Source organism: Amphiura filiformis, chromosome 13 (genome assembly GCF_039555335.1).
Source record: "Amphiura filiformis chromosome 13, Afil_fr2py, whole genome shotgun sequence".
NCBI classification, from domain to species: Eukaryota; Metazoa; Echinodermata; class Ophiuroidea; order Amphilepidida; family Amphiuridae; genus Amphiura; species Amphiura filiformis.
In genome coordinates, this window is record NC_092640.1 from 21,837,369 (window position 1) to 21,906,265 (window position 68,897).

General features: G+C 35.8%; 3 protein-coding genes across 3 annotated transcripts; 1 reads left to right on the top strand and 2 right to left on the bottom strand.

The window, feature by feature from the left end:
• The first annotated feature begins 1,082 nt into the window (after positions 1–1,082).
• Positions 1,083–27,086, top strand: LOC140168115 (uncharacterized). Its single transcript, XM_072191420.1, has 4 exons — positions 1,083–1,613; positions 12,960–13,109; positions 21,316–21,418; positions 24,943–27,086. The coding sequence occupies exons 2-4, from the start codon at positions 12,971–12,973 to the stop codon at positions 25,103–25,105; spliced, it is 405 nt and encodes a 134-aa protein (XP_072047521.1). The 5' UTR covers positions 1,083–1,613; positions 12,960–12,970; the 3' UTR covers positions 25,106–27,086.
• An 11,519-nt stretch (positions 27,087–38,605) lies between these two features.
• LOC140167486 (N-acetyllactosaminide beta-1,6-N-acetylglucosaminyl-transferase-like) lies at positions 38,606–40,780 on the bottom strand. The gene is made up of 3 exons (XM_072190793.1): positions 40,628–40,780; positions 40,087–40,218; positions 38,606–39,631 (listed from the first exon to the last, which is right to left on the bottom strand). The coding sequence occupies exons 1-3, from the start codon at positions 40,778–40,780 to the stop codon at positions 38,684–38,686; spliced, it is 1,233 nt and encodes a 410-aa protein (XP_072046894.1). The 3' UTR covers positions 38,606–38,683.
• A 4,721-nt stretch (positions 40,781–45,501) lies between these two features.
• On the bottom strand, positions 45,502–48,120 carry LOC140168116 (fibrinogen C domain-containing protein 1-A-like). The gene has a single exon (XM_072191421.1). The coding sequence runs from the start codon at positions 47,917–47,919 to the stop codon at positions 46,633–46,635; it is 1,287 nt and encodes a 428-aa protein (XP_072047522.1). The 5' UTR covers positions 47,920–48,120; the 3' UTR covers positions 45,502–46,632.
• Positions 48,121–68,897: the final 20,777 nt, after the last annotated feature.

The following is a 68,897-nucleotide window of genomic DNA, read 5'->3' on the forward strand; positions in this document are numbered from 1 at the left end:
GATGCACTATAATGCGATTCGAGACGATCCATGCTTTTATCTCCATTAATATAAAAGCCGACCACGACGAGAGCTAAGCAGACACGAATTAATTTATGGATATGACTCCAAAAGAAATATAACGGACACGTCATTTTATGTCGATCCAGGGAGGGAAAGCTCTGAATTTTAATAGGAAGAAAAATTGTAGAGAAAATAGAAACTACATGTACTGTCATATCGCATTAAAATTAATTCAGCTGTGAATACGGTGCTTTTAAGTGTTGTATTAGCTCATTTTAATATTAAAATTCATATTATTATATTTAATATAGGTAAAGGTTTAGCTCTAACCCATATTCCTAATTAGTTCTCTTTTAAATTAAGGATAATAATTGTCTTTGAAGAACGCACGTGCAAATCAGCCAAAATGTGAATGTGTGTGTGGGGAGGGGGGGGGGGCAGACGTTGACATACTACAATGACTTTGCCGAGACAGCTAAGCGCGAAAATGTTCAATTACAGGCCAAAATGATGAATATAATTACCTAAACAAAATGAAGACTATAATGGTCTCAAACCTGAAGATGTCGTTTAATTACAACTTCTGTCAATTTTCATATTTTCACCTTTCATAGGCCTAATTTAATCTTTTTCCAACCTTGTTTCAGTAAATTAAAGACTTATAATTGGGGTTCACTTTAAACATTCACTAAAAGGTTGAAATTAAATATAAAAATAGTAAAGTTTACGTGGTTATTTATTCAAAGTTGAGAATGTGGTAAATAAAATTGGTAACTTAAGTTGAGTTGAGTGTTCATGTACCGCAAGTCACGTACACCCCAAGTTCATGGTCTTCACCCTGTGTTAGCGGCTCATTCGAGGAGAATGTTGATTAAATAACGTCACTATTGACATTTTTTTGTGAAACGTGATTCAAAGTCATGTCATTCGTTTCCCAATAAAATAATGTTGTTTGAAGTTGTCTACAATATTTGTGGTAATTGTTATACATGGTATGGTAATTGACGACCGTATTAAAAAGACCAGTTTGCGTATGACGTCCTGTCATGTCAACCACACATTGCAGTACATGTACTGCGCAGGTCACCAGCCAATCACGCTGCGTCTTTGCCCTGACGTCAGACGCAAACTAGTCTTTTTAATTCGGTCTTCAGTTATAGATTCTTACAGGAGACTTAACTGTCAAAAATCCAGGTAAAAAAATGTTACGCGAGTAAACATGGAATTGGCAATGTATGAATGCAACTTTGCCTTAGAAACAGCACGTAAATTATCATTAAACCCAACACAGCTCGCTCGAACTTGTCGCCACATCAATCAAATAATGAAAAGTACACGTTAATCATCAACAAAGCATCTCAAAATACGTTGGCTATAACAACCCAAGATATTTGATGATCACAGATCTACAGACGCGACGTCCACCAGGCACGTTTGTCCATTTACAAGTACGTAGAGACGAGACAACTAAAAATGGTGCATTAACGACTATGAATATCTTAATGCGAGATTTTAATAAAATTGTGAAACTAAAAGCGTGATGTATATAATACAGAGCATGGATATAAGGTGATTGCAACAGACAGCATATGCACAGCTGATCATCAAATGTAAGTACTAAAGTATATCGTAAAGCATTAGCTCCGTGCAATGCCGAGTATTATTCTGACTAGCTAAATGTGTTATTTTTAACAACAGAAGGTCATATTGTACTCATTCAAGTGTGTGAATTTTTTATATTTGGAAGAAGACATATTTAAGATAAAATATTGTTTATTTGTTTGCACTTGTTCAATCGGTGTTTCTTTGCATAATGATAATTTTGTACGGAAACACGCTTAGATACTGATAAGACTACTTTGATCTTGAGTCTTTTTCACCTTAGTGCTACCAGGGTGTGGTGGGTCAAAAGTAGTCCTACAGTCAGTGTAGTCCTTTACTGTGCAGTCCTACGCGGGGAGGAGATTTAACAGTAGTCCTATTTTTAGTCACTGTGTAGATGTACGATGGACTTACGTGGTCGGAGCTTCCATAGCAACTTAATCCTTCAATGGCCACAACATGTAAAGATTTCATATAAAACTTAAAAACAATCAAATCCAAACTCTATGCATTTATGAACCGTGAAAGTCGGGTGATCTCCTAGTTATCCTAAATCTGAGCTTATCTGTTATGGACGTTTATAGTTTCCTGATAAATATTGTAACATTTGAGCACGATTAGGCCTACTTTTAAATAGGGACTCAGGCATATTTTGAGATACTTGCGGAAGCTTGCAAACACAGGCCCGGTATATTGGTTATAAGGATAACATGCGTTGCTATACATATTTTTGTATCTCTGGTGCCGTATTCTTATTGTCGATCTTTTATTGTCTTAACATTTAAAAACTAATTTACATATTCATAAAACAATAACAGAAACTATAAATCTATTGGGCTATTCCAATTGAAATATATACACCCCTGTGGAAGACATGGCCTTAATCTCACACAGCGGCAATCCATGTAAATTTCAAATTGAGTCACCCATAAACCCAAGACATGACCTTAATCAAATAGAACCAACCATGCACCCATTCAGGTAACCCCATTTGAAATTCACACTCCCTGTGTGGAAGATTAAGGTAATGTCTTCCATGGGGGTGTGTGGATTTCAACCGGAATAGCCCATTTACAAATACCTATATACGCATCAGTGGTTATACAGCCTTAATTGGTGAACAATTTGAAAGCTGCTTTCAATGATTCATGACGATGGTGCTTATAATTAGCAGAGACAATAGAGAATAAGCCCAAACAAAACACAATGGGATTCAAATACATTACTCTAAAGGAGGACGATCTTGATACTACAAAATGTCATTTTGTATCATTATAAATTTGACAAATTTTAGATTTAAGTGCCATTTTCGAAAGTTTGATAAGCTAGATAAATTTTTGGCAACAAAGAATATTATAAAGCTATATTTTAATGCCAAAAAAACAAAAAAACTAACAAAAAACAAACAGCGTCACTTTATGCAATCTTCTATAGATATCGATAACTTATCACTTTTTGAACTATGCTTAGACCTATTTCTTACTCCCTCCCTGTTCCAGAAAAATACAGCATTAATTTTTATCAGGTTTAAAGGAATATTACCTTGTTTTGCTGAATGAAACATATATAAATCCTAATCCTTTGGTTAGTTCAAAGTGGCAATGAAAGACAAAATTTAATATGTGGTCAATTTTTGGAAATAAGGGCCAAAAACATGGGTTTCTCATATGCTGTGACAATCAAGTCCATTTTGTAAAAAGACTAATTTCAAATTAAGCATTCTAATATTTGGAAAACATGCTTTCTAATCTTTGTCATAACCAATTATCAAAAATAATATAAAATATTAAAATTACGATTTAACTCACGATTTTGAATGTTTAGACTCAAGTCTGAGAATTTTGGGACTACAATAGTAAGAAAACATACAAATTTGCATGTTTTTGGCCCAGTTTCCCTCAAATTGCAAAAATATTACAATTTTACTTTTATTGCCAGTTAGAACTAACTAAACAATTTGGATTAAGCTAAACAAGACAAGGCAAAACAAGACAAGATTTTTTTCTGGAATGGGGAGAAGTCGTAGACAGTGAATGTTTGCGAGCTGTCACATTCATGTATAAATTTTGTTTTAGAATCTTGTAGGTAATTTCAAAGCAATACAAATTAATTAACTGCTAATATATCCTCCACTCCCTTCTAACCAATTATAATATGTCTGATTAATATCTCTGAGCACAAACTGACCCGTTTATTACAATATCATTTTCATATTTCAATTTGAGAATGATATATATATAATAGTTGAAACAGCCGGGATGGTAACCAAGCCTGATTGGGAAGCCATGTGCTGTTTTGGAATTACTTTCAATGGGCGTTGTACTGTATACCAAACAGCAAAACAATATAGAAATAATTATTTTGATTGTTGAAATATTCTAGTGACACTCAATAAACCAATAATCTGAAATATTGTTGGAATTATATTTTTCTTGAAGCTTATACAGACTTGACATTTAGTATGGAATATTTCTTCGCGAAGTGTCAATACTAATCTGAAAGGGGTCTGCATAAACCGCACGGGTTTAAATATTTACTGGGGTGACTCGAGAGATGGTGTCAAATAATTTTTGATGCAAAATGTGCTTTCCTTGAGTTTACATCATAGTTATCATAATGTGGCGAATTAGCCTAAAATCAGTGGCGTACCGTGGCCGCTCCTACCCCGGGGGTTTTCGGTCGTTTGAAAAAGTGAAGAGCAAAAAAAATTGTAAGCGCTAGCGCCCTTAAAGCATTGGATAGTATTTTTCAAAGTTTTTTTATACTTTTTTCAAATTTTGTCCGCCCTTTTTCTTTACTAATTCTTTTTGCCGCCCCTTCTTCTTCCGCCGCCCCTATGTTTTGGCTGCCCCTGCTTTTATTCCCGGGGCTGGCGCCCAAAGCCCCACCCCAAAAAAAATACGCGCATGAAAATGGTGGATTGAGGAGATTGAATTTTAGTTTTGTGGGGGGGGGGGAATACCTGAATTTCTGAATATTTTTTGATTTTTTGATATTATCAAATTTATTGAAGTTTGAGGTGATACTGAACCTAAATATCAATAAGTAGGTCTTTTGATCAGAGCTGAAATGCACTTGTAATGTACCAGTTTTGAATGCAGGAGGAGGTTTTGAAAAAATGACTCTTAAAAGTGGTACGTACGGTAAAGTTTGAATGGCACCTTGGGGCCAAGTGTTATAAATTTACTGTACACAAATAAACAGCGTGATTTCATTGGACAACTAGGAATGATCAGCGCAGTTGTTTTTGCACCGTAAGTTTATAACGTTTGACCCCAATGGGGACATTTAAACTTTCTGAGTACGTACCACGTTTAAGAGCCATATTTTAAGCTCCTCCCATTAAAAAAAATAAATGGTAGGCCTACATTGCAAGTGCATTTCAGCTCTGACGACTGACAAAGGAAAATCATTAAACCCCAATAAATTTGATAATGGCAGAACAATGTTGCATAAAGTCCGAAATTGTGTCCCCCACAAAGCTCAAATTCAGCCTCCTTAAATCCGCCATTTTAGTCAAAAGATGCAGACCCCTTCCGGACTAGTCTTGGCACTTCGTGAAGAAATATTCCATACTTAGGCCTAATGTCAAGTCTGTACTTATATTTTTCTGAAAGCTCAAGTCGGGAGCTCAAGTAGGCTACAACATAGTTAGTATACAATGTTTTTGCTTAGCCACGCAAAACATCCCAACAAACACACAGCTGCACAGCGTTTTACAGAATATATTTAAATGTCGGGTTTAATACATTATAATATATTTTCTGTTTGGTAACTTTTCTGTTAAAGGGGATGGCTACCTCTGGCCTTACTGGCCTTTCGGCCATCTCCTCCATGATTCTTTGATGGTATTTTAATGCGTATTTTGTATTTATATGTGAATTGTGGAAATAAATAAATGAATGAATGAATGAATGAATATAAAGGGCATAAAAAATGTTTTAATAATATGCATAAAAATGTTTTTAAAAACGCGATGCAAATATTCTAACAGAATGTAAACTATATTGACAAAATATTTGTCAAAAACGCATGCCTAAAATATTTTACAATAATGTTTTAAAAACGTATCATGATCTTTATATAACCTGACATTTAAATGTTAGTAAAACGTTTATTCAAAACATTTTTGAGCTTGTTGGGATGTAACAAAAAAAACAAAAACAAAAAAAACACCACACATTGTCATGGTTACATGGACTTAGATTTCCGATATTCCAAAGAATTTAAACACTGTACAACATTGTAAATATACAACAAGTATTATACTTTATTTACTATTTGTTTAAATGAAAACAACATAATTTAAATTATTTGAAATAACCAAAACAACAAAATGTAATTCAGAACCTGGTAACGCTCAGTGCGTGATAGTGGTATAGTAACAATATTTTTTATTTGTCAGTAGGCCTGCGAAGCATTTACAGCATATAAATATTAATATTGACGAATTAGCCATTTCGTTATCTTCAGTAGATAGCACACATGGCATTCGGACAAATTGCATAATAAATAGCACATACTATACATTCTTTCCTTTTGGCTAGTCTCTTTCTTTCTTTCGTTCTTTCTTTCTTTCTTTCTTTCTTTCTTTCTTTCTTTTTTTTTTTTTCTTTCTTTCTTTTTTCTTTTTTTTTTTTCTTTCTTTTTTTTTTTTTTTTTTTTTTTCTTTTTTTCTTTCTTTTTCTTTCTTTCTTTCTTTCTTTCTTTCTTTCATCGTTCGTTCATTCATTCATTCATTCATTCATTCTCTCACTCATTCATTCATTCATTCATGCATTCTCTCATTCATTCATTCATTCATTCATTCATTCATTCATTCATTCATTCACTCCCCTATTGAGAACTTCAGGCTGTATATTTATATCACTCTGCGACAAAAGAACGCCTTTTTAACCCACACATGATCGAGTGTAATGATTACTAATGGCATGGCACGAAGTGAACCGAAACCGATTAATTTATTTTAGGCCTATAGTTTGTTGCTATGGCTCTAAATAAATACAATAGCTGAACATCGATATTATTAAATTGGGTATCTTGGGAATTTTATATTTTGAAGATTTCCATAAATTTTCAATGGATTAATGAAAACGCGTATATTAACAATAACAAAAGAACCCGTTTTTATTTGATGCATGGTCGTGTATTATTAACACGAAGATGGGTTAATGGTCTAACTTCGTAAGTCATAACCCAGTATCTGTATAAAAAAAGAAGATGTTAGGAGGCCGTCACTTTTAATAAATCTGCTCTAATTTACAAATAAATAATACAGCATTATGACAAAAAACAAAACAACAACAACAAAAAAAAACCCGAAAATTCTCAATCCCAATTTCTAATTTGAAAAATCTAGTAAAACAATATTTTCATACAAAATAACAAAAATCAACCAAGGAAAATAACAAGACATAATAATAATACTAATAATAATAATACTACTACTACTACTACTAATAATAATAATAATAATAATAATAATAATAATAATAATAATAACACTAATGATAACACTAATAATAATAATAATAATAATAATAATAATAATAACACTAATAATAACAATAATAATAATAATAATAATAATAATAATAATAATAATAATAATAATAATAATAATAATAATAATAATACAAAATCAATAGAAATCAAACCTCATTGCTGCACACTTATATTATTTATGTACTATATCATTAATAATTATAATGCATAGGCCCTATTTGAAATTGAAAGATGAAATATTGCAAAAACCCGCATTTGCATTTGTTTGGTCATAAACTGCGTTTTTATTTGAAGGCAGAAAATTATAATGCCTTGAAACAGTAAAGTGGTCTACGGATAAAGTAAAAAGCAATTTGTGTACCTGAGTGGGAGAAGCAATAGGAGTTAAAGAGCCTTGCTTAAGTGCACAGCACGTTGACGCCGCTGGGATTCGAACCCACGACCTCGAGCTACTTCGCGATCGGGTCGAAGTCTTAGACCGCAGCACATAATCATACTGTTTTTTACTTGAGAATTAGGCAGCATTGTGCTATTCCGGTTGAAATTCAGACACCTACTGTGGAAGACACGACCTTAATCTTTCCAAACAAAAGTGTGAATTTCTAATGGGGTTACCTGAATGGCGGACTCCATTTGAAACCTACACTCTTAAAACAGTGTGGTCAAATTGACCCCGTAAGTAGTCAACTAAGCACCTTACCCCTTCACACAGTGTCATCGCCCCGATATCTTCATGGCAGAAATCGCCATGGTAGGTTGAATCCACCGCCACGCATGGCCATTTTGTTCCGACCTGTTTAATAGTTTTTGACTGACCTCGCTAGTGTGTTCACGAGTGACCATGGTACGCCATATGTCATCTGCTTTTAGACTACCTCCACGATTGGCCTATACACTGCGCTATATAGTCGGCACATATAAAATCAGAATTAGTGTCAGTTTTTGAGTTCAAGACGCAAGCTTCTTTCTCAAGACGCTAGCTAACGACTATCATATCTATTCAAAACATATATTCAAGTGCAAGGAACCACTTCTGGTGTCTTTATACGAAATCATTTACGGGAGATATTCATCATTTTCTTCCCCGGTATCCAAAGATTTTCGTCTCATATCAAACTTGTGGATAGCACATTCACGTGTATCGATCCCGGGTATTGATTTTAGTATCTCTGATGCACCAAGTAATTATTAGCCAGGCGATGTCGGTGTGCTTCATTGTGGTCAAATTTTATCCACAAAAAGGTCAAAATTTAACCAAAATATTTCGGGGTAAGGTGCATATTATAGTTAACTCCTTATGGGGTCAATTTGACCACGCTGTTTTAAGTACCGGTATATATATATATATATGTACATCCCCTATGTGGCAGATTTAGGTTATTTCTTTCATAGGGTGTGTACGGATATCAACTGCAATAGCCCATTGCAAAAAAATTAGCATAATTATTGTAACTCATTTGTAATAATATGCTTATAATACCGGTATAATAATATGATTCCAACACACACAGACAGTATGAATAGGTAATTAAAACATGGGACAGGCCTACGTGTTTAAAAGTGTATAATATGCAGTAAAATTAACACATCTGCTGGCATATGAAGAATAATTAATTTTCACACTGAATAGTGGGATGCATAAATGTAGGAGCGTGCATAATTGTTTGTGGTATAAACATTTTGGATTTTTTGCTTTTCAAAACCAAGTGAAATTTTACTCACTACAATATTTCGTCCTACACGTCGGAGGACTTCATCAGGTATGACTAATTTTGGTCATCTGATCCACTTTCCCGGCAAACAAGTTTGAGTGGTTTCCGGTATTCCTTAGTCTCTTTTGCAGACTTCAAAAGTGGATCGTATATAGACATGACTTAAGAGGTAGGTGCCTTCCTCCCTGTTTAGGGTGTTGGCGCCCCGTCTTCTAATCTCCATTGCTTCCCTGACTTCTCTGGATCTTTTGTCGTGCTCCCGTCCAAGAAATATATAATACCAGACCCATAATTCAAGCTGTAACAATACCATATGTGCATCGTACATCTTAATATTTTACACAATTAAAATGTGGACATTTTACAATATTCACGAGAAATATGAATCCCGATGGTCAAAGCAAACGCTAACGTTGCAGGTTTGAAACCGTGGCCCTCCTGTTTTTGCCATGTTTATTTACTTTATTAGAACGATACCATCCTGTAAGTTTGAATAAAATATTGTTAATTATTATTAATTAACCCTAACCCAACTAGGTCTCACTAAAGCTCACTATTAAAACCACTCTGCGTGCATGCATTCCACGTGACTTGATAACGCAATCAGCCCAAGTCATACCCAGGGAATCGTTGGCCGGGCCAAAGTCACCTGTGTGGCTACATGCTGGGGATCTTCTGCGTGGCATGCGAGGGGTCCCAGGCTCGAATCCAGGGGGTGCCAAGTGACCTTTCTCCTCATCTTCTCTCCTTTTTCGTTTCTTCTTTCCCTTCCGATAGCAAAAAAACCACGGGTAGGCTTAGGGTTAAAAGCGATATGTAATAAAGTCACCATATACCCGTGCTGTTTTATTGAGTCGTACCGCTTTTATTCAAAACGAATTTTGGTCTCGCCTTTCAGACGAGGCATCACTTCAAATATGAAACGTATGACAAGATAGCACATGTTTTAATGATTTATGGGCCAATATCTTAATAACCAGTCTTGATTGAGTCACGATTTACCTGACAAATAAATCAAAGAAAATGTTGGGAATAGGTAGATTGTTTTTTTTTAATAATGTGCTTATTTAGGCACCAAGCGACAAGTTCGCGTAAAAGCTGACAACCAAATTATTTTTGTTAATTTGGGTATGCTGAATTCAAAAAATTTGTCTGCCAAGCTGTATTTGAACCCCATGACCCTATATGAAGAGTTTTATGTTTTTAACACTAGATAGTGTTTAAAATATGTTTTTAAACACTATTTTGTGTTACGAAGTGTTAAAGTGTTTATTAAGTGTTGCTCTGCTGTTTCTGCAGTGAAACGTTTGCTTAAAACACATTTTGTATTAATGTTTGTGGACTTTGTTGCTTTCTGTGCGCATTGTTTAGAGCGGCATATAAGTATTGATTGATAATAATAATAATAATAATAATAATAATAATAATAACAACAACAACAACAACAACAACAACAACAACAACAACAATAACAACAACAACAACAATAACAATAACAATAATAATAATAATAATAATAATAATAATCAAGCGATAGGATTTTTGTTGCCTTTTATATCATCTTCACTGAGAAATACAGCCATTTATGAAATTTTCGGCCAAAAAAGTTTCTAAATTTTTTTGTTTCAGACGGTACAGACCTCTTTCACTAACAGCAAATTAATCAAAAACAAATGTTTTTATATATTGTTTTTGTTTTTTATCAATATAACTTGAGTTAAAATATTCATGATTTAATATTCACACATGGTTCTGTGAGAAATCATATAGCCAAATTTTATGAAATTTCATAGGCCTACATAAACAAAAGTTGCACTTTTCTAAACTGGCTTTTTATATGAATAACATGAGTAAATTTAAGGACTCGGATAGCAACGAATTGCATTCTGAATACGAGGAAATGTCCTTCTGATATCAAATACTTTTGATTTGTTTTGAAATTCGGTATATAATACAAATTTTATGGCCAATTATTAACATTTTTCTATTTTTGATATTTTTGACCAAACTTTATAAAATAATGATATGTACTTAAAGTGTATGTAGCTGGGATGAAAAGCCGACCATCAATTGAAAATGTTGACTTTTCAAATTAAAGATATACATCCCCCCAAAAGACGTACATCTCAGGTCTACTCTTGTTAGCAGTCTAGTTAGCTGAATCGATAAGGCGTTCGACTATGGTGCGAGAGGTTGCGGGTTCGAACCCTGGTGGTGCCTAGTATGCTCTCGTGTAAAAAAATTGAGTTAGCTTGAATTTCCCCTGGACAAGGAACTTACTGCTTATTTGTCTCGTTGTAACCCGTACGAAACTCGGGAAGCTGATCTTGGTTGCGAAGGTTATTTGTGGAATGTCTAGGGTGTGCGCTCTTGAAGCAGCAAAGTCCCTGAATTGTTGTTTAATGGTTTATGGATTGATGTGTGGGCCGTAGTGGTCAGCGACAACATGTAAAGTGTGCTGAGGCTTGTGGATCAACGTCTATAGGCGTTGTGCCTGTGCGTAGCGCACTAAAAATCACTGCGCTTTTTTTTTTTACTCACAAAGGTTTCCTTGACTCATTATTAAGAAAGGCACTACAAAATAATGTTTCGTACAGGGCGCTATGGGTTTGGGATTTTCTTTTGCTACATTAGTGAAACCAATGTTTTCTGGCATCCTTAAACCTGAGAGGCTAAAAATTGATTGGTTCCATCAATATCTGTGGTTCCATTTATTTCTATAGGCCTACCCCCTGTGGTTCCCACAAGGGGTCGAAATTTCACAATGGATCAAAAACTCAAAAATAGTCCCATCATATTGTAATGTATCTCAAATTGTTCCTATCATCAGAGGGAATAAAAAAAGGAAATTGTCATATTTTCTACGGTGCTTAAATTCAGTATAAGGTATTCAGGTATCAGGTCGAATAGGTTAAATGTCAAAATTTTAAACACGGAGGTCAAAATTTTAAAATGGTCCAGCTTCATCGAAACTGGTGTCAAATTACTCCCCTTAAAAAAAAAAAATTACTCCCCTTAACATAATAAATGCGTAACATTTGACCCATGATTTCATCCGATTCCGAGGTATACATTTCTCAAACTGATTTTTTTTCTATTTTGTTTGTCGAGAGGAGTAATTTGAGACGAGACGCGATTGAATCGGTGCATTTTGAAACTTTGGCCTCTATGCATGAGATCATTGACATTTGACCTAATTTGCTCGGTAACTCCTGAACTAAGCACCCTATGACAATTCACTTTTATATTTTTAACAATGAGAGGAATAATTCGAGGTATACAAAATGATAGAACAAATTTTACATTTTAGCCCCTATTATGACCCAGCGGCGTAGCTGGAATTTTTTTTCCAGGGGTCAAGCCTGTATCAGGCGGGGGCCCAAATCCACCAAATTTCCCTGTACTGGGGGGGGGCCCAAATAGAAAAATTTTGCTAGGCCTATTGATAATAATCGTATGGTATTGCATATCGTATGGATTCCCCATCTCTCTGCCCCTCCTCTCCATATCTCCCCCTCTCTCTCCTCTCTTTTTTCCTCTTTCTCCTTTCTTTTTCCTTTTTTTTTCATTGCACTAGGGGGCGGGGGCCCAAATGCCAGGGGGAAATTGTCCCCCTTCCCCCCGGCAGCTACGCCACTGTTATGACCTTCGACCCCTCGCGGGAAGCATAGGGGCCATAGAAAAAAATGGAACCAATTCTAGTTTTATTATTTGAAGTGTAAGGATGCCAAAAGTCATTGGTTCAACTAATGTAGCAAGACAAAATGCTAACTCAAATATCACCCTATAGCGCCCTGTACTATAGCTTAAACTGGCATATGGCCCATGCCATCCGAATCACCTCATATTACACGGTCTTCGCACGTTATAACATTAATGCTTTTATTAGGCTTTATCCCTTTAATTCTTTTAAGATATAAAACGATATTCATTTTCGGGGTCAGAGCAACTAAGTTGTGCACCAGACCTGATAAAGATTATTGTTATTTCTGGTATAATGTCTATTTTTAATCTGCTTTATAGGCCTATTACAGCACGTACTGGATATACCGTATTTTACATGTACGTGACGTATCTAGGTATTAAAGACAACACTTCCAAAATGAAACATTGACACATATTCTTAATGATGTACAGGCTATTTTTTTATGCTTAGACCATCTGCACTGAGTCACAAATCAACTAGTGTATCAAGAAAAACCACAAGTAAAACACAAGCAAAAATGGCTGAAATGGAGGAAACTACAGATATTGTAACAACGGCAGAAACGAACAGCACGACAACAGGTAAGTAAAAACTTAAAAGCACTCTCTTAAAGAGGAAGCCCCGTCAGTGCAGTTCTTCTGGAGTGAACCAAACCTGTGTGGTTATCAAATTAGTCAGTGACGAGGTTATCTCTGAATTTGATAGGTGCTAATTGATGCAATAACATTAAAACATCAATAATTGGTCATGTCAAATTCAGAGATAACCTTGTCACTGATTAATTTGATAACCAGGCAGGTTTGGTTCACCCAATCACCCCAGAAGAACTGCTCTGGTGGGGCTTCCTGTGTACGGAATCGGATAGCAACGTCTGCACAGTATTTTTGTGGGACCAGAGAGCACATCAGACACACCAAATTGCATTCTGAATTTGCATTCTGGATTTTTTGAAATCCGCGATATACAGGCTTGACATTTAGTATGGAATATCTTTTCGCAAAATTCCAAGACGGTCTGGAAGGGGTCTGCATAAACAACACGGGCTAAATATTAATTGGAGTATGTCAGGAGATGGCGCAAAATAATATTGTTGGATAGAAAATGTGCTTTCCATATAAAGTTTACATTGTGGTGCTCATAATGTAGCAAATTTGCCTAAAACGGCGGATTTAGGGAGGCTGAATTTGAGCTTTGTGGGGGACTCAATTTCGGAATTTATGTAAAACTGTTCTGCTATTATCAAATTTATAGGGGTTTGAGGTGATATTTCCTAAACTTCGTCAGCAATTGGCATTCATTACAGTTGAAATACACTTGCAATGTACCAATTTTTTGGGAGGAGCTTACAAAAAGTTTGAATGCGCGGATTCCTGGTTGCCCAATGAACTCACGCCGTTTCTTTGTCTACAGTAGGGGAGACCGGGGATGGACGTTACAAAATTGACATTTTGTCCCATATAATTCCAATGAAAGAACTCGAACACTCCATCTTGGGTCTGTGGTTAGCACATTATGTTAACTAAAACTTGGGGCATACAAAACATGAAAACATCAAACAACTAATTAACTACTAATTAACTAATGAAGGTAATTTTTTGTAACAACTTACCGGGTAAGTTGTTACACCATGCGGGGTAAGTTGTTACAATGTTACAAAATTTTATGGACCTTTTACAGGCATTTAGAAGCATTTAGATCATTTTTATTCTATAATAAGTTCATTTATATTAAACTATGATGCTCTTATATTATGGTCAGCCGCTGCAACTCGCAAAGAATCACCATATTCCAACACACGTTGGGCAGCAGCTTCCAAGTTACATTAAGAGGTGTTTTCCCCTCTCTGTCTTCCTTTTCCAGATTCTTGGCATCATTAACAGTAGAACAATTACAGCTCTAGGTAAAGCAAAATACACAGTAGACATATGAAATATTTAAACCTGAAATTTGAAACAAAATTTAGTTCAACACATGTAAAATGTAATTGGGGTAGGTTGTTACATGGGGTAGGTTGTTACAGTGTAACAACTATCCCCATAGGGAGTTTTTCACACATAAGCCATTATAACACAACCCTGAGGCAGAATTACAGGTCATGACTCGGGGGTATATTAGTGACCTACACATACTACATTTACCATAACAAGCTAGCATAATGCATCTCCAGTTGTTAGAGCTATTACAATATTACAGTTTTGTCAGAAAGTTACTAGGTAAGGACAAAAAAAGTTTTTTTGACTTAACATTTTAGTAGAACAATTAATGGAGAAAGCTCGCGATTGGTAGTATACCCCAGTGATGTGTAGGCAACATATGGATGTCAGTTAGCCTGCCCTCTCTTATTCCAGCTTGGCACACTGAGAGGTGTAACAACTTCCCCGTGTAACTTTCATCCCCGGTCTCCCCTAAATTTATAACATTTGGCCCATGGTGCTATTCAAACTTTCTGAGTGCGTACCTCCCACTTTCAAAACTGGTAGATTACAAGTGCATTTCAGATCTGATGAACACTTATTGTATTTAGGTTTAGTAAATATCACCTTAAACCGCATTCAATTTGATAATATCAGAATGTTGCTCAAATTCAAAAAAATTACCCCCATAAAAATCCAATTCAGTCGCCTTAAATCCGCCATTTTAGGCTAATTCACTACATTCTGAGCACCATAATGTAAACTCATGGAAAGCACATTTTCTGTCAAAAATATTTTACACCATATCCTGACACACCCCAATTAATATTTAGCCCGTGCGGTTTATGCAGACCCTTTCCCAGACCAGTGCTGAAATTTTGCGAAAAATATTCCATACTAAATGTCAAGTCTGTAATACAAATTTGATGACCAATTATTAAAAATGGATATATTTGATATTAAGAATCCTCTAAATTTTGACCTTTCGTATTGATGATATAGGCCTATACAATGTCCCCCAAAGACCAAAAACGATGTTATCCGATCCTTAAATCGACTATCAATCAAAACGACTGAATTTTCAATCTTTTGCCGTCCTGAATTAGGGGCAAATCGTTTCCAACTGTATATTCAGTCGAGTGATTTGAATTTTCAATCTTTTTTTTCAATCAAAAGGAGTGATTCTCATTTCTCAATCTACGATTAAAGTTAGGGGAATCTTTTCCAATAGCATTTTCAGTAGAAATCATTGATTTTCATTGTTTTTCAATCCTTTGAAGGCCGGAATTATAGAGACAAATCCAGAGGATGATTTAAGGAAGCCCCATCATGCACTGCAAACGTGTTTTCGCTAGAGTTTCAACTGCCACTTTACTTTTCAAATCCCATTGAATTCTGTGCAAAAGATGTTGTTTAAGAATTGTGCGTGTGTCATTATTACTTGGTCGATTTCAGAACAAAAGTGATGTATGCATAAAGGATAATTCACACCTTCTGTAGGTAACATACAATGTGAAATCGACTAGCATTTTGAATGCGTTTTTATTGTAAATATATCAGTCCAAATTCAAATTTAACCATGCCCGTCAATGCAATGTGCGAGCAGTGGTGTCATGTTCACTCACACAGCTGTGCTAACCGCAAGTAAACACAGTGGCGTGGTGGGAAGTGCTTAAATCATCCTCTGAGACAAATCCTTTCCAATTGAAAATAAGATTGACAATATTCACTCTAAAAACGTTTGAAATCTCATTCCAAACATATGCAACACATATCGTTTGGCAGTACATTTGTAGTAACACATGATTGGATAGTGAAATCAGTCAAAAAGAGTCGTCAAACCAAAAAACCATTTCAATCTACTTTTCAATATATTTTTAAATCTATTTCAGTGGCGTAGCCAGGGAGGTCGCTCTGGAGCAAATCACTAATATGGCTTTCAGGGTTTTTTAATCATTAGACTGGGACTAAATAGCTTAAAAACATAAAAACCAATGTTTATCAGTTGTTTTGTTCTGTTCCATTCTGTCGGTTGCATATTTAATAGTTTCATTTGCTTAAAAAGTTACCTTTTTCATTTTTTTAAATAATTTTTATATTGCTCATATTTTAAGCAATTTTACTCCTATTGTTAAATTCTACTTATACGACGCATCGAAGTTCTCGGATTTGCTTTTTTGAGCTTCCCATCAAACACAAAAACGTTTTTAAAACGTTTTAAATAAGTTATATTTTGGGTTTTGATTTAGGTAAAGACGTTTTAATAACATTAAAATGTCGGGTTATATCATAAAATCGTTTTAAATCGTTTTGTATGAAAACACACTACAACAATATTTTTAAAATGTTTTCGAATTGTCATTGTAAACTGTTTGTGCAAATATTTTTGGCCAAATATTTTGTCAACACTTAAATAACATTATGTTAAAATAGTTGCACGCAGCAAACACAGAAATGTTCTTAAAATGTTTTTTACAAAACGTTTTAATAAGATTTAAATATCGGGTTATATAAAGGTCGTGAAAACATTTGGTAAATATTTTGGACAAACATTTTTTGCAAAATATTTTTTCAACCCCAAAATAACATTCTGTTTAGAATGTTTTGTATCAAGTTTTCAAGAATGTTTTTGGAATGTTTTTAAAACGTTTTTATACCCTCTTTATATAACCCGACATTTAAATGTTTTCTGTAAAACATTTATGTTTGCTGTGCAGTAAAATTACCAACAAATGTTATGAAAACGTTTTATACCATTAATGTACCCTTTTTATAACCCGACATTTAAACGTTTTCTGACAACCTTTTGTGAACGATGTCGAAAACGTTTTGTGTTTGCTGGGGCTTGATATCCGTTTTGCGGAAACAGGCCAAATCACGAATTTTTGTTTAATAACCAAAAGCCAAGAGCTGGTCTAATCATCGGGCGATTCGTTTCGTTAATCTATTCGGTCATTCCAGTTGAAATCCATACACCCCCTATGGAAGATATGACCTTAATCAAATAGAATCACCCATTCAGGTAACCGCATTTGAAATTCACACTCTCTTTGTGGAAGATTAAGGCCATATCGTCTATTCGCCGTAGAAGTGACGTAATAATCTGATTAACTATAATACCATAGCAATAGATTAATACAATTTTAATATATCGCACTTCAAGCAGGATGCACTCATCATCTGTGTCTGACTGCAACCATAGATAGAATACAATACAATACCACTCTTTTCAAAGATACTAAACTTACAGGTGCGAGTGATCATCATTATATGAATATCCCTGTTCTTTGACATCTATGGTGCAATGCATAAGTACCGCGTGAACGTGTAGTCCTGGGCGATATAAACAAAATTGTATTCATCTATTGCTATGGTATTTAATCCGATTAATTACGTCACTTCTAAGGCGAATAGGGGTGCATTACTATTGAATAGTATAGAGGGATTGCGAAGAGGCGTTCACTGCTAACGCCATACGGGTTACGTATTACGACATTGTGCGGTAGAACGTCAGTACCGTTCACGTCTAAACTAGTGTCCTACACAGACCGGAGACTATACTAGTACATCTAAACGCAATTGCAATAAGCTCATGGTGGCGCTATGCTGAGACAAAATATAATTATCTAAAGATATAGGAAGCGCCCATTGATTCACCTTGGGTGCATTGAACCAGAGAAGATGAGAATAGATTCTCATTGACCCACTTTCCTTTTTTTGAGCATTTCGAATTTTGGTTTAAAATGTTGTATTATTTTTACAGTATAAAAAAGAGTTTTCATGATTTTTATATAAACCGACATTTATATGTTATAAAAATGTTTTAACAAAAACCAAAAACCCGTGCATTATCATGTTTTAAAAACATTTTGGTGTTTGCTGAATAGTATCCACAAGCAAAACACTTTGACAGCTGTTTAACGCAACGAAATAGCAATGGCGAGAAATGACGTTGCACGAACTTCTGTTGCCCGTCCAAAACAAACAATTCATACCGCATTATGCCGTAAGATTACACGATCTTGCCTAAACAAGATGATTTTTGGACGGCATTCTTCACACACAAATGAATAGGGAATCTGCCCGTTCGTAATTAGCATCGAAAAAAAAAAATCGAAATTTATTTACTTCTTTTTTTCTATACTACTTGTAACCCCCAAATTCAAAATGGATTTTATTACATGTCGGACTCTACTCGTTCTGTTTGGATACTTTGATTGCCTTCATAAAACGACAAACATAACATTTTCCTGCATTTTGTAATGCCTTTTTTGTCATTTTGGAACGTCATTTTTTGCTACCAACCTCAACGTATCGCCTTACGGGTATTCCACGATTGACCAATTCACAATGGATTTCACCCTCTAGAGGGCATACATGTACTAACTGATTGTCGACTAATGTAGCATGCGGTTGGCATTCCCGTATCACGTTTCATGTAAATTTCGCAAACTCTCTAGTGTTTCAGTTTTTGGATAAAGAATAACAAAATTAAAAATTGTCGAAAACACTTGATCACATTATAGGCCTATTCATAAACTTATATTATGATATACATTTGCTGTGACAAATTTCTATTCTATTTATTCAAATGGAGAATATCTATTTCACTTTAATAATGATCGTAAAACCGTTTCTACTAGTATAGTAGCAATCATTTGACGTCGGTTTTAAAAACGTGGAGAAAACTGGTACTTATCATTATGACCGGTCTTAGCATTATCTTGAAAGGATTTGACATGTTCTGACAAGCCAGATAATTTCAACAATGAGCTTTGGTTTCCCTTTCTTTCCTTTTTTTCAAAACATAAATCTGTTTTTGAGATTATCAAGTTTTATGATTATTAAGGCTCGCGACGTTAACTCTGGTATGCTTTATATTTAAGAATGGCTGTAAACAACATTCAGCTAATGGGTATTTCTCTGAAAAGGTGTACTATTGGAAGATAGGCAAATATGAATTTGAAAATGATTATAAAAATGTTTCCTTTACATATCTGTAAGGATGTAAGTCTCTAGTGCATGAAAACAATATTTGGCGCAATCTTTAGGGGCGCCCTCTATATTATAGAGGGCGTAATCTGCAGGTTGTGCCAGGTGAGCATTATCTCCGTCACATTTAGGCCAAAAAGGAAAAAAGGACAAACAATTGTTAAAACTCTTAATTATGAGTTTTATGGATAACTTGTAAGTTGCTTGATTCATGTTTGCTTTTTTCATTTAAAAAAAATATGATTTTGTACTTTCGTCATTTAGTTGGGACAATGAGAGGCAGGCTGTACGGAAAAAGTCATGTCTGTTGGTATTTTGTTTATACAAACTTAAGTATATTCATAATTTTGCTTGAAATAACTAAATAAATTTCTATTGACATAGTAAACACATACAATATCAATTACATTTCCAAATAGTAAATTCCATGTTGTCTGGGTCAAAGGTCAAATAAAGGTCAAGATAGAGATGATAGTGATGTGACGGAGATGATATTTCTACACAAATTCCTATAGAGAATCATCTCCGTCATAATTGCACCGATAAATTTGATTTCAGTAATGTTTTCACTCTACTTGAAAATGAAAGGTTTAGAATTGGTAAGCAACTAAACTGGACTTCGCTGTATCTCAAGATCCGGTGCTGTGATGGAGATGATGGTGATGTGACGGAGATGATATTTCTACACGAATCCCTATAGAGAATCATCTCCGCCACGGCAAATTGTGACGCCAACTGATGTAGCGGAGATGATGGTTCAGACATTGCTTACGGTTAATAGCAGGGTTAAGCTTACCCACGTGTTACATATCACCACAACAGCTTGTGGGACATATTCAACCATCATTATTTTCCGGAAAAATCCAACAATAACACTTATATCAAATTGATCAGAAACGTTTGGAGATGATGTTGAATAAAGGTACGCGCATGTGTATACTTGAAGATACCCTCAAAATTGGCAGGAAAAGAGTGCCAATGTGCAGCTATTTCGGATTGATATTTTTCGTCGTCTGTAAACGGCAGCGTACGGGGTCAAATTATTAACCTCTGATATTTGGTCTTCACCTCCAGCCGTTTTGATGCCAATGTGACGGCAATGATGCAAAACTACGGGACAGCAATTTTTGACACAAATTTTGAATTATTCCAAAATTGACTTTAGAAGTGGTTTTAAGCATTTAAACCTTATTAGACGTGATCTTTACCCCAGTCAGTGGTAATTTTCACTTCCCACACTTGCTCACAAAAATACTACAAAATCACTAAAATTCGGTGCGTGACATCGGGACATGGGGTTTTCAGGGGGGTCGTCCTTTATTGAAGAATTTTTTGACTCCAAGAAATTAATTTTTCCCCACTTGGATGTTCTTAACTATTTTTATACATACAAATATACATCCATGACTAAGCCAAAAAAGAAAAAAAAATCCGCTTTTAAAACTTTTATGAGCGCCGAAAGTCGCGGGACTTAAAAGTTCACCTTTTCAGAGAATCACCCTAATATTTTACACAGCAAAAATATTTCAAACAACTGTTTAAAAATCGGGTAAGTGTCAGGTTTAAACAACTTGTTACTGTTAGGTTGTTTGAAATATATGTCGCCGTGTAACTTGTCCATAAAACATAGATTTTTTATGGATAAAAAATCACGCAATTTTTATGGATAAAAAAATCACGCAATTCTCTGAAATGAGACCCTTAAATTTATGATTTTCGATTGTGACCTATTTTTGCTGGTTTTTGTCGAATTTGGACACTTTGAAAGTATGTGCTTTTCCAGCAATCACGGCCGCAACTGGTTATACTGATAATTGTGGTCGTGTAAATTAAACGATGTGTTGACGTTCGTCTGTTTTTCTCTCTGTCTCATTCATTCCAGGCGGCGGCATCGACTATGCACACATGGGGAAAATGATGTCATTTACATTTGGTGCTGTATGTTTTGTGCTAGTCTTATTACTCCTAGATCTGTATGACAGAAAGTAGGTATAATAAACCTCGTCGGCATTGTAACTTCCGGTTTTCGCCGACCAGTATTGCGACACTTTGAACTCTGACCTTTCGGGAAAATTGCTTTAATCATGTTAATCATCATTCATTCATTTATTATTGTAATAATGTTATCTTTCATAATATTTTAAATAATTAGTTTATGAAATAACTATGTTTATTTAAAATATATTTGGGATATACAGTGGTGAACACAACTGGTACCTTAATTCTTTGGCTTACTGTAGGTCAGAGGGCAAAGTGTCCCAAAACTGCAAAAACTGTCCCAAAATGCATTAGGCTTGATTCACCAGTCCTTCAACTGCTACGCATGGTCATCGGGTTGTGCTTGCACTGCCATTTTGTTCCGCCATATTTACTGTTTCGAGATCGGGGCCGAGTGACTCAGGCTAACAATGCATTACGAATTTGAATGCCGATCGATTTGGCTTATTTAGCCCAAAGTAAATCGCTGTATCCGAAAATTGATTACAAAACAGATAATGCCTTTTACATGGGAGCCCAGGCAAAAACAATTCATGGGTATTCCCAAAATTTGCTATTGGTTGCTATGCAAATCATGCCATATGAACATGGCAAGACGTTCGGATTCCTTTGTTTTGTATATGGCATGAAAATCCTCTATCAAGGATTTATGGGTGGTTAATTTTGAACCCACTAAAATTGTAATTGACGCCCTTGAATAAAGAATTAATGGGCATGAAAGTAGAGAAAATTTGACATTGACAATGATTCATGCCATGATTTACCCATGAATAAAGAATTAATGGGCATGAAAGTAGAGAAAATTTGACATTGACAATGATTCATGCCATGATTTACCCATGAATAAAGAATTAATGGGCATGAAAGTAGAGAAAATTTGACATTGACAATGATTCATGCCATGATTTACCCATGAATAAAGAATTAATGGGCATGAAAGTAGAGAAAATTTGACATTGACAATGATTCATGCCATGATTTACCCATGAATAAAGAATTTATGGGCATGAAAGTAGAGAGAATTTGACATTGACAATGATTCATGCCATGATTTACCCATGAATAAAGAATTTATGGGCATGAAAGTAGAGAGAATTTGACATTGACCGCGATTCATGCCCATGAGTTACCCATGAACATGCCAAGGCTCTGACTAAACGCATGAAAAAAAAAACATGCAAGGGCATGAATATTCATGTGTGAGCATTAACAACCCATCAAAAATAGGACATGTTCTTGGCATGATCATGGCAAGATCTAGGCATGTTCATGGGTATGACTCATGCCTAAATTTTTGCCTGGGAGACAAGTGTTTTTGTACAGGGTGGCTCTGAAAGAACTGTACCGTCGAAAATTCTATTTTTTTAGCTTCTTATAGGTCCGTGTGCACAAAACAAATCAACTTTACATCCAATCTAACCATGGAGATTAGACATACACTCTAAAAAATACCTATTCAAAAATGAATAGAATCTATTCAAATTTGAATAGGTAAATATGTACGCCGGGCACTTAAGAGAATCTATTCAAAATGAATAGAAAATTCTATTCAAATAAATGATCCCAAATTCTATTCAAAAATGAAGAGGTCACTTGTCAGAAAATGAATAGTTTACTAGTTACAGTTGATTAGAATCTAGCCAATTTATTTGAATCTATTTGACTCTAGTCAAAAGGAACGAATATATGCCTGAAACACTTCCGCTTCGCGCTAAGAGAGGAACACTGCGACTCATCACCGTGGTGTTGAATAGCCATCAAGTGTATTTGAGAGCATGGTGACACGTACTACAGAATTTATCTATAAAATTACGGTCTCAAAAGTGGATGGCAGAATATTCTGTGGTACAAATGTGTAATGGCGGCCGACCAAGAAGCAAAAGACCCCGGATACAGCAGCGTGCGTACTTTTGACCAATGAAATCCCTCATTATCGTTGACATTTTGATGAATGTGTCGATTCAAAGTTTTCTGCGATGTTGATACTAAATCGCATCAAACGGTATGATTCGATTTAAAAATGATAAGGGATCTATTCAAATTGAAGAGTTTCTATTTAAAAAAAAAAAATGAATATAGACTTTCTATTCAAAAAAATGAATAGGCCGTCATTAGACATGTTAGAGTGTAGGGAGAAGAAACTCTTAGGTATTTACATACCCTATTCTATATAATTTTAGATCCTGTCAAGGGTAGATACATGTATCTTAATGCTAGATGGCCCCAGTTAAACTTTTGGACTTTGCTATAGGAATAAAGGAGGAAAAGAAAAGAGTAAAATGATTCCTCCCCCGAGTCAGACCAGGTCTAACGTTAGACCTGACCTAACTTGCATTGTGGATACGGACTTTAATTTCTGAACCGAACAAAATTGATTATCCAATTGTTGAATAAGACAGCTTTCGTACACTTTTTAAATTTTGAAAATTGGCTGATTTGTTCTTCATGTTCTTCAAATAATGATATAAATCTGACCTTTTACGACGATAGCTTATTTTGAATCTTGTCCAGATTTAATATCAGTGGCTCCGGAACTGGGGGGGGGGGGGGCACCCCAATAATTTTGGTGGCTATGGAAAAGTACCATCCCCCAACAATTTGGGCCAGTCACCATTGCCCCCTCTCAATATTTCACATCTTCAGGCGAAATCAGTAACTTTTTGCATAAGACTTGCTTTTTAACATGTTTAAAGAGAATTGGCCATTGTTCATTCTAATGAAGCTAGTATATGGACAATGTAAGTGTGCTCTTTCATTTAATGACATAACATTTGAAAAATATTGTAAGGAACACTTGAGGTTTTAACTTTTAAAACCTACATTTTGGTCAAAAATGTGCATGGATATTAGGTAGTTTTCAACAGATTTACCATTGTTATAACATTGAATTGCGTTCTGTTGACCTAATGAAAAAAAGTATCTTTAGGGGGAAGTGTTAGCTTTCGTTCGATATCAAAAAGTTTCTGATTGGACGAAGGAAACATTTGAGGCTTTCACAAAAACCAATCACAGACGTCTATTTTCCACTAGATCTCACACAGCTCTTATGATGCTATACACTCAACCGTGTAGTATAACACAGACTGCGTGGAGACGAAACTGTGCTGGAAATATCTGTGTACTCGTGTGTATCGAGCTGGACTGACTCGTTGAAAATAAAGAGTAATTTCATTTACACACATAATTTTAAAATAAATTATGTAGTATGTAATGGCGTAAATTACGGGTGGTGGGGTGGGGAGGAATTAACCTCCCAATACAATTGGCATGGAGATGTTCCATACAGCCCCCCCCCCCATGATGACGCCTGTATGTGGGTTTCTGACCAAATTAACGTCATATTTTGCCATTTTTAGCCTAAATAGGGCCCATTTTTGCGCTTTATCTTCAATAATGCAAAACAAAAAATTAAAAAAAATTGCGTGCTTCGCCCGCATTTGCACCATTTCAGAAAGAAATTGCTTTTAAAGCTTTGTTAACGTCCATATACATATATTTTGCTGTTTAACAGATGTTCAGGTTACGTCAGAGCCAAACTGTGCTCACGGTCATCACGCTCATCAGAAGACGCAAAAGAAGGCCCTAAGAACATGGATCCTCGTGTTGAGGAAGCGGATGATGTGAACTCGCCACTCCAGGAATGTAAACCAAGCACATCTACATCTGCTTGCTAACACGCATTTTGGACGAGCTATGGGCTACAACGTGTTCTCCTCCAACAGTGACTTAGCTATTAAAGTTGCCATTATCATAAGCGGCAAGTACTCACACGACCGATTAGAATGATGAGATTGAGATTCGATGGAAGCTACCAGAAATACAAGGAATTGCATTTCTTCCTCATTTTAAAACTCTCCAGGTCGGAAGTGTGAAATATATCTAAAGCGTACTCCAGGGAGAATTCTTACATTTGAATCTTTTGGCGAAGCATTCTGTGTGACAGGCAAGTGAACACAGAAAAAAAATGATGTTTAAGGTTTTAAACAACTGTTTAAACCAATTTTCTCTGTCAATGGAAGCTGTACACAGTGATATAGCGGAGACTATCAACGGTGTGGATGCCATTGATGGTTATTAGGAAAATCTCGTTTTATTATGGGAGAACGATAAGTGTGTCAGATCCTAACGCGAGGTTGAACGTATCGTTATACCGTTAGGATTCGCTTGATGGCGCTATAAATTTGATAGAAATGAGAGAGCGCCCTCGATGTAAAAGTCCAATACCACAACTGATCATTAAGGATACGTGTAATCATGATAAATTTATATAATTAAATCGTGAAACCTATCAACAAATTCAATTATTTGAAAAAGATCAAACAACTATATTCATGATAATACTGTAATCTTTCACCTATGTATACGCAGTGGCCTAGTCAGTCAGACTATATTGTGAGGATAGTGTCCAATGTAGAGAAGATACCGTATGTTGTTTTTGCAGAATGTCGAAAGCGATATGTCTGTTTGTTTATAATCATGCTATGCACAAATTCTTTTGAAAGAAAACACGGATCAGAACCAATAACAGAATATCAATTAATAAACGTGGTAATTATTTTAGTCTGGTGAATAAGCAACAGGGGGCGACATGCAGGGTTCTCTAATTCAAGCGAATTCATGCGTGACATAAATAATTTGAAAAAAGACGAACCGTTATTCGACATTCTGCGAAAACAATAACGAACTATCATCAGTGGTGAAAACTGGTATGTCTCTGAGAGAGATAGTAATTACCTACGGTCTGTCGCTATACATGATATAGAAGAATGTCATAATGTATCAAGTATACGATTCTTTGATCTCGAATACAACGATCTTTCAGCTATAATAATTATGTGGAACGAATAGCATTATAATAATTTCAAAACAACGACGGCCCACCAGTAGAGCAAATATTGTATTAGTCTTTTGACTTCGGAATACTAAATCTTCAGAATAACACCAGCCTTTGTGATATCGGCTGCTGAAAATGTTGACTGTCGTACTACGTCACTTTGAAGAACAGGAGCTACGAACTATCTTCAGATCTTGGCAAAATATATTGGGTTATTCCATTTGAAATCCACGCACACCCTTATGGAAGACAAGACCTTGAGAGGGTGTAGATTTCAAATGGAGTCATCCATTCAGGTAACCCAATTTGAAATTCACACTTCTTGTGTGGGAGATTAAGGTAATGTCGACTATGTATCCATACGGGGAGTAATGGATTTTAACTGCAATAGCTCATAAATAGCATTTCTTCTCAATCGCTTTCTACATAGCAGTATCCCACTAGAGCACTAAGGTATCACGTTAAACTTGATCCTCTAGCTGTATCGGCCCGATGTGCACCGATGGCTCCTATCGTATCCTAGTGATGTAATAAATTGGGGATACAAATTTGCATAATAAAAACGATAGTACTGTGAAAACATTCAGGGTGTGATAGAAACAAAGAGCCATCGGTACCTATATCGGGGTACCGCACTAGGCTGCAGGACAAAACTATTAACGCGGTGTCTAAAGGACTACAGGTGGATATCTAAAACAGGATCATAAAAGTTACATGTTATTTCATTGAATTATAAGTGCCTTTGTATGCATTTAATAGTGCCTGTATTATAATTATGAGACCAAGGAACATACTTTTGCCTTGATTTCGCTTGATTAATACAAAAACAATAAGATTCATTAGTTATCTCGAAAACTTTGCAAATGAAACTGGAACTGCGTCCTCGTCGATGCGCATAACATTACGAACGTGCGCAATAACGATCTGCGCAATGACGTAATCTCGGTTTCTTTGCAAAGAATTATGCGCAATAACGATCTGCGCAATGACGTAATCTCGGTTTCTTTGCAAAGAATTATGGGAATTAACCAAAAATGAGGATCAACAGAAAGAAACACAGACATTGTGGAAATAAGTGGTGCAGTAAACTTTTGATGTTTTTCGGAACACTTCCATGGGTGGAACAAGGCTTTGAAAATGTGAGCTGCTACGATCAAAGACATTGTTGCACTTGAAGTATTCAGACAAAAAATGTTTTATATACTTTTTGTGAATTTCTATAATTATTTTGCTTACCGTTTCTCACTTTTGAATATTTGTATTATATATTTGTACTTTGATTGTTATACTTTGATTGTATATTTATACTGTTATTGTATTGTATGTATTCATTGAAGGGTTTATCATTGCCTTCTTAGAAGGCATATTGACTTTCTGTGCATGAGTTTTCTTGGTATTTTATGACAAATTCATCACTCATTTAAATATAAATATGTACGCGTAATTTTTTGCGCCATCGGCATCTTCTTGATGGATGGATACATAATACTATGAGGTTTAATAAAATTAATTGTTTGTCTCAGAGCTCATGTGCGCACTACTGAAGCAGCCCGCGTTAAATATTCTGAGCTCCAGATTTTTTTCTTTCTGAAAAAAAAAAATGAACTGTTTCGGGAAAAAATAATTGCAGTTGCAATTCACGAAAAGTCTGTGTAGCGCGCATTTTATCGTATTGTATTTATTACTATCAAGTCATATTACATTGTCTAATTATAACCCGTGTCAATTACCACAACTTGAATTAAATTCAAGTTAAATTTAAGGGAACTGGAATGAGTGTTTTGAGCGTTTCGACAGCATTTTTTGTGGGACATGAGAGCACATCAGACCTATCGAATTGCATTCTGAATACGAAGAATGTCTTTCTGATATCAAATAATTTTCATTTTATGAAATTCACGATATAATACAAATTTTATGACAAATTATTAAAATTTGATATTTTTCACATTTTGGAGATATAACAGTCCTCGAAGTAAATTTTATAAATTTAATGATATAGTCTCAAAGTGTATGTAGCTGGGAGGAAAAGCCGACGATCAATTGAACATTTTGACCTTTCATATTGAAGATATGGATTTTTTCCCAAAAAGACCTAATTGTTTTTGGTGTTTTGGAAAAAAAAATCCATATCTTCAATGCAAAAGGTCAAAATTTTCAATTGATCGTCGGCTTTTCATCCCACCTACATACACTTTAGGTAGAAATCATCAGATTTATAAAGTTTACTTCGAGTACAGTTAAATATCAAAAATATCAATTTTTAATTTTTTTTCATAAAATGTGTATTACATTGCGAATTTCAAAAAATCAAAATTATTTGATATCAGAAGGCCATTCTTCGTATTCAGAATGCAATTCGATATGTCTGATGTGCTCTAATGTCCCACAATAAATACTGTCCAAACGTTCATACCCTTCCCTTAACTTGTTAAATTCAAGTTACAGTTAAACTTGTATTAAACAAAAAACCCACAAAAAAAATAAAACACCCGCATATGGCATTAAATTATCAAAATCAAAAGAGCGCTGAGACGAACAATTGATAGCATGATATACATAATTACAAATCGGTATCTATAAGAAACCTTGGTTGGATAATAATGATCTTAAATCCAAATGGTATAATATACCATAAAAACGACATACTAAATATAAAATACATGTACAACAAAGTTATAAAATGCAGAAGTTGAATACATGACTTTTCCTTAATGTTTAAAGAAGAATGGACTAATTTCAACATATAGAGGGTTCGCAAGTTCTATGTTCGACTTGAGACAGAATGTCGAAAACTTGTTTACCAATTTTCGCGTTTCACAATACGATGCGCCTCCAGCGGTCGCTGGGGCGAGGCCAAAATACGCAGTGCATCATGGGAAAATGAGTCGATATCCAAAGCCCGCGTAATACAAATACAATACAGGAACATGGGTCATTGTGTGTTTAAATGTCATTATAATGATGTTACATGCGAATGCACACTAAAACAACAATTTACAACTATAGTAGATCCATTTTCTATCTATTGATCACAGGGAATCCTTCGTGGAGCTGTTTTCAACATATTTATTATCACCTCACCTCACCTCACCTCAGGTACCATCCTCATCATGGGGGTGGGTTGCAGCCAGTCTTGTGATGAGCCTCCATTTGCATCTGTCTTGTGTGGCTTGGGTCGCAGTGTATGTGGTCATTCCCGTCCAGGATTTGATGTTTGATTCCCATGATGTACGTGGACGTCCTCTGCCTCGGTTACCTTGTGTTTTTCCTTGCAACAGGGTTCTAGCAAGGTTTCCTGCACTGCCTCTTGCTACGTGACCAAAGTACTGTAGCTTGTGTTTTCTCACTGTTGTCAGGAGTCTTACTTTTGGATCGATCTGGGCAAGTACCCATTCATTGGTGTGTTTGTCTTGCCAAGTGACACGCAAGATACGACGGTAGCACCACAGTTCAAAGGCTGAGATCTTTTTGGTGTCTGCTTTCTTCAGGGTCCAGGCTTCACATCCGTAGGTTGCAATGGGGAATATGAGTGCCTGAAGCAGTCTGGTTTTGACTTTGATTGAGAGTGACCGGTCTTTGAGTAGGTTTTGGATTTGACTGAATTTGTTTCTTGCTATTGCAAGGCGTCTTCGGATCTCCTTTGAGGTGTCATTGTTGTTGGAGCAGGTAGCACCTAAATATGTGAAATCGTTAACTTGTTCCACTGGTTCACCATCTAGCTGCATGTCCATATTTATTTGCTGCTTGGAACACACCAGGAGTTTGGTTTTCTTTACATTCATTTGGAGGTGGTATGTTTGACTTTCCTTGCAGACGTCTTGCAGCAGCATCTGTAGGTCATCTTCATTTTCAGCAAGGAGAGCCACATCATCTGCATACCTCAGGTCTGTAATTTTCATTCCATCAATGCTGATGCCATTGTGTTGTTCAGTGATTGCCTTCCTCATGATGATCTCTGAGTACACATTAAACAGGGCCGGTGAGATGATACAACCTTGTCGTACTCCTCTTTTGATTTTAAACCATTCAGTGATTTCTCCATCAACTCGCACTGCAGCTCTCTGTGTGCTGTATAGTGACTGAATAAGTGCTACTTTGTGTCTGGGAAATCCCATATCAAGCAAGGACTGCAGCATCATCTGATGGCTGACTGAGTCGAAGGCCTTTTTGTAGTCAATAAAGGCTATGTAGACTGGTGTGTTTGTTTCCAATTTCTACTGTAATATCATCTGTAGGTTGAAGATTTGGTCTCGCGTTCCCCTTCCTTTGCGGAACCCTGCTTGTTCCTCTGCAATTTCACTGTTCAGGATGTTCTGTATGCGGTTCAGCACGATGTTCAGCAAAATTTTGCTGGCATGTGAGATGAGGGCAATTGTTCTATAATTGTCACAGTTGGTTAAATCACCCTTTTTAGGGATTGTGATGAAAACGGATGAAACCCAGTCTTCTGGCCACTCTCCTGTTTCCCATATCCGATTGCAGATATTCCAAAGCATCTGCCGGCCTGCTGTCCCGGATGCCTTCAGGAGCTCTGCCGGGATGCCATCTATTCCAGGAGATTTGTTGTTTCCCAGCTTTGAAATAGCTTGTTCTATTTCCTCCAGGAGAATACTGGGCTCACTGATGCTGGGATTTACTTCAATGATTGGTGGTGGGTCATGGTCTGTGTTCTCATATAATTCTTCAGCAAATTCTCTCCACCTGCCTTTGATTTCTGCGGATTGAGTAAGAAGTTTGCCATCTTTGTCTTTTATGTTTGAGTTCCTTGTGGCGGTTTTTCTATCAAAGTTTTTGGCTGCTTTGAAGAATTCACGCGAATTGTGCATGGCATTGTATTGTTCGAGTCTTGAACACTCCTGTTTAAGCCACAGTTCTTTATCTTCTCTAACCCTCTTTTCAACATCCTTCTTGAGTTTTTGTATTCAATATTGATCTCAGTTGAGTGCTGGCTCTGTGGGCGTAACTGACGTTTTGCATCAATAACTTGCAGAGTTTCCTCACAGATCCATGGTTTCTTTGCTTTCCTTTTACGTTTTCCCAGTACTTTGTTTGCAGCTTTGTGAATGTTGTCTTTGAAATCACACCACAATTCTTCTGGAGTATTCTCAGTGTTTGATAGAGCTTGAAATGTTTTGCTTATTTCTACTTGATATTTTTCTTTGATGCTTTCATCCTGTAGGCTCTGGATGTCATAATTGGCAAGTGTTCTTGCCTTCTTCAGAATTTTGAGATGCAGTTTGAAGTCTGCATATAGAAGATTATGATCACTGTCTATGTCTGCACCTGGAAAAGTGCGACAGTTCTTTACATTTGTTTTCCATCTCTGTTTGATCAGGATGTAGTCTATTTGGTTTCTGTATAGGTTGCCTGGTGATGTCCATGTATATTTTCTCCTTGGGTGGTGTTGGAAGAAAGTGTTGCATATGATGAACTCGTTTTCTTCGCAAAATTGTAGAAGTCGGTCCCCCCTCTCGTTCCTTTCACCAAGGCCATGTGGGCCTACTGCACCACTTGGTGGGCCTACTGCACCGCTTCGTGGAGCTGTTTTCAACATATTTATTATCACACTCGCGTGAAAATTCAATACTCGCTAGAACGGCGATGTCGACTCTGAAGTCGAAAATTTGACTGCCAAATGCTACCGCAGGCGGCGCATCGTATTGTGAAACGCGAGAATTATAAAAGGTATCGGCAGCATATTATTTTGTGTTCGTCATGTTGCGCATGAATTATTTTTGAATTAGCGAACAAGGTATCAACGCTTTAGCTCTAGACAAGGGAAAGCGCTTTAGCTCTAGAGGGCAGCATATCATTTTTTTACTGATGATCGTCGCTTGTTCCTTCTTATTACGCTGATCACCGTTAAAAATTGATAGGCTGCCCTCTAGAGCTAAAGAATTGATCCCTTGTTCGCTTCAAAAATAACTCGGACTTCCGGATCCCAAAAAGCATGCATATGGGAAAAGATGTACACTCTCAATTTTGCAACTGTTAATGTAGTTGTGAACAAATGGTTGAACTGTTTGTTGCACTCTCTTGATGCTGCGTACTTTGAATAAACCTGTATATATACATACAGTGCTTATATGATATGATTACCAAAATATCCATTTGTTTTGTGTAAAAATTTGGTAAATGGCTCGTAATTGTTAGAAGACAATTTCTTTGCTTTTTATACAAATTACACCATGTATTTTCGGGACAACTATGTGTTAGTGCACTAACACATTGTCCCGAAAGTATGCGTTTGTATTTTCGGGACAATTATGTGTTAGTGCAATATAAATTGCCAAGAAATTACTTTTACCAATTACACGCCCTTTTCCAAAAGACAATTGACACATATAGCTGTTTTATTGGATTTATTGTCAAATAGGAGCAATGTAAATCTCAGGTTAAACCCCTATTTATTGGAACAGAGAGAAGCACGAAACTCAGTGATTACTTTTTATTCTGTCTATCAAAATGTATTCTGTTCTGTGAAACCATTCACTCATATCACAAGAGTCACAAGACCTGTTTAGCTGAGTGTATTTGATGTTCTCAAAAGATGAAAAATGGCAAGAATGACTTATGTCTCGTACAAAGGTAAATACTATCTTGGATTCTGTCGATGACATCCTACTTTCAACATTTTGATCAAAATTAAATCTTCTAAAATTAATGTTAGAGGGGTCATGAGAGTTTTACATTTATAAGGAATTTAAATAGAAGACGTAACTTCTTACTATTCTTTTGAAAATCTTTGTTGCTCAATATTTTCCAATCAAACACATGACCTACCTGTGCTGCATCCTTGTACGTAACTATTGCATATGCAATGGGAAAATCTTCTTCTTCCTTTGATAAAGCCCTTGTAGGATAGTTGCGATCTTCTATACTTTCCGCAGTCTTGGAACCAATTGTCAGCAATCTAAATTAAAGATGGAAATATTGACCTCAACTTTTTTGCATCATAAATCGCTGTTGGACTGCGGAAGCTGCCACACAATATGCTAAAACCGAACTTTTTGAAGAATATCAGCAACTCCGAAAATACCATCCAAAGAATCAATTGACCATTAAGGCAAGTGGAAAGGGTGAGACCGTATGACTTGAGGAAGTTAATAATTGTATCTATAATGTCTTGTGGTTCTTGAGTTAATGCTAATAATATAACAATCAGTTTTTGGCATTTTGATAAAATATCGGCATGGAATGGCTTCAAACCTCAAACCCCGATTGACCACCGACACTTACACCACATTTCGCCATACTGCAAGAGTTTCTAGAATGCTGTTTAAATAAGAAAATTGTTATTGCTAATTTATTGCACACTCTAGGGAAGCGTGGTTACCTTTTGAAATAACCGAGTGAGAGGGTTTTCAAGAAAATATTTTTCCTGTCAAAACTGAAGCATCCTCTGTATAAAAGAAAATATGAATATTAACTGCACATCATATAACGATTCGTGATACCCAATTGTGGCACATTTGATGTCGTTTATGAGGCAGAGAATTTTATTTCAATTTTATATACGCCAAAATTGTTTTAATTGAGCGAGAATGGCGATAGAAAAAACGTTGAAAATTCCATTTAAAAATTACATTAGACCCCGACAAAGATTACTGTTTCGTTTTTATGGTAATCTAATCTTTTATTTCCTGAAATAAAATTAGGGATAATAAATAATGTGGATTTATTGTATGAATCATCGACGTGTATACAAGAAGCTACAAGAAAAATGGTTGGCCACGCCACATTGGTAATCTATGCTTTAGTATACGGCGAGTAGCACACGTGCGAGTCAAAATCGATATACTATTGTGCGTGTATAGCCCCATTTATTGTCGGAAGTCTGTATATAAAACACGCAGTTATCAACAATTGAGCGCTATTAATACACATTAATGTTTTTAAACAAATAAAATTCCAAAATATGGTACATACTGCAGTTACTGTCCGTTTTCCTATACACAATACACAGTGCTCTTTCCCATTGACGCGTGACCTCCACAAATAGCCCTACGTTAAAAGTATGGGGATATGACTAGTTAACGTCGCTGTGTGAAAAATAACCGGCCAATATTAAAAGTACTCTTCTAAAGTTCTAGAAAATATAGTTTTTAACATGTCCTAAATTTTTAGCTAATTAGATGTTTTGAAATATTCGTACTTTGGTGTTTTAGTTAATGTTATAGGTAATAGTACATTGCCTAGTTAACGTCGCTGTGTGAAAAATAACCGGCCAATATTAAAAGTACTCTTCTAAAATTCTAGACAATATAGTTTTGTAACATGTCCTAAATTTTTAGCTAATTTAGGTGTTTGGAGAGGGTCGCACTTTTGTGTTTTAGGAAGGACATGTAAACGACAGATAACACCAAAAATATGAAGAAATTATTTCCAAACCGTGTTAAGTCAACAATCATTATGTTGCTCATTTTCAAGAATGCTGGTTTACAAAAAACACGCCATTGTCTCATTTCGTGAACAAAGGTACACATACCATTGTTTCCTTTCGTTTCCTTTATAATCGGTTAGCCAACTGAAGCTATGAATACCAGCTTTATTGCGATATCGCACATGAAAACAGACACTTGTGCACAACCAGAGAAGATCCGATTTAATCAGTTGAGCTGTTTCAATGAGTGTTATCTTGGTTTAATAGCTTTTAATGGGGTTAAATCCTGCAAAGGTCGAGATGAATTCTACTGTAGACATGACTGCATCATGACGTTTTCTGTCTTTGCTTGTCACGTGGTATGTTGAAGTAATGAAGTTGCGATTTTATGTTTAAATTTTCACATTGTCACCAACTAGTCCTTGTGGACGAGCGGTCTAAGGCGCTGGTGTTATGTCAATACTGTATCGAGCCCCGCCGGCGCCTCTGCCGAAATAATTTTTTTTTTTTTAATTTCATATTATGTTAGGGAAATGTGGCTGGGAGAATGTATGTATGGCGAAGAGTGGTGTGACCGACACTCTAGTATATAGAACCGGCGATTCGAAACAATAGAAGACGGTAAATCCACCGTTTCCGACAAGGCCCCGACATTGTCGACCGGCGGTTTCGTTTTGAAGCCATCCCTACGTGAAAGTACTTACTTCAGCATCCGATGGAACACGAACCGGGTCATTAACATTATTCCAATAAATCTTGTGCAGCAAAAACATATCGCCAGCAAATACGGCAAAACAGTTAACAGAATAATATCTATTATAGGGATAAGAATCACTTGGCTGCAATAAAGCCGACCTACGAAAATCGTGGAATGTTGTAATTTCCTGTAGGTGTTGCATCATCACCGTCGATCTCTTGTAAGCAAACCCTTGGAGAAGCAAAGCGACGCAAAACAACATCATCATCCCTATATCTTCGTGTCAAAAATTGCCGTGATAGTACGGCGAATCCTCTCGTTTTTCAATAGCTACGCACGACGATTTTGTTCGAGATAGGCCGAGCGACTCAGGCTAAGCATAGTACGACTATCATATGAGATACCATCAAGTTCTATTCTACACATTATTACGATTTGCGCATGCTCTAGTATCCCATATGGTGTTGCTATTACAAGGAAGTTCGATTTGTTTTGAGGTAAAACCAAGGTTTTGTTTTAAATACACTAACTTGAAATTAAATACACTAATTAGCGGCCATCACTGTTTGCTCTGGATACATTTTTGGCGTAACGATTTTTAAATCGAAAGTTTAAATTGTGATATATTTAATTTTGAGAATTACAATTATATAAAGGAACACATTTATGATCCAGGTGCTTGTATAATAGAAAATTCGATCACACGTGTATATCACAATGCATATGTAAAATTTCTTTATCTGTGTCAACAATAGAATATTGATCACCAACGGAGTAATGGAGCTTTATGAATTTTTTTTTATAATATAGCGTGTTGACACTGTGCGCACGCTATCAATGCGAATAGTGTGACAACTTTTAATGAATGTTTTGTTAATCGCAACATCTCTTTGTAGTTCATCTCGTGAACCAGATGTACGCGAATCACTTTTAGTCGACCGAAACTAGTCAAGCTTTGAATAATACAGAATTACTCAATGTGATTTTATGTCCGGAACTGCATTACGCCATAAAACACATTAAAGGGGCGGCAAAACGCAACAGTTGGAGGTAATTAAATTAAACGCTTAATGGTGTGAACATGAACATCATGCATCAAATCAGTAATGATTATGGGAGAACAAAGCTCTAAAGTGTGTCAGATCCTAACGCGAGGTTGAATGTATCGCTATATGTGGCTTTAGCAGAATACCTTAAGCGATTTGTCTGTTTGTTAAAATCATGCTATGCACAAATTCTCTCGAAAGGTGTTCACATCAGGACCTAAAGTAGAACGTGGTAATTACTTAGCGTAGTAATTAAGTAAGCAACAGATGCAGAAGGCGACATACAGGGTTCTCTTATTCAAGCAAATTCATGCGTGACATAAATAATTTAAAAACAGACGAACTGGTATTCGGCATTCTGCCAATAACGAACTATTATATAACTGCCCAACACAGTTTTTGGTGACTTTGGTTTGAGACTTGTTTTTAGGTAATTTGGGGTCGCTGATTTCAAATATAGCATTATTTTTTGCATATAACGTCAAATTTTCACTCTATGGTATACCCCTATTTATATAAGAGGGCGTATTATCTGGGCCCATAAAGTTACTAAATCATATAAACCCAATTGAAAGTCAAAAGGTGAATGCATAAATATTGGCATGATAATATAAACTACAAAAAAATACCACAGAATAAGTCTTAATTTGGCAAGAAGATATACCTTGGAATGTTTGACACCCCAAAAATGACGGGTATAGTGTTGCAACCCATGAGAATAATATTTTTTTTAATTTTGATGTTTATGGAGGCCAAACTTAATTTTTATATCAAAGTAATTAGTTTTATGAACATTTAGCAAAAAACTGCATCAAAATCGGGCGTTGCTAGCATTTTTTGGTCAAAATCTATCATTTTAGCCATCTTTCAGGATTTTTTCAGATTTTCTACGATAATGACGTCATTGTGACGTCATATGATGTATGTTGGTACTTATTTTGGTATCGTTGGATAGAGTAGACTCATAGCTATTCATAGGTACCCTATATAAGGGGTTTACTGTAGAAAATCCAGGGGGCTGCAACCCTTTGGTGGATGTGTTAAGTGATTCATGAAATTTCACCATTTTTCATAGAAAAAAAAAAAACTTGACGTGATAGGGCAAAACTGATACCATTTTTGAAATCAGCGACCCCAAATTAGTTAAAAACAACTCTTAAATCCAAGTCACCAGAAAAAACGTTTAATTTTGTTGGCCAGTGATCAGTGGTGGAAACTGGTATGTCTCTCTCTGGGAGAGATAGTAATTACCTATGATCTGTTCCGTCACAAGTTCTATGTTCGACTTGAGACATTTTAGAATGTCGAAAAGTTGTTTACCAATTATAAAAGGTATCGGTATCATATTATTATTTTGATTTCGGCAGACAGCCGAATCCGTATTCGTCCTTTGGTAAATTGATGTTACGCATGAATTATTTTTGAATTAGCGAACAAGAGTTCAACGGTTTTAGCTCTAGACAATGGACAACGCTTTAGCTCTAGAGGGCAGCATGTCAATGTTTTACCGGTGATCATCGTTTTTTCTTACTTATCACGCTGATCACCGATAAAAGTTCAGAATTATGCTGCCCTCTAGAGCTAAAGAATTGACCCCTTGTTCGCTTCAAAAATAACTCGGACTTCCGGATCGCTAAAACCATGCTAGAATATATATATGGAAAAAGATATATTGTCATGCTTGTTTGAAGGGCCAAATCTTATTTTACTATAGACTGTTACAGATTCATTTGATTTTTACTTTAAAGCCATATTACAACATTTATTGAGGAGGACGCCCGCAATATATTTCAAAATTCTTTTTTTACACGTTTATATTGTACTTCATTAAACCAACATACCCTGCAAAAATCAAGACTCTAGGTGCTGTAGTTTGGTCAAAATCCGAGATTTTGAATAAAACGCAGGAACTGTCGTTTTATTATTACGATGGAATTATTAGTCGAACGCATACACGATGTATCACAGTACGTACATGGTTTGTTTGAGAGACAACAAAGATCTACACAACAAAGGGTCGTACCATAACACGACCGAAGGAGTGATACGTATTGGTGACATCGGCGATGGTAGTAAAATCCAATTTTCTTTGCTTTGCCTTAGTTGTTCGGCTCAAAAAAAAAAGGATATATATCTGGCGGTAAAAGCTAACATTTTATGACAACGAAATGCTAAAATATTTTGTATGAAAATGTTATAATATGGCTTTAATAGCCGACTAATTGCTCTGTATATTACAACCATTGCACATACAACAGCTGTTGACTTCAACCTACATTGCCACTTATATTATATACCAGGAACATAACTAGCACTAATGTAGTGCTGCCACGAATAGTTAGTGACGGGAAAATCCATTACTTGTTTTATAGCCCGTTTCCATTTTCTTCTGTACTCCAAGAGCTCCTCCATACACTGCATCGTGATTGGTTCAAAATCATAGTGAAACTTATTAACAAACAAATGAGGTTGTCTTTTCAGAATATGAAGATAATCCGACGTAAATATGCACAGGCCCCTTACATACTTTCCATGACAGGGCATTATTGTTTTATCAGAGTGCCATCTACGAAATTTTGTATTGCACTCATATGTCCCATATGGGTATCCTCCTGGAGCTTCCGGCAAACGTTGAAGAGAATTGGTGAACATCTCGTCTGGGACATAGGTATCAGCCAACCAAGCCAAAAATGCTTTTGAAATATTACTATTAACTACAAAATCAACAAATTTGCGTGTAGCTGCAATGTATGTATCGCCTTTGTATATTGTTATATTAAATGGAGGTGGGTCTTTTTCCTGCGGTCTTCCATTGCTAGACATAACTAAAACAGGTGAAATAGTCAGTAAAGGAGAAAAGTATTTATACTTATAACGTGTTTCAAATCCGCTTCCTTTTTCAACGGGATAACCCGAAATACAATTATGACCGTTGTATGCTTTTAGTTGTTGCACAATCTCAAAGTTAGTCTTTAAAGGAAAATCTTGACCGCAAAGATTGATGAAATATTTCCAGGGCACGGGATGTCTTAACAAGTCTTCCATACAATGTAGATCGGCTAATGTTGCACTAATTCCACCCCATTGCACTTTTTCTAACTTTGAAGCGATAAATACATTGTCAAAACACTTGGCGAGGTTTTCAATAGCTCGGCTGAAATTTGCGTTAGATTTTAAATCAGTATGAATGCAATACACATTCTGCGGTTGGTAAATACTCCGGAGTAATCTCTCCACCTATATAGGAAAAAAAGAAAGAGATTTTCTTTAATTTTACCTTTTACTTATAAACATATATGTAAATCTCAGGTTAAAACCCTATTTATTGGAACAGAGAGAAGCATGAAACTCAGTGATTAATTTTTATTCTGTCTATCAAACTGTATTCTGTTCTGTGAAACCATTCACTCATCACAAGAGTCACAAGACCTGTTTAGCTGAGAGTATTTAAGGTTCTCAAAAGATGAAAAATGGCAAGAATGACTTATGTCTCGTACAAAGGCAAATACTATCTTGGATTCTGTCGACGACATGCTACTTTCAACATTTTGACCAAAATTAAATCTTCTAAAATTAATGTTAGAGGGGTCATGAGAGTTTTACATTTATAAGGAATTTAAATAGAAGACGTAACTTCTTACTATTCTTTTGAAAATCTTTGTTGCTCAATATTTTCCAATCAAACACATTACCTGTGCTGCATCCTTGTACGTAACTATTGCATATGCAATGGGAAACTCTTCTTCTTCCTTTGATAAAGCCCTTGTAGGATAGTTGCGATCTTCTTTATACTTTCCGCAGTCTTGGAACCAATTGTCAGCAATCTAAATTAAAGATGGAAATATTGACCTCAACTTTTTTGCATCATAAATCGCTGTTGGACTTCGGAAGCTGCCGCACAATATGCTAAAACCGAACTTTTTGAACAATATCATCCAAAAAATCAATTGACCATTAAGGCAAGTGGAAAGGGTGAGACCGTATGACTTGAGGAAGTTAATAATTGTATTTATATTAAGGTCTTGCGGTTCTTGAGTTAATGCTAATAATATAACAATCAGTTTTGGCATGGAATGGCTTCAAACCTCAAACCCCGATTGACCACCGACACTCTAGTAGAACCGGCGATTCGAAACAATAGAAGACGGTAAATCCACCGCCGTTTCCGACAAGGCGCCGACAGTGTCGACCGGCGGTTTGGTTTTGAAACCATCCCTATGTGAAAGTACTTACTTCATCATCCGATGGAACACGAACCGGGTCATTAACATTATTCCAATAAATCTTGTGCAGCAAAAATTTATCGCCAGCAAATACGGCAGAACAGTTAACAGAATAATATCTATGATAGGGAGAAGAATTACTTGGCTGCAATAAAGCCGACATATGAAAATCGTGAAATGTTGTAATTCCCTGTAGGTTTTGCATCATCACCGTCGATCTCTTGTAAGCAAACCCTTGGAGAAGCAAAGCGACGCATGCTATCGATGCGAACAGTGTGAAAACTTTTAATGAACGTTTTGTCAATCGCAACATCTCTTTGTAGTTGACCTTATGAAACAAACAAGCGAATTACTTTCAATATAGACACTGGACAAGCTTAACATATACAGAATTATTACCAATGAATGTGCTTTTATATCCGGAAATACATTACGCCAAAAATATGTTAAAGGTGCGGCAAAACGCAACAGTTGTAGGTAATTAAATAAAACGCTTAATGGTGTGATTATGAACATCAAATTAATTATTTTAATAATTAAAATACCATTTGACTATACCAGTTGAAATTCATACCATATGTAAAGGTTTCTACACAAAACGATTCTCTTATAAACCATATTGTGCACAGTTTCCACCTCGATACACCTGAGCACACATTTTCGTCCAAGAGCTTCCAAGCAGAGAACAACAGGCAGTGAATGTCTCTACCACAGTCTTTGATTACACTACACGGTTGAGTGCATAGCAATGTAAGAGCTGTGGAGCTTCTAGCTGAAATATGGGCCTCTTTGATTGGTTTTGTCGAAACCTCAAGTGTTCCCTTCATCCAAGCAGAATGTTTTATTTATATCAAGCGAAAGCTAACACTTCCCCAAAAAAAAAACACTTTTCGTCACTAGGTCAACAGAATAACGCAATTCAATGTTATAGCAAGGCGAATGTGAAAAATCTGTTGAAAACTACCTATCCAAGCACATTTTTGACCAAAATGTAGGTTTTAAAAGTCAAAACCTCAAGTGTTCCTTACAATATTTTTCAAATATTATGTCATTAAATGAAAAAGCACACTTATATTGTCCATATACTAGCGTCACTATAAATGAGCAATGGTCAATTCTCTTTAAATTGCAAATCTTGTGCAAAATTTTGTCGCCTGTTTTGTCATACGGTCGTAAATGCAATGAACTATGCAACTTTTAAAAAAGAGCGCTTACAAATTGATATGACCCCCTATGTGCTCCTATGGAAGACATGACCGTAATCATCCATATAGTGAGTATGAAATGGGGTTATCTGAATAGGAGACTCCATTTGAAATCTACTCCCCCTTTGTGGGAGATTAAGGTCATGTCTTCAATATGGGGTGTATGAATTTCAACTGGATTAGCATAAAGTTGTCTGCTATATGTGACAATAAAATTTGCAATTTTAATGTTATTTTAATTTTAATTTTTAATTTTATTTTGCAATTAAAAAAATAACCGTACAAAAGGAATGCACGTGACGACATTTGCATGATTAATTTTGTCCCGATATTTCGAGCCAGACTTGCCTCTTGTCTACGGTCGGTGCGCCTCGCTGCTTACCGTTCTCGATTTGTTCAAACGGAGTTTATTCTCCGTTTATGTTGATCATGCCAGAGACAGAGAACAGGAATCTACTTCAACTACATACTACATGCGACAAAAATTATAGCCAGAATTACTTAAAGATTATCAATAAGTTAAGATTATATCCTCAATTGAGGTCTATTAAAAAAGTTCAATAATATAATGGGCTGCCACAAATTCAATCAAAAGGCATTTGATATTGACCTTTGACATCTAACTTACCGCTTAATCACTCCCAGTTCTGACCAATTCCGATTTGGTTTGGTAGTATATTGAGTTGTTAATACGCCCAGCAACTGGTCTAACAAAGCTTAAACAGAATGTCAGTGCCAGATCAGAGTCTTCGGGTTGTGAAATTGGAGAAAATAGTACATCTATACTTTGATCAGCTTGTAATCGGCAGGAATATTTAGGCTTTTACCAATACGCCGAAAAGTAGTGACTATACAGGGTGTCCCAGAATGATTTATACCGGGAAAGATGGATTTCTTTAGGTATGAACAGCCTTTCTATTGGTCATATTGTTTTGCATTTTAAGATCTACATATATTTAGCTTTCTCAGATTTTTTAGATTTTAAAATTTGAACGTTTCTAGTAGAAGTTAGAGAGGATTGTGTAAAAATGGTGAATTTCAAGTTTTGACAAAGCAACCTATTTTGAGAATCTGTAAAATTACTAACCGTTTAGCACAAAGTATTATTTGGAAAATGTTATGCAGTGTATTTGCTGTGTCCTGTTCTTAATAGTCGATATCTGTCGTTTATTTATGATGTTACGAAGCAATTCTTGTATGGAATAAAGGATTTGATACGCTTGAGTGACCTTAAACTATTCTTTCTTTGGCGGTAGTTTTGAAGACAATTATTGCGGTGTGTGAGTTTCATCATTTCATAAACGTATAGAGAAGGTTCGTCCTTAGTGTCACAGCATGCATATATGTCCTCAGTATATTGGCAAACCCACAGCTACGTGACGAAGAAGATTAAAATTTACTGCGGAGGATCCTTGAGGAAGTTATATCCTCTGTAATGGGTAAAAATTGTGGTAAAAATCACATAAAAAGTATGTTTTTCAACCTAAATATCTGATGTCATATTGAAATGTTTCACTTAATCCCATATCAAGAATTATTTAGCATTGTAAGCTCTACATCTGTGCCAAATTTGGCGTATTTCCTATACAAGAATGTAGGGTTTCTCCAATGTGGCTGGACGATGGTGATAAAGGATCCATGTGTTATGATACCTTTGCACTGTAAATTACACGCATGCAGTTTTCGTCCATTTTCGGTAATAGCAATGTCACGCGAAACCGAATCAAGCTATTTCCATGAAAGTCACAGAATAAGTAGATGACATGTGTGGCATTGTATTGCACTTATTAAGATTAGATACACTGTTGACTATATATTTTTGATATTTTGTTAAACCACGGTATAAATCATTCTGGGACACCCTGTAGTAGGACTATATTTTGCGTGTTAAAGAAAGTAGACGAAGTATAGGACTTCAATGAAAATTTTTGTAATACTTCTGGCGAGATGTCACGAGACAATTCTCCAAATAAAATATATTGATATCATTCCGCGATGTTACAAGGCCCGCCGATTACGAGCTGATCAAACTATATAATTGTTGTAATATCTGCATAATGACGAACAACAATTTACTACAAACCACCCCATGTGTAGAGCTTTACTTTATTCGCCAAGCGCGGTATTGATTGCGGTAAAAGTTGGCTTTGCGCCCTCTGTATTCTTGCAATTGGAAGGAGTGCGGTCAGGTACGGTTTGTAGTTTGATGGTATTCGACAATATGCGATGACCAGTGGCGGCACGAGGGGGGGGGCAAAGTGAATTACCGGGGAATCAACAAAGTTTAGATTTTGTTCATTAATGGAAGAATAATTTTAGTGCATTTAAATGATATAAAGATTTGAACAGTTATTTTTCTCTTAAATTGAACGATTTCAAGTTAGTGATTTCTTAATATTTTTGGTGTTTTTACATAGATAAAAAAACACTGATTATTTAACAAAAACGATGCCGACCTGTTACATGTGCATTCATGCGATTTTTGGTTCACTTTCATCTGAGTATAGATTGTCACATTGTCATGAAACTTGGTGGATGTGATCACAATTGAGTGTCAAAACTGTTCATCTGAGGTCTGAGTATCGGTTTTGTTGAATTGTCGTGATGTGATCTCCCCATTTTTTGTCAAAGTAAATTCAGCTTTTAACATGACACTTCTTAAGTATTTACAGTATTTTCCATAGTGTCATTAATACATGTATTTCCCATCCAGTTACTTATTCCACACACACACAAAAAAAACCAGTTATAACATTTAGCATCACAGGCAATTTTTATCAGATTATGCTGTACAAGTCTAGAAAGTTCATGTTCATGTACAACATAATCTGATATTTAATTCCAGGCACTTTATCAAGGCAAAAGTTTGAAACGTGATCTTCATCCGTGTTGTTGTCTTTTTTAAAGACAGTTCTTATTTGTAACCCTGACACTTGGAATTTTTGTGCAGTGACAAGTTTTTCTCTCTTACCGTCTTGAACAATATTTTACTGACAAGTTTGTTGTAATACAAAATGGTTATCTCTCCATCTAGAATAGTGTTTTACAAGGGTGATGCAACATGAGCTCCTATACATCTTAATTTACATCAATACCAATAATATCAAAACTTGTGTCACATTTTTATTTACATCTCAATAGTAGGTATGCAAACCTCAAATACAATATTAGAACATATCTGCTGCAAGTTGCAACGTACAGTCACACGTACATTTACATTTTTCCTGGCATTTGTCAACTTTTTAATATCATTATGAATTCGGCAGACGGCCGAATCCGGATTCGGCTTTTGGTAAATTCATGTTACGTATGAATTATTTTTGAATTAGAGAACAAAGGATCAATGCTTTAATAATAGAGGGCATCATATCAAATTCTTAACGGAGATCAGATGATAACAGCGTAATAAGTAATCAAAAGAGGGCGGCATACTGGATTAACTAACGGTGCATCGTAGTTCGGTCGACGATGATAATCGTTAAAAAATTGGTATGCTGCCCTCTATAGGTAAGGCATTGATCCCTTGTTCTCTAATTCAAAAATAATGCATGCATAACATGAATTGACCAAAAGCCGAATCCGTATTCGGCCGTCTGCCAAATTCATAATGATATAATTGTTTTATACTAAAAACTTTTTTCCCAGCAAGAGAGGATCAAAATATTGTGTGTGGGGTCTATTCATCAGGTAGTGCAACCTTATTTACACCCATACCCCACACCCACTCCTTAGTACAGGTATAACGGGGACCATGTACTTAACTATCCAAACGCGGACGAGCATATTCTGATTTTCTACACCTAACCTGGAGACGTTAACACATTTTACACAAATTATACACATTTTCGATTTTTCGATTCACACAATATACTAATTTTTATAAAACCTGGTACACATTTTCTCACACTAGTCACCTTGAGCCATGTTCATCATTAATGTCAATTTTATGTGGTGTATAATTATGATAATCAGGTATGATAATCACTGTAAAACAGTAACTGTGATATTTGTCCGATTTTGTAAAATATATTTTTTACAATACCGTTGAACACTCCTGTGGCTTATGTTCCGGATTTTACGGTATATTACAACCTGCATGAAATTTACGATAGAATGTTCATTACCATACAATTATAATATGTTCATGATTAAAAATAATACCTTATAGTATTCCGTTGCAGTTCAACATTCCGGAACAAGAGTTGTTCTTCGTATAGATTATAGTCCCGACATTACGGTATAATGTAAAATATTTATCATTAATCAACACTATCTAAAACGTATCGTTATAAATTCGGCAGATGGCCGAATCCGGATTCGGCTTTTGGTAAAATCATTTTATGCATGCATTACTTTTGAATGTGAGAACAAGGGATCAATACTTTACCTATAGAGGGCAGCATATCGACTTATTAACGGTTATCGTCGTTGACCGTACTGCGATGCACCGTTAGCTAACCCTGTATACCGCCCTCTTTTGAATACTTATTATGCTGTTATCATCTGATCTCCGTTAAAAAAATTGATATATTGCCCTCTATTATGTACAGCATTGATCCTTTGTTCTCAAATTAAAAAGTAATGCATGCGTAAAATGAATTTACCAAAAGCCGAATCCGGATTCAGCCGTCTGCCGAATTCATAACGACATGATACGTATACAAACTTAACGTCTTACATGATACGTCGAATTTTCATCTCACTTTTTTTCAGTACCTCATAACTATATTTCCACTTCCACCAGTATAGTCCAGTATCACTAGCTTTCTTAGGTCCCAGATACAAACCATTTAGATTAGCGCTACTGCAACTACCATACCACCAAGCGCCTTTTCCGATATTGTGCGCAATTACCCCATGAGCGCCAATCATTATCTTGATCTTGCGTTGAAAATTGTCTGTTGTGATTGTCCAACGTCATCGCGTCGCCAACCGTGCCATCATACGCACCAACTGATAATCGATATCCGGATTCTTTATCCGCAACTCTGAAAGAATCATAATGAGCGAAGCCTAAATTACCGTTAAAATCCTCAAGCTCCACAAGCAACTCCCAAGTGCCTGTCTTTGTAAGCGCGTGAAGTAGTTGTAGCCCAGCCCAGTGCTCACCAAAGGGTTTACCGAATCCGTTTTCATAATCTCTCCAGTCACGATAGAAGTCCACAGATCCGTCGAAGCGACGCTGAAAACCAGGCCAGCCACCGCCATCTGATTCAAGTTCACAAATCACCTTGTAAGAAGTTGTGCCATCTGGTGTAATGGTGTAACTATCTGATGCATTGTATCCATCGGCTGCAATGTCTGTGCAGTCGCGTGGAGGTGGTGTTGGTGTAGGTGCCACATAAGATTGTAGGAACTTCTTTCCATCAGTAAAGAACGTACCAATTGTATCCGACATATTATGAAACATTCGGTCGGTTTTATGCTGCATTCCTTGAAGTAAATTCACTAGTTTATCTAGACTGCTTGCAATTGAAACAAGTTTACCATTGGATTCGTCCATTATTTTATCAATGATCTTGTTGCCAGATGTACCAACATCGATTGGACTTATTGGAGTGGAGATCACGCCCAAATCAAAATCATTTGATTTCGTGGAGGTGTCCAAATTGTAGATCTTACTTTCTTTCAACTCCAGTGGGCCCAGTAACTTTACATTGCTTTCAATGTTACTTGAAGACTCGTAGTCATTTGGCTTCCCAGACTCTGATATCTTACTATCTTTAGCTGAAGAAGGTTGTTCAGGACTGTTACCAGACGATATCACTTTATCCTTATCTACAGAAGTTGCTTCAATAAGATCTAAAGACTTCAAATCTTTAGCACTAACATCGCCGCGAAGGTCATCCCACGTTGAAGAGTCCAAATCCAGAACATCTTCTTTCGATGCCGAGAAGTCCATGGCAGTATTGATAATTTGAATGGATTTTTCTTTGTCCACAATTGCAGCAGAAACGATCGGAGAATCATTGAGCATAACATCATCAGGTTTATCCGTCTTCTTTGCTTGTCGCGGAGAAGATCGCTTAGTTGGTTTGCACGTGCAGCAGCAGCATATCAGTACTGAGAGTATTATGCAACGTCTTATAGTAGCCATCACATTTGCTTTCTTATAATTTATTCGAAGAAGACTAACGATGTTATTCCTTTAGTAACAATGAGGAAGAACTAATCGAATGTTTTAATGTTTACAAGTATGTTACAAATAATGTCACCGAGTATAAACGGTGCATGGGCGTAAACTCTTTCAACATAACTAAATGCCATATGCCAAGAGTTTCAGTTGCGGGTTAACACATTTCCCTCATTACAGTTTCAAGTTTAGCGTTAGTCTCTTACTCCGTTGGGATAGGCTTACTAGAATATGACACGAAGAATGTAATGTTGTTGGAAAGACTAGTTATATCCAGACTTTCAACGGGATTCAGTCACACCACTTGCGGAGAAAGTAGTAGATTAGTGCATGAGCTGAGTCATGCAAGGTACATGGTGTTTTTCAACGGTGATTCTAAAACATATCGAACGTAAAAATTCAAACATTTTTGCTTGTCATATCCATTGGAAAAAGTGCTTACGACTTCTAGCTTTTGGCATCTGTGCTGACGGTTTGATCACAACAGACAACTGACTCTCATGGCGCGACGAAACTGCTTGTTGATATTTCCCGGAAGTGACGATGTTTTTGTTTCAGCAGTGGTGAATATGTTTGAGTCCTTGTCAAGGATTGTTCCTATTCAATGACATGATATTCCTGAGCAATGTGGTCTGTAATGGCTGATTTGTGTTGTTCTGAAGTTGATTCCTTTATGTTTGAACTAGTGAACTTCCTTTACGCTATAGTTTCAGAGCATTTCAGAGCCTTGTCCCAAACTGGTCTTCCTCCACGTATGACTTGCCACATCCTTTACACGGATGCGACAAGTCGTAAAGAATAAGGGAAGCTATCCAAATTCACAAAAAGGGGGCTAAAGCAATCAACCGCGATGAAGGTATATTTCCCTCGATCACGTATACGATCCACTGCTGAAAACAAAACATCGTCACATCCGGGAAACGTCAATACGCAATTTTGCGGTAAAAGCAGTGGACCAAGTCACTTGTGATTAAAGCGTCAGCTCGGACGGCGAAAGTAGAAGTCGTAAATACTTCTTCAATATTAATTAAAAAAAACCCGTAAATTCAATAGAAAATAATGGCTTGATTTTTAAACAAAGATTGTGATACAAATCACATGACGCTGTGCTGACGCTCTAATATAATTGATGTTTATGATGCTTGCAATTCACAATAATGGAACTTGATGGAGAACATTGTGAACCACCTTCGTAAATATCCCAGCCACTCAAACAATTTTGAGATTTCTTATGCTCCGTGAGCGTTGCGGAATAAATGCAATGAATACATTATGTTAGTCCAGGAGCGCTTTTTTTTTACATAAGGCAAAAATTGTTATGTCTCAAAGCCACGTGCGCGTTCGTTTTTCTTAGCGCGTCCATGTCAGCTGAAAGGGCAAATACATTTATTTATTTATTTATTTATTTATTTATTTATTTATTTATTTATTTATTTATTTATTTATTTATTTATTTATTTATTTATTTATTTATTTTTTTTTTTTATTTTTTTTAGTTTTTTGCCGTAAAATCATGAAATTCTGAGACAAATTTGGAAGAAAAGCTACTTGATTCGATACTTGCATTGTTTAGGTATAAAATTGATATTTGTAATTATTTACAAGGTTCTAAAACAAATCAAATATTAAAGTAGGTGATGTTGACATACCTCAATGACGTTTCGTGCTGTATCACAGCACTTTCTCAAATTTAATGACCAGCTTTGACCTTTCTCGTCTGTTGCTTCCTGTTTGTAGCAGACGAGAATGGTCAAAGCTGTCATTCAATTTGACAAAGTGCTGCGATACCACGAAACGTCATTGAGGTATGTCAACATCACCTACTTTAATATTGGATTTGTTTTAGAACCTTGTAAATAATTTCAATCGGACAATCCTGATAAATCTCTTTGCGGAATTGATATTTGTACTTCAATTGGTGTAAATCAACCACAATTTCATGATGTGTACTTTTGAACACTCGAAAATGACATCTTAATTCAATCAAAATTTTGTTAACAAAAAAAAATAAAAATCTGTAAAAAAAACCCTTATTCCGCATTCGTTTTTGAAACTGCATGGGCTTTGAGAAACACACCCATCATGCTTTATACTAGTAATCATGTGACCTGTCCAATGTGATTGGATACAATATAGGGAAAGCTCGCTGGTTTATTCACTAGTGGCGTGGCCTGTTCCCCGAGACTGGCAATGATTAGCGCTTGAAATATCAGAAGTCAAATATGTGTGAATTGATACTGCAGACCTGTTTTATTTTACGCGGGCTTATTATTTAATCATTAATAAAGATGCAATATTATCCCTAGCTGTCATCAATGGTTAACATTTTGTTTCTATTAATCCAATACAAAGACAAACACAAAAGCAAAAGATAAATATTTCCATAAGAGAAGTTAACAAGAAAATACGTATTTACAAACAGTTAATGTTAAACAAAACTGCTCTACAAGCAGGTTAATAAAGATGTTCTACGCCAATAGTAAGTTTACATAAATGATGTATCTTGGAATAAAGCATATTAAACTTCATTTCAAAATTGGCTAAACCACACTTGAGAAGCGATACATTAGAAAATGTAATGAGAAAACATGCTTGCCAATTATGCTTATATTAATAAAATGCTAATAGCTTTATTTTATAACAAATATGTTCTTTTGATAACAAAAAAAAAATCAAATATTATTTTAATATTTCTCTAAGAAAAAAAAAATCAAAATTTCAACATTCAATTGTCACAAATATACTTCGTACTAAATGTTGAAAAATTTTACCTTAACAAAAGCAATAGGATTTACTGATTAACACTTAAAAAGTAAGGGGGAAAATTTACAGTATTAACTGTTTTTGACAAAATATTATACTTTTAAAATATTCAATACTGAAAAATCAACACATTTTTACATGGTATGATATGAGTTACAGAAGCGTGAAAAAAAGTTTGCTGGAATAAGAGCAGGTAATTTTGACACCAAAATAAAATATTCTCGTCATCTCTAGTTCTACGTACAGGCGTTGACATATCAACTCATTTCTATAGCTGAGATGATAACATTTTCCAAACATCGCAAAAACGTTTGTGCCCCAAGCACTATAATGTTATATGCATTTTGACAAACTTTATTTCAAAACGTTTTACAAAATAGTATGACCATTTCATATCTAGTTTCACGTAGAAATTTCTGGAAACATTTGGATATTAACAATCATGAGTGCCCCCAGATGCTGCTAGAACATCCTATTACAGTAACCATCTATACACAGTAATGAGTGTGATTGGTTTGTGTTGAGGTAATGTGCTATATTTAGAACTAATTATACAGAGTAATGAGTTTGATTGGCTTGTGGTGATTTCATGCCCTATTTTTAGAATTGATGTAATGTGCCATATATGGGATGATTAAATGCTGTAATTTGCCATAAATAGTTAAGATTATTCTAGAATGATTAGAAATGATATAAAAAACCTGGATTGGAAATGATTGAAAGAGGAGATTGAAGTTCTAAGAGGGAACTCTGTGAAACTTATGTTAGCCAGTATTGGTACAAAGTTACCATTATTGAATGTGTGAAGTCTTCAAACTTCGGTTCGCAGTTCTTGTGCGTGTGTTAGAGAAAATTAAATACACCAAAGGCGGTATATGAGCCAATAATGCTCGATTGTGCTGTCGACTCAAAGAAGCGGCAGACTGAAATATCTCCATCAACGAACTGTGGTATTTTGCTGGACAAACATAGTGTGTTATCCGTCTGTCAAGTGGAGCAGAAAGCTTAGCTTGTGCAAGAGATCTCCGAGAGAGGAGTTTGACACTAGCATAGCAGCTAGGATAGTGAAAACATAGTCATCAGGACTTTGGACTGATATTGTGGTAAACCAGGGGTTTAGGGGTTTACCTTGGATAGACAGGATCTTCGACATTGCCGGATCTTGGATCAAGAACTGATACCAGCAACGGAATCTCATCAGAAAGTCAGCCAATCAACATCTCCAGGCTTAGTTAAGTAATCATAGCATAAAGAAATCTTTGTAGTAATTTTAGGTGATTGTTGTAATATTGTATAAGGATTTGATTGACAGCCATACTACACTAATTATAAATAATAATTAAATTATTCTAATTTATATAATAAACATTGTGTTTGTGTTTGTGTGTTTGCTGTTGTGTGAACTCGGAAGCAGGCGATTTTGGCCTGGGTCATTTAAGTGACTATAACAATAGCAAAATATAACCCCAAGAATCTGAAAAGTGATGTGCAAGAAATCAATTATATGTTATGATAAATTTAAATGAAACTTTATTTATTTTAAATAGCAACTTAAATTTCAATGGATTTCATTATTTTGTATATTATTGTTATCTACAATATAATCATTTAAAAAAAGTATAAACTAAAAACGGAAGGTAAACATTCCTACATTTTCTTTTAACCTTCTCAAAATGCAATCCTGTATGTTATAATGAAAGTTAGATGGGGGGGGGGGGCACTCCCATATTTTGGTACGCGTCTAGTTCCTGTCAATAGACCCCTTTTTGAGGCAAATCTGCCACTCAATGACCCCATTTTCATCAGCTTACACCCAATGACCCTATTTTTCTTAGAAATTTGCGCGCATTTTAAACAAATGTAACACATTTGTAGCCATTTTGCTAATTTTCGCAAAGTTACTTTACTGCCCTCTAGAGCTAAAGCGCCGATCACTTGTTTTCTAATTCAAAATATTTCATGCGTAACAAGAATTTAAGGGGTGGGGTATGAACGTTTGGACAGTATTTATTGTGGGACATTAGAGCACATCAGACATATCGAATTGCATTCTGAATACGAAGAATGTCCTTCTGATATCAAATAATTTTGATTTTTTGAAATTCGCAATGTAATACACATTTTATGGCAAATGATTAAAAATTGATATTTTGATATCTAACAGGGCTCGAAGTAAACTTTGTAAATCTGATAATTTATACTTAAAGTGTATGTAGGTGGGATGAAAAGCCGACGATCAATTGAAAATTTTGACCTTTCGTATTGAAGATATGGATTTTTTTCCCAAAACACCAAAAAAATGAGGTCTTTTCTGTCAAGTGGAGCAGAAAGCTTAGCTTGTGCAAGAGATCTCCGAGAGAGGAGTTTGACACTAGCATAGCAGCTAGGATAGTGAAAACATAGTCATCAGGACTTTGGACTGATATTGTGGTAAACCAGGGTTTAGGGGTTTACCTTGGATAGACAGGATCTTCGACATTGCCGGATCTTGGATCAAGAACTGATACCAGCAACGGAATCTCATCAGAAAGTCAGCCAATCAACATCTCCAGGCTTAGTTAAGTAATCATAGCATAAAGAAATCTTTGTAGTAATTTTAGGTGATTGTTGTAATATTGTATAAGGATTTGATTGACAGCCATACTACACTAATTATAAATAATAATTAAATTATTCTAATTTATATAATAAACATTGTGTTTGTGTTTGTGTGTTTGCTGTTGTGTGAACTCGGAAGCAGGCGATTTTGGCCTGGGTCATTTAAGTGACTATAACAATAGCAAAATATAACCCCAAGAATCTGAAAAGTGATGTGCAAGAAATCAATTATATGTTATGATAAATTTAAATGAAACTTTATTTATTTTAAATAGCAACTTAAATTTCAATGGATTTCATTATTTTGTATATTATTGTTATCTACAATATAATCATTTAAAAAAAGTATACACTAAAAACGGAAGGTAAACATTCCTACATTTTCTTTTAACCTTCTCAAAATGCAATCCTGTATGTTATAATGAAAGTTAGATGGGGGGGGGGGCACTCCCATATTTTGGTACGCGTCTAGTTCCTGTCAATAGACCCCTTTTTGAGGCAAATCTGCCACTCAATGACCCCATTTTCATCAGCTTACACCCAATGACCCTATTTTTCTTAGAAATTTGCGCGCATTTTAAACAAATGTAACACATTTGTAGCCATTTTGCTAATTTTCGCAAAGTTACTTTACTGCCCTCTAGAGCTAAAGCGCCGATCACTTGTTTTCTAATTCAAAATATTTCATGCGTAACAAGAATTTAAGGGGTGGGGTATGAACGTTTGGACAGTATTTATTGTGGGACATTAGAGCACATCAGACATATCGAATTGCATTCTGAATACGAAGAATGTCCTTCTGATATCAAATAATTTTGATTTTTTGAAATTCGCAATGTAATACATATTTTATGGCAAATGATTAAAAATTGATATTTTTGATATCTAACAGGGCTCGAAGTAAACTTTGTAAATCTGATAATTTATACTTAAAGTGTATGTAGGTGGGATGAAAAGCCGACGATCAATTGAAAATTTTGACCTTTTTCGTATTGAAGATATGGATTTTTTCCCAAAACACCAAAAAATGAGGTCTTTTGGGGAAAAAATCCATATCTTCAATATGAAAGGTCAAAATTTTCAATTGGTCATCGGCTTTTCCTCCCAGCTACATACACTTTAAGAATATGTCATTAGATTTTTAAAATTTACTGCGAGGACTGTTATATATCAAAAATGTGAAAAATATCAAATTTTAATAATTTATCATAAAATTTGTATTATATCGTGAATTTCAAAAATGAAAATTATTTGATATCAGAAAGACATTCTTCGTATTCAGAATGCAATTCGATATGTCTGATGTGCTTTTATGTCCCACAAAAAATACTGTCGAAACGCTCATAACGCTCATTCCAGATCCCTTAACAAAACGCCGAATTCGGATTCAGTCGGCTGCCAAACTCATACTGATATATAGGAGAAACTTGTGATGGTGATTGGATATGGTGGCCTGATGTGATATAAAGTTGTCGTATATTATTTGCATATTTTGTGACCTGCTCCCACAAAATGAGGTAAAGAGTTTTACAGAAAACAAGGCACAGAACGTTTTTATAACGTTTTCCAAACATCGCAAAATTGTTTGGGCCACAAGCATTTGTAATATGATGTTATTTTACAAAATAGATTTAAATTGTATAGCAAAATATAACCCCAAGAATCTGAAAAGTGATGTGCAAGAAATCAATTATCATGATATATTTTATGGTAAATTTAAATGAAATGTTAATTTTTAAGTAGCAACTTAAATTTCAATGGATTTCATTATTTTGAATATAATCATTAAAGGTTTAAACTACAAATGGAAGTGAAACATTTCTACATTATCGTTTGGCCTTCTCAAATGCAATCATGCATGTTATAGTGAAGGTTATAAGCCGGTGAGGGGGGAGCACTCCCATAATAATTGGTACGCGTCATGTGCTTGGGAATAAACCCCTTTTTCACCAGCTTACACCAAGTGACTCTCTTTTTCTTAGAAATTCGCGCGCATTTTAAACAAATGTAACATATTTGTTGCAATTTTTAGCTTCAAAATTGCTAATTTTCGGAAAATTACTTTGCTGCCATCTAGAGCTAAAGCGCTGAACCCTTGTTTTTTAATTCAAAATAATTCATGCATAACATGAATTTAACAAAACGACGAATTCAGATTCGGCCGGCTGCCAAACTCATTCCGATATGAGGAGAAACGTTAATTTCTTAAATAGCAATTTAAATTTCAATGGATTTCATTATTTTTCATTAAAGGTTTAAAATAAAAACGGAAGTGAAACATTTCTACATTTTCGTTTGACCTTCTCAAATGCAATTCTGTATGTTATAGTGAAGGTTATAAGCCGGTGAGGGGGAACACTCCCATATATTGGTACGCATCATGTGCCTGTCAATATACCCCCTTTTCACCAGCTTATTTTTTATACCAAGTGACCCTCTTTTCCTTTAGAAATTCGCGCGCATTTTAAACAAATGTAACATATCAGTTGCAATTTTTAGCTTCAAAATTGCTCATTTTCGCAAAATTACTTTGCTGCCATCCCAGAGCTAAAGCGCTGAACCCTTGTTTTCTAATTCAAAATAATTTATGTGTAACATGAATTTAACAAAAAGACGAATTTGGATTCGGTTGTTTGCCAAACTCATACCAATATATAGGAGAAACTTGGGATGATGATCAAATATGGTGGTATGATGTGCTGTATAGTTTGTTGTCGTATTATTTGCATATTTTGTGACCTGCTCCCATAAAATGAGGTAAAGTGTATGATCACCTCCTATGTTGTACAGTTTATGTCATGCTATTTGCATTTATGACTATTATTGACTTCAATAGTTATTGCATATTATATGTATTTAGAAACCTTTCTTATTTACACACCTTGATTATTGCAGGCCACTTTAATTACGAACCGTGTGATTCTAGTTTAAATTTAGGCAACAATAAGGAACATGGTAATTAATGCTTTTAAAGAAGCACTAGATAGTTTACTGTCAGCAGAAGAGACTCATTTTAAAAGAACATGTAATAGTCTGTTGCAACTGGGACAATAAGCAATATCTTCATGCAATTAACAACCCAAGTTTTCATGTTTTTATGCTTTTTAAATGTGAAAATTTATTTTAAAAAATCACCTTAAGTGCCCCAAATCACTTGCTATTATTTTAATCTGCCAACAGTTCCTCTCTAGCCCCTCCCTCCTTGCCTCCTCCCTCCCTGTGCTTGCACTCACTAAAAAGTCCAATGATGTCAACAGGATTCATATATGCGTCATTAGGCGAGTCTGTTGCAACTGTGACAATAATCAATGATTATCTTCATGCAACCCACGTAAAAATATATATATATTTTTTAGAAAATCACCAAAGTGCTACAAATCACTGGCTATCATTTTGATATGCCAACAGTTTCTCCCCTGCCCTCCTCCTTGATTGCACTCACTAAAATGTACTCTCTCCTTTAATATGCATGACTGACCTTGCCCAATCAATCAAAAAACGAGTTCATCAAAATTACTTTCTATATCAGTTTTGTTTTATGCAAGAAAAGAACTGAGAGTGACATCAATCTGCAATATTCTGTAGGGCGGGTTTTTGATCACGAACCCACGTGGAACTGAATATGAATCTATCAACTAAAATATCAGGTGACTTCCTTGAAAATAATCTTACATGTATTATTAATGTGATAAACTTCTTAATCTATATGAAATTTGAACGCTTTGAATGTACTTCGGTTTGTTTGTTGGGCGAGTCTCAATCGGGTACCTATAATACTGGTCGATTTATTTGATTTGAACAGTTCTATTGCCTTTATTCGGTTGTTGGTTGTCTTCATCGCCACTTATGTACGGGTTGGTTCATTTGAATATAGAGAAACTAGACTTACAAGAACATACAGTGCAGACAATTATAACATCTTAAAACGTTCAGCGTTCATCAGTGGCGTACGCCGGGGGTCACGCTCCCCCTCCACTTTTGTCAGTCAGAGCAAAGCAAGCCGAACATTTTTGTCAGTGGAATCGAGGCCTATGGCCCCTCCACTTTTGACAACCTGCGGACGCCACTGGCGTTAATGAGGTTTGGACAATTTGACTTTATTTTTGTTGACCATGCTGGCAGTAAACTGATTCACCATGAAGTCGTCTATGATCTTCATATTCCTGGTTCTTGCTTTCACTGTGGTAACACCATCCATTAAACTCATCTACCAAAAGGGCTTGCCATGTAAGGTATACAACAGCACTGAGTTAGACTGTAGCAATAGGAAACTTACAAGTATTCCACCTCTGGATGATCACAATGTCAAGAGTTTTGATTTGAGTTATAATCAACTTGAAACTGTCAATGGGAAGAGTTTCTTTCATCTCACTTCACTCCAGGAATTAGATTTAAGCCACAACAATATATCCAATATCAGCAATGGTACATTCACTGGTTTGAGTAAGCTGGAAACTCTAAATCTAAGCTATCAAAACCATCTTAAACTGTATGGAAGTCCATTTCGCTCATCCCACCTACATACACTTTAAGTATAAATTATCAGAAGTTAGATTTTACTTCAAGTGGTTTGACCAGTCTACCATCATCAGCATTTAGCGGATTACATGAGTTGGAAGAACTTACCATATCCTCTAATGAAATAGGGTAATTGCCTGGTTCTATTTTCCATGGCTTGACTAATCTGACTAGCTTGGTTCTATCCGACAATGGCGTATCAAGTTTACCAGAGACATTATTTGTAGATCTCTTCAGTCTGGAATATTTAGATCTATACGGGAATGATATATCAAGTTTACCAGAGACATTGTTTGTGAATCTTACTCATCTAAACGTTTTAGATTTGTCTTGGAACATATTGACCTCTATTCCATGTAAAGCAATAGAAGGTCTCCAAATGCTATCAGTACTACTGAGTGACTTCAATGAATTAAACTATATAACTTGTTCTATTCGGAATGTGACTAGTCTCAAAGCGTATACAGCATCATGTGATGTGTTTATTCCAGATGATTATATCGAATATTGGAATGAAACCAAATGGTCAGAACTAATCACAAAGTTACCCGTTTCACTATCTTATCTGCAGCTATTTGTACCTTGTGGTGCCGTGTTTCAAGCAGTGATGGCCGAGTCGTTAAAATCGTCGGTGTCATATTTGGGTATTGTAATAATTATTCCGGGTTCATGTCATCATCAAACGATAATTAATGATGGTGCATTTGATATGTTTCCATACCTACAATATTTGTCTATAATGGCCCCAGGTCTTCCTTATCCTCTCATACTATTCAAATATACCTTTCGAGGCTTATCACACCTCAAGAAATTGGACCTTGGTTATTCTGGTCTGACTGAATTTCCTTATGAAGTCCTGGGAGTGCTTGAAGACTCCATAGAACACTTGAATTTGATCAATAATAACATACCTACCATTCGTTTTGATAGGCGCTATACTGGTTTCAGATTGAAATCCCTGGATATCTCAGGTAATCCCATTTATGATGTAGACCTTGGATCATTTGGCAATCTGACTCATGTGTATATGAATGATCTAAGATCATCAATAATTGATTTCATTTCATTTCACATTAATACCACGATTGTGTCCTTCAGATCCATCAGTATTTCAGCAGCTGAAACAATCACTGAAATAAACACATATGGTATTCCATTGTGTAGTTCATTTCCTGCACTTGAGAACATTACCTTCAGTAAACTTAGATTCAATGCTGATAAAAAATCATTTATATGGGGTAACTGTGCACATCTCATATCACTTGTCATATCTGACTCAAGAGGAAACATATTTGACGTTGAGAAAGCTATCGCCAGTTTTCCTCACCTTGAAACGCTGACATTAACCAATTGCAAAATGTCATTAATTGAGCAATTTCTTCTTGAGAGTACCAGTCTACAAAAGTTAGATATGAGTAACAACAATATTGATGATATCAGTGGAAATTACTTTTCTGCGCTGATAAACCTCAAATACCTGGATCTCAGTCATAATGGAATAGCAAGCTTGCCAGAAAACCAATGTCGTCACATGACAAATCTCACTTACCTTAATTTGGCTGGAAACAAACTGGCCAATTTGAATTCTTTGAAAATTCTCTATGGTCTACAAACACTAATTGTATCTGGTAATGCATTAACTACACTACCTGCATTTCTGATGAAAAACCCATACTACTTGAAGCATGTTGAATTTGGAGACATCCCATTTGCTTGTACTTGTGATATCATACCCCTGCAACATTGGATACTGACAGATACAAAAACATATATAGATCCACAGCCTCCATACCAGTGTAAGTCTCCTGCAATCAGACAAAATCGTGGTATTACCGAATTTAGTTTAGATTGTCGTCTGCATCTTGAAAACTACATTATCCCAAGTTTGTCAGGTTTAATTGTTATTGGTATAATAGTCTTTGTAACTTATAAATATCGGTGGCGCCTACAATACAAATGCTGGACTTTATGTTGTCAGCGAAGATATCAGCGATATATAGATAATGATGATGATGCTGATATTAACAGTGATGATGAGGAGGATGTTGATGCCCCATATGAAGCACCAATAATGCGACGTCGATATCATGCTTATGTTGCATACCACAAAGATAATGAAGCATGGATAAATGATCAACTCATTGAAAACATTGAAGATGGACCAGAACGGTTCCGGCTTTGTCTTAAAGAAAGAGGTGACATTCCAGCAGGACGTTATATTCTTGATGCTATATGTCACGGTATTAAGCAAAGCCGCAAAACTATCGCAGTTTTACATACTGCAGTTACTGTCCGTTTTCCTATACACAATACACAGTGCTCTTTCCCATTGACGCGTGACCTTTACAAATAGCCCTACGTTAACAGTATGGGGATATGACTAGTTAACGTCGCTGTGTGAAAAATAACCGGCCAATATTAAAAGTACTCTTCTAAAGTTCTAGAAAATATAGTTTTTAACATGTCCTAAATTTTTAGCTAATTTAGATGTTTGGAAATATTCGTACTTTGGTGTTTTAGTTAATGTTATAGGTAATAGTACATTGCCTAGTTAACGTCGCTGTGTGAAAAATAACCGGCCAATATTAAAAGTACAATTCTAAAATTCTAGAAAATATAGTTTTGTAACATGTCCTAAATTTTTAGCTAATTTAGGTGTTTGGAGAGGGTCGTACTTTTGTGTTTTAGGAAGGACATGTAAACGACAGATAACACCAAAAATATGAAGAAATTATTTCCAAACCGTGTTAAGTCAAAAATCATTATGTTGCTCATTTTCAAGAATGCTGGTTTACAAAAAGCACGCCATTGTCTGATTTCGTGAACAAAGCCACACATAACATTGTTTCCCTTCGTTTCCTTTATAATCGGTTACCCAACTGAAGCTATGAATACCAGCTTTATTGAGATATCGCACATGAAAACAGTCACTTGTGCACAACCAGAGAAGATCCGATTTAATCAGTTGAGCTGTTTCAATGAGTGTTATCTTGGTTTAATAGCTTTTAATGGGGTTAAGTCCTGCAAAGGTCGAGATGAATTCTACTGTAGACATGACTGCATCATGATCAGAGAATTTCATGGATGATGGATGGTGTCATTATCAACTTCATTTTGCACGTATGCGAATGGTAATAGACAATGTTGATGTACTCATTCTTGTTCAGATTGGGGAAATTCCTGATTGTAAAAAGACATTGTTGCTTCGTCAGTTATTATGTTACAAGGAGGTGTTAAAGTGGCCTGAAGATCCGGATGGACAACGGTTGTTCTGGAATCAGTTGAAGATGAAACTACGTGAGCCAGCTCGAGTCGATCGTAGATTTGACGCTGTTTGATACAGAGTTAATAACAAATATTTCATGTCTTGAGCAAGTCATTGTGCATTGGATTCGTCAACCTCATAATATTTTGATATTTATATTATGTTGATATAAAGACTTGAAGAACTATAATTTTATTCACATTAATATTGTTGTAAACAATTATAACATATCTAAATATGCATTTTGAATACTTGAAAAGTGTAGACATAAGAAATCGGAAGCTTGTTAACAGTAACGGTGACCGTCACACACATGAATTGTATATATTTCTCCCTCTCCCTCTCCCCCCTTCCTTAAACTGGGCCATATAGGATATACAAAAATCACTACTTATTCAGCATTATAGTTTCCAAGTCACCCAATAGTGGCAACTTTTTGCCACTTTTAGGCGTTTTGGTGGCCATTTTGAAAATCGCCCGTTATCTGGTGTTTCCTATCATTTGACGAGGTTGGATACTTTTTAAATGATCCCCATGCCTCACAGAACATTCATAACCTCATTAATAAACGCGATGTGTGCGATCCAATTACATTTAGTTATTTGTGAAAACGCGAACGCAAATCGAGGTCATTAATATCTCACAATTGACCGAAAAATGCGTAATTATTCCAATGTCGCACACAATTGACCGGCGTTTGCGGTTAAATACCACTAATTATGTATTACACGGGTTTCAATGGGAAAATGCCTAATTTCGGGTGGAATTTTCTCATATTCAGAACTCTCACAGTTCAATGCCACCAATATCAGGTGAAACTATATGATTTAGATGCCAAATGATCAAAAATTCAACATAGGTTGACCTGAGACTTTTCTTGTTTTAACGCACTGAACCGTAAACACCTTAAAATGACAGTGCGCCCTCGAAGCTGAAAGTTACAATATGATAGGGCGAAAAACCGAAGCCGTGCGTATGAATTTTGGTACTATTACATCAAAATGTCATAAAATGAGAGAAAATGTACCATTTTGAAGCATCAAACTCTAAAAAGTACTTTTTGGCTATATAACTTGATCAATTTCAGCGATTTTAATGCAGTCTTTTCGTACTCATCGTATTTCAATGTATCGCCCAGGCCTATTAGTGGTATTTAACCTTGCGTGTTGTTGTGCGTCGAACAAACTGCGCGAACGCTGGCTGCCGTATTTGGATTGCGCGCTACCATATTTGCACAGATTTTGATACGGACTTTTGTTATTCGTCGTCCTGTTTTAGCCTGGTCGATTTTTGGAAAGGGAAAATGTAAAAATCATCCATTTTTATAAACTTTTGAGCAACATTTTGTGTTATTTTGTAAGGTGAAAAGATTGAAGTGACGAAAGTTATGAATGAGGTTAATAACTTTGCATCGGTAATATGTCGGGCATTGTGAAAAATTTAAACATTTTGCTTTGGACCTCAGGATATTCCTCGGTTCCAAAGGCAAAATGTTTAGATTTTTCACAATGCCCTCCAAATAACCGATGCGCAGTTATTAACCTCTAAAGAAACCACTTTCAAATTTTATTCTCCGTGATTTGGCCACGGAATCATTATTTTCACCCCTATACTAACAGGGGAACTAGTTAGACTAATTCCACCACTCGTCTACACTGCGTATGTATTTGTATGATTCGTAGTGACGACTGATTATTTTACAGTTCATATCGTGACGGACTTTTAAATGCGACTTTGGTAGCGCTATTGACTAGCGGCGCCCGTGTACCGCGTCACTTTACCACGCCGCGCCGTTGTGACAAGATCGCGCTCTGAAATTCTAAAAACAACAAATTCGGTCAAAAGGTCAATTAGGACACAACTGCGCAGTCTCAGTGCAAACAAAAAGTGGTTGCAAAAAACCGTCACTTTTTTCCATGTAGTTTTCTCAGTCGTCAATCCAGAGGGTTGACGAATGCGGGCAGCAGTCTAGGAACCAGTGCATTAACTCCAAAGGGAAGCATGTCAATTTGTTAACGGTGATCAGCGTCGACCGTGCTGCACATGAACCGTTTAGCTAACCATCTATACCATACAGTGTCATCGCCCGATATCTTCATGGTAGAAATCGCCATGATAGGTTGAATCCACAGCCACGCATGACCATTTTGTTCCGACCTGTTTAATAGTTTTGAGACGCATAATGAGCCGAGGGACATCCGACTAAGGCTACTGACAATAGCCTGGTAATTGTGTGTGAGTGAGCATGTATACGCCATGAGGTCGTCTGCTTTTAGACTGCCTCCACGGAGTGAGTGCAGCTAGCCTACGCTGCGCTATAGTTCGGCACATATAAAATCACATATATAAAATCAGTTTTTTAGTTCAAGACGCACGGTTCTTTCTCAAGACGCAAGCTAACGACAATCATATCCGTTTAACACATATATTCAAGTGCAAGGAACAAAATCTGGTTTCTTTAGAATAAATAAATTACGGAGATATTCATCATTTTCTATCCAAAGATATATCGTCTGAATATCAAACCGTGCATAGCACATTCACGTGTATCGATCCCGGGTATTGATTTTAGTATCTCTGCTGTACCAAGTAATTATTAGCCAGGCGATGTCGGTGTGTACCGCCTTCTTTCGCTCACTTATTACGCTGAACATGAACACCGTTAAAATTTGATATGATGCCCTCTAAAGCGCCGATCTCTTGTTTTCTAATTCAAAATAATTCATGCGTAAACATAAATTTCACCGAAAGACGAATACGGATTCGGCTCTCTGCCGAACTCAAAACGATATGTAGGGGACATTAGTACATCGATGCATTTTAAATAATTCAGTCTCTGCAAACTGGATTCAAGTGAACTTAGAGAACTATCTGGAGCTATTTCGGCACTACAAACTGCAATACTATATGCATATGGGCAATTACAAGCATTGTGGAATGATGCAAAATGCCTTCGTACTAATTTCTTTTTGATGCAGTAGCTAAACATGTAGTAACAGCACAAGGTGAATAGCATAATGGCAAACTATTTTGGTAAGTGAATGGTTGGTCGAATCCAACGAAAAGTGTACACGGCATGTTCAGGGCCATAACTTAAAAGTATTAATCAATTGGCATTCGTTTTTGTATTGTGTTTATTCGCCTTGATCATACGCTTCGCGCCATATATAATAAGACCCCTTATGTGAACAACTTAGACACAGAGACCCCAAAACATGCTATTTTTACCCATTTTTTCAAAATATTTCTTAATGTATTTTTAAAAACATCTAAATCAGTTATGAAAAGAAGTCATTGGATTGAATCTAAATTGATTTCCTGAAAGGTGTGTATTCAAAGATTGCATATTCAATTTTTCACATATTTGTACATAATTATGAATTTTTTGTGATAATTTTTTGAGTGGTATTTTTTTACATTACCTACGAATACAATTTTTCATAGCACTAGATATATCTTTAAAAAATGGAAATCACTAATAAATCCGCAATTGATACAAGCTTTGATATGTCCAATACTGAAATGCATTGCATTCGGACATCTTTATTATTGTGTTTAGCTGCCAGAAATTCTGAATGGCACAAAGGTAGGTTTGGTAAAAAATATGCATTACCTCCGAATACATGTTAAAAGCTGTGTCATTTCCACAAAGTGAGAGAATAGTAAACAATATTTAAGCAATAGGTGCAGGGTAATACACTCTTTATTTCTACCAAGTTTCAATAGCCTGCGTTTAAATATATCTGAGATGTCAACAATAAAAGCAAGTATTCGTAGGTAAATTTCGGTAACCGAATGTTACCTACGAATACAATTTGACATCATGACAGTATTGTGAAACACCGCCATTCATGCCAATGCCCATATTTGTACATAACGAAGGCCTGTATGTTTGCTATCAAATCATATGTCAATGAAAGTTGCGAATTCACATACATGCCCACCATGCAAAAGTGAATACGGCTTAATTGTTGAAAAATATGTACTGAAATAGACGACGGTCTGCTCATTTGAAAGAAAAATCAGATTCAAAGAAGATTTGAGGGGGATAAATACTTGGATTTGTCAATGTGTGCTTCATTTTAAATGTTTACCGACCTTCTGGTTTCTGAGTAATTTGTGTCCAAATTGATTTATTCGAAGGTAACTTTTGACGTTTTCGCTAAGGTTACCTACGAATACCATGGAAAAAACGACTGTTCTCATTGTCTCATGATCTAGACAACACAGTGATGGACCCTGGTATAAAGCTAATTGTAGTTGCCCTCAAACGAAAGGCCACAAGACGTAACTGACTCCAAGATGGACTTCACAAGTCTGCAATAACGGTTTTAAGCGATTTGTGCGCAATTAAGCAAATTAAAGTCACTTTAGTGGCTTTGTTTCTTACTTCAATCCTCTTTCAACCGCTGTGAACCGACATTATTAATACATGATAGGGTCTAAAGTATCAATAAACGCACATAAAGAAAATAATACATTCAAAGTGCTTTATAAAATGAAGTTTCGATTGCGATATCCACCAAAAGTCTAATTCTTACCTACAGATACTGAAATGTTACTTACGAATACAGCATAATACATGACATGTGTAATGAAGTGTCACTACCAATGGAAATTAATTGTCAAAAACTTTAAGCGGTACCACAGGACACTATTATTACCCATATACGGATTCATTTAACAATTATTTATTATGTAAAATTGCTGATTAACTACTTGTATATCAAAATGAAGTGGTCAAAATCTTGCTAAAAGCATCAAAAAATTTTTGATCTAAGGTAATAGCATTTATTCATTTGGACGTACCATCTGAAAGAGATCTAAAACTACCATTTTATTAATTCATTACCATAATAGCAAAACTTAAACCTCTAAACTCAATATAGATATTGTTAAATCGCTCATGTTACCTACGAATACCCGGGTTTCTTCACCTTTTCATTGTATAAAGCGTTAGGTATATGCGTATAATTCCTAATATTCTTGAAAACATATATCCTTCTCGTTCTTATACTATGTGTAAATTGATTCATACTCATTTGATAAATAAAATACAGAAACTGACCTAAACTTCATTTTCAAAAATAAACTAGCATAAATTGACTAAGATCATATTGATCGCGTTATAAAAATAAAAACAAATATTTTCTGGTTGAGCTAGCATTTTCCTGACACCCTGTGGTCTACATTACACGAAAAAAGCGTTAATGGGAATATTCCATTTGTTTTAGGTTGATTAGTATTGCGATAGTGAAAGCATCCTAGTGGTATTCGTAGGTAACATTGGCTTTTGATATCACATTTACTATCATACGTCCTGGATTTATTTTTCAAGATTAGTAATGGCACTTTTCGTTCCTATAAGGCCAATATGTCATCAATCAATGGGCAAAAGGAAAACATTGTGGAGACATTTTTATTTCTGACTTTTATTTTTGGCCCGTGGACACTTTTGGTTGGATTCGACCGGTTACTATGCCCAAAGTAACTATAGGGTCCACAACTTATAAATTCCCCCCTAAATACTTTTTAAAATAAATCGATGGTTCATTATGTAAAAAAGAGACCGTTTTAAACAGTGTTGAAAAGTTGCATCTGAGTCCATAGGACTCAATTCTCGAACAATATAGTAGGCCAGGGATAGTCATGTGTTTGTAAAAGAAAAACTTAATCTTTGGTTTTTTTCTGGAGAATCAGGGTATTGAAAGACTGGATTGGCCAGCAAAGTCTCCTGACATGAACCCCATTGAGCATCTTTGGCCGGGACGCTTAATTTCTTTCTGCAACCATAATGGGCCGCAATATATCACTAACCGCATCGTCCGAGGCAAGGTTCATTATTATCAGGGTTAGGGGTTAGGGTTAGGGTTAGGGTTAGGGTTAGGGTTTAGGGTTAGGGTTAATGATACGGCTACCGCCTAGGGTTACGCTTATGCCCTGCACGACGGTTAGGGTTAGGGTTTAGGGTTAGTGTTAGGAGGGTTAGGGTTAGGGTTAGGGGTTGGGGTTAGGGTTTAGGGTTAGTGTTAGGGTTAGGGTTAGGGTTAGGGTTAGGGTTAGGATTATATTCGTATTTATTAGTACTAATATACTAGTAATAGTATATTGTGTGTATGCACTTTATTCCGTAATCAATAAGTATCATAAACAAACACCTTTCTAGCACAACGAATCATAGCACAGTCGTGTAGGCATTAGACTATGGATACATAGGTTATGGGTTCGAACCCCAGGTAAACCTTTGTATAATTTTAATTCTATCGATTTCTTTTTATTTTATTAAGTAAGAGGAAATAATAATGGTAATAAACTCGTGTTATATCTAGCCTCATAGGCCTATAATTACATGTATGTACTACGTGTTATCGCATTGCGGCCCATTATGGTTGCAGAAAGAAATAACGCGGCCGGGACCATGTTAAGGGTACAGACTATAAAGACCAATCGAACATATTCTTGTTTATGCCATAATATTATAGTCTTTCAACCCTTTCATAACTTCAGCTGTGTAACTTACGAAAATTCCCGCTAAAAAGTGGTTCTTTTAATTTTTGAAAATCTGGATTTTCGTACTGATCATACTATAATGATCACCAGACAATAATGTTCTAATCACACTATAGACTGTGTTGACATGAGACGTCAATTGCCAGGCAATTTCGGTCATATGCCCACGGATATATTATGTTCAGTACGGTGTACCATGAGGAACATGCTAACTTAAAATAATTTTTGCAAACTTTGATAATTTTTTACAAACTTAAATGATTTTTTACAAACTCAAATAATTATTACAAACTATTTTTTTTTTGCAAACTTTAATATAATGTATTGTGCATGTAGAGGCCCATTTATTGTCGGATTTCTGTATTTAGATCACGCAGGGGACGCACCATTAGATTCTCAGGGGTGCATGGGAGTTTGGGTCAGGCAGAATTTTTTTTTTTTTTTGGCGGCAAATTATGTATTTTTTTATCGCCTCCCAAGGGAGGATTTATTTTCCATCTCACTAGTGGGCGAAGTTGTTTTTTCGTCTCACTAGTGGGCGAAGTTTTTTTTTTTCAAAAAACTCCCATGCCCCCTGGAAATCAAATGGTGCGCCTCTTAACAACAATTGAGCACTATTAATACACATTAATGTTTTTAAGCAAATAAAATTCCAAAATATGGTACGTTTTCTGTCTTTGCTTGCCACGTGGTTGAGGTTGCGATTATATGTACAAACAAATTCAAGATGGATACCAACAAGTCGTGTGGCCGAGCGGTCTAAGACCCTTCTTTTAAAAAAAATAATCATATTATCGCATCGTGCATAGACTCAATCTCGATAGCCTGAGTCTCGCTGGGAGTCTTGCTCTCTCGTGAAAGTCGAAAGTTTGCAAAAAATATTTCAAGTTTGTAAAAAATTATTTGAGTTTGTAAAAACTATTTGAGTTGTAGAAAATCATTTCAGTTTGTAAAAAATTATTTGAGTTTGTGAAAAATTATTTTAAGTTTGCATGTCCCTCATGGTACACCGTAGTTCAGGGACCGTGCTTTTAAAAACCCGCCAGATCGCAATCAGGCCATTGACCTGTGTAGTGGTCATACGTTGCTCGCTCAACCATAACAGCATGACTGTCCCTAATAGCTACTCATTAATAATGCGTTGCATCAGGTCATGGACTCTATTCAATAATTTTAATCCTTTCTTTGAGGTCAGAAAGATGAAAGGGAGACCTTGAAAAACAGATGCGTGGTTCTAGATAATATTTTATCATCCAAGCTGGTTATCTAGGATATTTCTAGGAGGCGA

Excerpts from the sequence above, each read along its gene's own strand:
- LOC140168115 (XM_072191420.1), top strand. The coding sequence starts at position 12,971 with ATGCTTAGACCATCTGCACTGAGTCACAAATCAACTAGTGTATCAAGA. Across the intron at positions 13,110-21,315 it reads AACGAACAGCACGACAACAG|GCGGCGGCATCGACTATGCA; the intron begins GTAAGTAAAAAC and ends CATTCATTCCAG. Across the intron at positions 21,419-24,942 it reads CTAGATCTGTATGACAGAAA|ATGTTCAGGTTACGTCAGAG; the intron begins GTAGGTATAATA and ends GCTGTTTAACAG.
- LOC140167486 (XM_072190793.1), bottom strand. The coding sequence starts at position 40,780 with ATGTCGGCTTTATTGCAGCCAAGTAATTCTTCTCCCTATCATAGATAT. Across the intron at positions 40,219-40,627 it reads GTGTTCCATCGGATGATGAA|ATTGCTGACAATTGGTTCCA; the intron begins GTAAGTACTTTC and ends TCTTTAATTTAG. Across the intron at positions 39,632-40,086 it reads CGTACAAGGATGCAGCACAG|GTGGAGAGATTACTCCGGAG; the intron begins GTAATGTGTTTG and ends TTTCCTATATAG.
- LOC140168116 (XM_072191421.1), bottom strand. The coding sequence starts at position 47,919 with ATGGCTACTATAAGACGTTGCATAATACTCTCAGTACTGATATGCTGC.